This window comes from Taurulus bubalis (genome assembly GCF_910589615.1).
Source record: "Taurulus bubalis genome assembly, chromosome: 10".
NCBI lineage: Eukaryota > Metazoa > Chordata > Actinopteri > Perciformes > Cottidae > Taurulus > Taurulus bubalis.
This window is the reverse complement of record NC_136598.1, coordinates 24,098,692-24,170,780: the sequence shown is the minus strand read 5'-3', so window position 1 is coordinate 24,170,780 and position 72,089 is coordinate 24,098,692. Positions and strand designations below refer to the sequence as shown.

At 44.5% G+C, this 72,089-nt stretch overlaps 3 protein-coding genes across 3 annotated transcripts; 2 read left to right on the top strand and 1 right to left on the bottom strand.

Moving 5' to 3' along the window:
- Positions 1-18,703: 18,703 nt before the first annotated feature.
- LOC306742424 (retinol-binding protein 2-like) lies at positions 18,704-20,593 on the top strand. Its single transcript, XM_079224804.1, has 4 exons — positions 18,704-18,833; positions 19,807-19,985; positions 20,100-20,201; positions 20,499-20,593. Exons 1-4 carry the CDS (start codon positions 18,761-18,763, stop codon positions 20,547-20,549), a joined length of 405 nt encoding a protein of 134 aa, XP_079080930.1. The 5' UTR covers positions 18,704-18,760; the 3' UTR covers positions 20,550-20,593.
- Positions 20,594-24,322: 3,729 nt separating this feature from the next.
- Positions 24,323-33,934, top strand: LOC306742419 (coatomer subunit beta'-like). The gene is made up of 21 exons (XM_079224799.1): positions 24,323-24,391; positions 24,578-24,664; positions 25,361-25,487; positions 25,578-25,726; positions 26,016-26,162; positions 26,902-27,001; positions 27,107-27,249; positions 27,945-28,144; positions 28,357-28,467; positions 28,742-28,830; positions 28,930-29,036; positions 29,124-29,267; positions 29,360-29,490; positions 29,585-29,792; positions 29,938-30,048; positions 30,528-30,742; positions 30,826-30,918; positions 31,617-31,797; positions 31,897-31,968; positions 32,058-32,915; positions 33,014-33,934. Exons 1-21 carry the CDS (start codon positions 24,338-24,340, stop codon positions 33,101-33,103), a joined length of 3,417 nt encoding a protein of 1,138 aa, XP_079080925.1. The 5' UTR covers positions 24,323-24,337; the 3' UTR covers positions 33,104-33,934.
- A 35-nt stretch (positions 33,935-33,969) lies between these two features.
- Positions 33,970-38,468, bottom strand: mrps22 (mitochondrial ribosomal protein S22; the record flags this gene model as incomplete). Its single annotated transcript, XM_079224801.1, has 8 exons — positions 33,970-34,291; positions 34,845-34,953; positions 35,119-35,264; positions 35,531-35,614; positions 36,766-36,909; positions 37,015-37,179; positions 37,266-37,423; positions 38,342-38,468. The coding sequence occupies 8 exons, from the start codon at positions 38,466-38,468 to the stop codon at positions 34,175-34,177; spliced, it is 1,050 nt and encodes a 349-aa protein (XP_079080927.1). The 3' UTR covers positions 33,970-34,174.
- Positions 38,469-72,089: the final 33,621 nt, after the last annotated feature.

Below are 72,089 nucleotides of genomic sequence, written 5' to 3'. Positions count from 1 at the left end.
GGAGGAGGACGGCGAGGGTCGGGTCACCGTTGTGTTTTACAGGAACAACGCGGTCCGCACGAGCTGCTGGGTTGTCCACGGCAACAGATTGCAAACTGCGATTGTCCTTTTAAAACCCGGTGAGACCGACGGTGAGGCAACAAAAAAGCTCTGTGGAATTGAAGGGGTATTCCAATTTCATGCAGCCTGCTCAGTTACCTGTACGCAATGCACCCGGCAAGTATACCGTGTTATCCTGTGGGAAGCATTGCTGTAAAGAAGCCAAGAGGCTGCTGGGAAGGCGCATGAAACTTGAGCTGTCAGACGGGGCTTTGACTAAACACCCATTGCCCAAACGTGTTTAAAAAATGGAGACTAAAACCAAATGATGGCGCCCATTTAACCAAATAGAAACTGCTCAACAAGCGCATGAGCCTTTTTCCGCATCCTGTTTTTTTAGGCCCAGCTGCATGCATCCAAAGACTTGACATTGTTTTATTGAGTCTCTGGTAAAGTTTATGGTTCATGGTTCTTGACCGTTTTAAGGTTTAACGAGTCTATCGCGTCTACGCGATGTTTCACCAATCAGATTGGTTTTCAGCCCAATCTCTATCTGCACAAACTAATAACAAAATAGCCATAAAAACACAAAAGAAACATATTAAGCTTCATATCCGCATCAAATAACCAAAGGTAGGTCCTCCCTCGATCCTAAAGACGATAGACAACAGCTCACATCAATCAAAAAGGTCTTTGTTAGTTAGATTAGTCAATATCATCAGTGAGTGGATACCATGAATATTAAATTAAATTGCTTTCACAACATTATCAAAACTTGAAAAAGTCGACCCAAATCTCATTTAATTTTTTCCCGGCCCGACTTCATGAAAAAAAAGTAGCCCATTTGGGCGGAAACCAGCCCAATCTGGCAACACACCCTTGTTTAGCCTTTTCTAGTTCAATCGCAAAGTACAACTGAGGCTGATGGAAAGTGAATTAATCTTGCATGTATTTGCATGCATGCACCCCCAGGACTTTCTTCTTACCGGCCACACCCCTGCACACTTTATATTTAAACACTCATGTCACTTTAACATACACTTCCATCAACGTTATCTGTTTGCCGAAGCACTTTATCTTATACTTAATTTAATACCCATTGCACTGTTGTTGTCGTTGATTGTTGTTTGTCTCGTCTAACGTCTCATGTCTAATGTTTATAAACCTTCCGCCAAGAAAAATTCATCGTTTGTGAAAAAATTTCTGGCAAATAAACGGTTTCTGATTCTGATTCATAAATCAAAGTATCACATCATGGCGATCTCCAAAGTCGGAAGGATCCGACGACGTCCGTCAACGCACGAGCAAAATGTAATGCCAATAAATTCAGTAGGTGTTAATGAATGGATTGATGAGCAAAACTACAAATAAGACCCAACTTGGAGTCGACCAGAATGGTTCTTCAACATAAAAAGAAATTAAAATAAAACATAACGCTGTGCACATCATCTCCAGTGAAGAGAAACATGTAATCAGCCACCAAACCCACGGGTCCTTTATCCTCAGCTATTGACTCCCGCTCTCCCTCCTTGTAATTCACGTCAACACCTATTTAGATGCCGCCCACGAGACTGAAACAAAACACCCTCACTAGCTTTAGCGCAGTGTGTCCTGACCCCAATGCCTCGCTATACTTTTATCAGTGACAGACCGGCAACACTCAACGAAAGAAAAAAAGAAAAAAGTCAAGGCTGCCTTGGCATTTTCCTCCCCTTCACATTCTCCTTGCCAAGCGTATGCTCTGCCATTTCCTTCCATCCCAGCCGCCAACTCACGGCCCTAGCCCACCGCCGTCTTTAGTGTCGGCCAGGAAAAGTAGATTACAGAGAGGAAATGTCATAAAATCTATGAAGAGGAAGCACAGGTTGTCAATTATACATGTGCCACTGTGCTGCTGTATCTCTGACTCGCTTCCTCCGCCCACTGCAAGCGACTTGGCCGAGGCCGACCCGCTCTCCACCTCTCCACGCCCGCCGCCTCGGTCGAGGTCTGACATCTGTCTTTTATCGCATTGCCACATTTGCGCACGCAAACATGCGCCCTCCCACGTGGACGTCGAAAAGGAGAGAACCCAAAATATTCTGACAGGTTAGAATCCAGCGTGTTTGGAGCAGTGAGGGGGAGATGGAAGCATGCATATCTACATGCAGATGCCGCTATAAATAAACAACCTCACACGGGCCCACAGAGAAAGATGAAACTAGTGCAAAGCTTTGCTTCTAATAAACCAAAAAGTCTGCTTCAGGAGGACTTCCCTCCATGCCGTGATTTATTTTCCCTTTCTGAATTTATTTATTTATTTTTTGCAAAATCTAAACTGCTTTCTGCTTTGCTTTTGGTGTATCTGTGCAGTCATGAGCAATAATCAGTCAAACCCAGGTGCTTCAAAAAAAGAAAACACATACACAGATTTTCTAAATCGGCAAGCTCCTCAAGAGTGGAACGAAAATGTCTAACGTTATTCTCACTGCATTAAACTGAGCCGTGTCTAAAGCGCCCGTTGCTATAAAAAGCATGGTCTCTACACGCGTCTCCCCTTTTGCCGGCTAGTCGAAAGGGGAGATTTTGGTTTGTGTATGTCTGCCAAACTAGCGCCAAACTAGCGCCAAACTAGCGCCAGGCTAGCGCAAAGCTAGTGCAAAGCTTGGGCAAAGCTTGCGCCAAGCTAGTGCCAGGCTCGCGCCAAGCTCGCGCCAAGCTAGCGCAAAGCTTGGGCAAAGCTTGCGCCAAGCTAGCTTAAAGTTAGTGCAAAGTCTCCTGAGGCGACCGCGCTAGCTTTCACATTGCTGAGCTGAGGTTAGGGAAACGGGTTCGCTTGCTAGTTAGAAATAGGATGATGAAAAAACTAATCGTGATGTTAATTTACGGAGGTGAGGAGAGGCAAGTGGAATCAGCCTCATATTGTAGTGCAATATGTCAAAATAATGTACATATTTCACTTAAATTATCATTTCTACTTCTACAAAATGAATAATAACAACAGGGCAACATACTAGCAGTGATGCAGGAGCCGGCAGCTAGATATAACTCCCTTTTCACTATGTTTTCTCTTGAGTAAGCCAACGATATAACCCCAGAAAATCACACACCATACTGCGCAAACTTACTCTTTCCAGAGGTGAGACGATCTGCGACGTCCATCAAGGACTAACATCCATAAATCCATTTTAAACCTCTGATTAAATAAAAGAAAACAAAGAAAATGTGATTCTTCTAACTTCAGGCTTAGTTCAAAACCGTTCGCTTTTCTAAAAAAGCTGATTGATTTCTGTGCAGAGCGATCCAGAACTGCCATAGCAACAGAGTTTTCCACAGGGCAGATTTGCAAAAAAAGGTCAAAGGGAAGAGAGAATATAGGCTAAGAAATACATAGAGGTGTAGAGAGGGTTAAAACAAGCAGGCAGGAAAAGAAAAAGGTTGGCTGGAAACTAACAATAAATCACAATATGTATAAATATACACTACGGGAGCTGCAGGTGCGCAGTGAGGTGGAGATCAGGTGACCGGGGGATTGTGGGAGGAGCCGGGTCCGGTGCACAGAAATTGTCAAAATAATAGAACTGATTTTAATGTTCAGATAAAGTTTCAGTTACGTTGCACTGAGGCGTTTTTCTCTTCTCTTTCTCACAGAGTGCACTGTTTTTGTCACTATTTATCGACTTAAACACATCAAACCAATTTGGGCCGGTACCCATTCCCATCGCGCACATTGTATTTGTTTCTTTGGGATTTTACAGCTCTAATGAGCGACTATGGCATTATTTGTTTTGGTTGTGATTAGCGTTCTCGTTTTTCTTTTAACACAAGATCAACCGTTTTCTTCCTGGCCTCCTTCCATGATATACACAACCTACAGTTTTCAAAGAGGAATGATGGAATGAATCCCAATGAGCTTCCCTGATTTGTATTTATCACTGTAAAAAACAAATTTATTCCACCCATACAGTAAACACTTACACAGCTTTAATTTAAAGGACGTCCTTCATTTTATGGAGGAATAAAGATCCTGGTTTATTGTGGCTTAAATATTGTGTTATTTGGATATTTTGCAAACTCCTACATTTATTGAGGGTATAAACAACATTCAATAATAAAGAATAAAAGTTATTCAACAGGATGAAGCAGGCGAGACGATTTCCTGACAGCCCGCAGGCGTACGCTCGTGCACCTGCAGTGTAAATGTGATTACAGAACAGTGAAATAAATTAACAGCGGCAGACACATTCACCGGCTTTCCGTTACTCTCGGAGCAGTGCACGACCTTGGGATGCGTCTAAAAGCCGGCAAAATAGACGGACGCAATTTCCGCCCAACTCTAATAAACTGAAGATTTCTTCAGCCCACTCCCGGCATACAAATGAAGCCGCCGCTCCACATTCCTCCTTGTCTCTCGGAGGGGTTATCAGAGAGGTCTAGTGATTAGCACCGAGCGCTGAGGAGTCACTTCAACATGTTTCATAACGGCGAATGTGATAATGACTCCGACACGAGTGCAGCCGCGTCTATTGTTGGGAAGCGACATAAATATGTGCATTATCTGTGGCTGCAAAAAATGTGCTCATCAGAATATGGAGTACACAAAGAAAAAGTTTTCTCCCAGGTATACACTTCAACAAGTTTTTGAAGGCTGTTTTATTTATTTTTTGGGTTCTGAGGCCAATAATCAGAACAGCTTCTGTTGTAAATGCCAGACATCCAAGGATCCGGCGGTTTCTCCAGATTCATTATTGTCATCGTCGTGTCGAGGTAAAGGACTAAGCTGCCGTGACATTTTTTGCACACTGAGTTTAGTAGACTCTTATGTTGAAGATTCCTCGCCTTGAAGTTTGCACAAATGAATGTTTTTTTTGCTCTTTGCATGTAAAATGGAGGCCATTTAAAAGACATGCGATAAAGACGTCAGTGGATTGTGTAGCGCGAGGACGTCAGGTCACTGTAAATGTGGATGAATCGGAAAGGAATATTTGGTTGCTGTTTTTTTTAACCATGCGTCTAAACCTCTACAATCTAATACAGTTGCTCATTCGGCTGTAAAAGATTCAAACTATGTCCATGAATCCCAACAATTTAGAATTGCCGTTAAGCAGAGGCCAAGATATCTTGACTTTGTATGGGACGAGCTACAAAAACATCACGTTCTACATTTCCCAACATGCCACCGATAACGTCTTTTCTTGGCGCCTCCATCGGCTGGTCGCTGGCCACATTTTGAACGTCCCAAAAAATAGTATTAAGTCACAAAGCGGTTGTCTTTGAGTGGTCAAACGGTAGCCTAATGTTAGCAATTATAGTTCGGGAAAGATCCCCCATTTCAAATCGGCTAACATTCAGTGGTTCTCACAACTATTCTCATACTTGTGAATAGGTAGACGTAGAACTTAACGTTGGGAATTGTAACAAAATAATTTTAGGTTTAGGCAACAAAACTACTTGGTTAGGTTTCAGAGAAGATCGTGGTTTGGGCTTAAATTAGTTGCCTATACATTTGTTGCGTAACTTACTGAGCTAACGCCACATAGCTGATACGAAACTCGGGCTACGTGGAATTAGTTAAGTATACGTAAGTTGCATAATAAAAGTACGGACTCGGTCACTTTGTATACTACATCGCCTGACCTCCTTTTCTTCTGTCGTAATTACTACGGCCACTAGGGGTCAGCGTCGTCTTCTTGTATCCGTGATCAGCCATTTCCTCCGTCATAATTACTGCGGCCACTAGGGGTCAGCGTTGTCTTCTTGTATCTTCATCGGTGATCAGCCATTTCTTCCGTCGTAATTACTGCGGCCACTAGGGGTCAGCGTTGTCTTCTTGTATCTTCATCGGTGATCAGCCATTTCTTCCGTCGTAATTACTGCGGCCACTAGGGGTCAGCGCCGTCGTGTCGTATCCGCTCTAACCCGTATCCATGAGGCTCATAACCGCTGTTAACACCCACTCAATTGCCGAAAAACATTCGGTTTGAGGGATCGTGGACGCTTGAGAAAAAATATAAAATGTTAATTTCACGGTCATGCATCATGCCACTCTACATAAAGATCACACATTGGCACTAACCATTGGCACTGGACGTAAATCATGAGGCGTGGAATCGTCCAATAATAGACCGGTTTCCCAAATATAGGCTTTCACTACTGCTGAGGTGTCGCAAATAGTCAGACTCTGAATCCATCAATTGCACAAAACTGTCTAGTTCTTGGCTATGCATGAATTCTGGGTAAACCGAGGGCTCAGAACATCTGCTAACTCGTCAGTCAGGCTCAGAATACTTTCCTCGCTGATGGATATTTCCAAAACGTCACTGCCCTCTTTGGAGAAGTGTTTCTCGTCTTATTGCTCGCTGTTAGGGAAACAACATTTCTACTCCTCTTCAAATATTTCTCCGGTCTCTGTATGTAACTCATCAGTGTAGCCATCTCTCTATTTACAACATGGTGTGTGAGTGCAGGATTCCAGCTGTCAGTGGGTGATAGGCTTCCTTTACAAAGAAATACAAAATACAAAATAAAAACCCTAAGCTCCTGGGCTCTGCCAGTGTGCCGTCTTCTTTTCACATCGCTCTCGCGTTCTCGCTGCTGAGCAAATGCCAGTGCAGTCGGGAAGAGTGCACAGAAACAAGAAATATTCTGCGGGGATGTTGGATAGCGAGAGGTTTCGAAACGCTGGTGTTGCACTGAACTCATCCGCTGATTTCACAGTGGAAGGAGCAGGATAACTGTTACAACATGGGGTGAATTGTTCATTATGGTGCTGCTGATGCTGGAGTGAATCACACCCTCAACCCGTGTGTGTGTGTGTGTGTGTGTGTGTGTGTGTGTGTGTGTGTGCGAGTGTGTGTGTAGACCTTATTGGATCCATATCCCCTGTCTTCCCTGCAGCATGTACACCGTCTAACGATCTGCCACTCTGAAGCTGGATCCAGCCCGTTGTCTGGCCCGAGCACCGTGAAACACTAATTCGCCGTGCCTCGACCCCTCCAGCCACACACACACACACACACACACATGTACACACACACTTAATCAATTGGACTACCTCTACAGGCATAAAGGCCCAATGTGATAAGCATTGATCGCGGCGTTTGGCTCATATCACTAATAGATGTACTATGGCTCTGCGCCGTTGTTTCCAAATGATCCCCCTGGTCGTGACACTAAAGGGCCAGTGCACTACAAAACCACACACATAAATCCTCACCCCGCTATCCGCAATTGGCCGACATTGCCGTTATCCATCATAACGGCAACGCGGCTACACTTCTAATACCCTTCACGCCGCCTGGAACCATTCCAGCTCTTAAAATAGTGTCAGGGATTTGGGAGAAGGTACGGCGCTTTAAGATAAAAGGGAAACGAAAGGGGGAGACATGAAAGAGTAGGAAAGGGAGGAAAAATGACTGCGGTACGGCGAAGTAAAGAAGGCTCCTATTAGGGCAGTGGAGGGAGAAATATTGGTCAGTGTAGCCCCGTACCATTTGTCCTCGTCAGGATCTTAAATAGAATTGGGATCAATTATTCATAGGGTCTATAACTGGCAATAAATGTTAGCCGAGACAGTGCAGCCTGGGGCAAGGAGAGGCAGAAAAGTGGGGTTAGAAGCAGTTATAGAGGGCCAGGTTTAAAAAGTCTGGACAAAACAGCCGAATAACCAATTAGAATTTAGACCGGGAAGTGACATTTAAAAGCCCTTTTTGCTTGTTTGATGTGCCACTTCAACTGCATGATCACACAATGCAGCCTTGAACCGCAACATAACATAAGATCGGCTCGAAGCCAATCTTATAGCCGCTGGAAGCTAGCGGTGCCACGCGTACGCGCCCTCAGAAATAAAACTCATCATTTAGCTCGGGAGTGGTGCTTCACGCCAGGTTAAGGTGAAGTCTTTTGGGACTTTATTGCTTTTTTCTCAGTAAAATGGACAGAGTGGGTGTAAAATGTCACATTGTGATGAGGATGGACGGTGGAGACCAAAATCACTCGTGTCCTTGATGGATTACTGAATCACTAACATCAGTGTACATAGAAGAAGAAAAATGGACACGAAAGAGTGCGAAATTATTATAAGTTGTTGGACTTCTTCTTTTTCAGCGATCGAGTTTGTCGGAGGACCAAGGACAAGTGTTACTAAGGATACCATTCAGCTACCATAATGATTTGTAACCTCAACCGAGCACAGCTGGCCCCGCATTGGAACCAACTGTGGGACTGACATCACACAGCTGCAGTGGAACATTTAGACCTTTCACAATTATTACCATCTCGTACAATATATGGGCATTAGATCAGCAATTTTACCTTTTGGACCAGGCAGCAAACTGCAAAGTTTGTTCAAGCTGCATTCTCTCTAATGGCCAGCACGGGTCGACTCCTCTGGTTGTATAGAAGTATATGCTTCATGTGTTAAAGCTGCATCCTCTCTACCGACCAGCAGGGCGACTCCTCTGGTTGTATAGAAGCCTGTGCTTCATGTGTTAAAGCTGCATTCTCTCTACCGACCAGCAGGGCGACTCCTCTGGTTGTATAGAAGTCTGTGCTTCATGTGTTAAAGCTGCATTCTCTCTACCGACCAGCAGGGTGACTCCTTTGGTTGTATAGAAGTATATGCTTCATGTGTTAAAGCTGCATTCTCTCTACCGACCAGCAGGGTGACTCCTTTGGTTGTATAGAAGTATATGCTTCATGTGTTAAAGCTGCATCCTTTCTACCAACCAGCAGGGAGGCTCATTTGGTTGTATAGAAGTCTATGCTTCATGTGTTAAAGCTGCATTCTCTCTACCGACCAGCAGGGCGACTCCTCTGGTTGTATAGAAGTATATGCTTCACGTGTTAAAGCTGCATTCTCTCTACTGACCAGCAGGGTGACTCCTCTGGTTGTATAGAGGTATATGCTTCATGTGTTAAAGCTGCATTCTCTCTACTGACCGCCTCTGGTTGTATAGAAGTATATGCTTCATGTGTTAAAGCTGCATTCTCTCTCCTGACCCCCAGGGGGTGACTCCTCTGGTTGTATAGAAGTCTATATAAATGACTCTACTTCTCTCTTGATGTATTCCCTCAGTAAACATTGTAAACATGAGTTTATGTCTCAATCTCTTGTTTCAAGTCTTCTTCAATACAGCATGATGTTCATTTAGTAGATTATGGTCATTTAGAGTCAAACAGACCATAAAGCAGGGGATGCTTTAGGGCTTACTGTTTGCTTACTGCTAATAGATTTACAGTATATTAATTAGTAAACCATTTATTTGATCCCACTTGTTGCTGGCAGTTTTCCAGCAATATCTACTCAGTGAATTTGCAATTAAAATGTGACCTGAGCATTACTTGGTTGACATTGTTGACCATGTTCTTCATTAAAACAATTTAATGTGAGAAATTCAAATGAGAACATATAGCAGTGCGAAAGCTGGTAGCAGTCTGGTATTTAATGATAGGCGTATGTGTCTTAGGATGCCTGCAGCTAGTCTGATTGCTTTTCCATTATAAATGTACAATAAATATAACACAACCTGGGCTTATTATGAGTTCTGTATCACGCTTTACTACCGGTGCCATACCTTTGTTCCAACAGCCGATTGTTCTGAGACCCCAACAGTCTGAAAAATGTCCCGTCGGACCGAAAGCCCATTAGTCCGACAGCCATTGTTCCAAAGGCCCATTGTTCTGGAAATAAAGACTCTCCCTAATAGAACAGAAGCACGTGGCTAATTATAATAAATAATTACATTATCAGAGCTTCCAGTCCAATATTTTTTGATTTTTTCTTTGTAGTAAAGTAAAAAAGCTAACGGACTAGCTTGTGTGATGACGTTTTATAGTTTCTTTTAGCCTTTTTTAGACACGCTCAAAGTTCACCAGAGGGGTATTTACTGACATGTTTTATATCAGACAACAAACATTCAAATCTCTTAACCTTATTTCAGCCTTCGCCATAAGATTGTCCCGTCAGATGACGTCGTTCTGCATGATAATAATAAGTTATTGTGTTTGTTGCAGGGTGAGTGTGTATTTTTGGAGCAGTGGGCCTTTGGAACAATGGCAGTATGCTTTGGAGATAACAGGGCATCCGAAAAATGGGCTTTAAATCCAATTGGACCATTTTCGGATTATTGAGGTTTCTGAATGACGCTCAAATATGAGATCTGCAATTAGAAATGCAGTCATTTGCACGAAATAGATACTGTAGTGGCCAAAATAGATACAACAGCTGTGAGTTAATCCAATATTATGAATTTGGAGGCTACACATCTTTGCACACATACCGACAGATTGGCAATTATATATCCCTGCAGACACTCACACACTCACACCAACATGTGCAGATCAACATTTCACTTAATTTTATATGTTAATGTTTTTCTTTTAAAAAAAATGTTGGCTGTACAATTAAAACTCTGCATTAGTCACAGCTCATTTAACGAATTCGATACCTGCATTGCATCACTCGCGCTCAAGTGTGAGCGTGGAGCTGCGACATCTCCTCCTCCAAACCTGCATCAAACCGTCCCTCGTATCCCCGTCCTGGCGCGGAGACGCCAGCCCGAGGCGTGAATTATCACACAGAGACAGTTCTGTTGATAATTGACTGAAGGAATGCCAGACACTTACATGGAAACACTCCACTGTGCATCTCCAAATGGCTTTAGCGAGCTAATGGTGGTGGTGTGGGGAAAGAAGGCAGGCAGGGGAGGTAATGTAGCTTCCAGCTCAGCTCATTTTCTCCAAACGAAAGAGATAATCTGGACCCCCCCCCCCCCCCGACCCCCGACCCCCTCCCCCGAAGGCCTGCGGGATGGAAGGCTTCACGAGCGGAAAGGCCAAATAACTACGAGAAATTTGACGCGACCCTGGTTCCAGAGTTTCCTCATTCCACTCCCACGCCTCGCATCCAGTGATGAAGCAATCAACATACATTATTTTTCCTTCATTTCTCTTTGTCTCTCACTCTGCGTTGCATCACCCATCCCTGTCTTCCCCCCTCCTCCCTCCTCTTCTCCCCATCAGTGTTTGTTTCAGAGGGGAAGGAATGCAGACTGTTTGTGACAACTGGAGCATTTTCCATCTCTACCCAGATGGACCGGATTCCCACAGCTCCTCTCCTCTCCTTCCCGTCTCCTCACCAAAACCTGAACAACCAGTGTGTTGGAAAAGGGTTTGAAAGCAGGAACGAAGACAAACCAAATATGTTTGGAATCCTTAGCAAATACATTGCTGCTATATATTGCTAGTTGTCTCCAAGCTGAGATAACCCAGATAAATCCATGCTAACGCTATGCTTTTGTGTCATTTCATGGATGGATTGGTAAATCAATCACATGACTTTAACCCCGGAGACCATTGTTTGAGTCCTGTGGCAACCAAAAACGCAAAGCGTGATCCTTTTCTGAGCATAACCAAGTGGTTTTGTTTTAATTCTCGACGTTAACTGCGTGTTTAAAGCAGCTTTATCAGTGGCCCTGTGTTTTTGTGTAAGCTACGACACTCTAGGCATCCCTCTAGCTTCCCAGCAGCGACGGCATGTCAGTGCCAGAAATAATTTAAATTTAAAAAGTTCATACTATCAACAGAGTTTCTTGGCTCGGCCGAGGTGGAAAAAGAAAGCTGGTGTCCCGATAACAGCACACCGTAAGAAAGGCACTCAGGGATCAGACTTTGAGAATAAATCGTGACTCACATGAAGCTTCCGGTGAGATGAAAACAAACATCAGGTCTGTGTGGACGATGACGAGACTGTGACCTTCCTCAAATGAATACATAGGCGCCGTATTAAGTGTGTCTGCGTCAATATGTTGGACACTTTGCGAGGTGCGGTTCAATCAGGAGAGACAAGTCAGATGAAGAAGAAGAGATAATTGTGTGTTATTAGCAGATGACATGTGATGATAAAGTCTTTGGCGCTTGGACTCGACAGGGAGATTTGTAGTCGAGGGGCGTCTTTTACGTGGACACTCGTATTGCACGATTATTAGAAATATGACAATAATGGCTCATTTAAACGCCATATTCCGTCTGGGTATGCTGAATTAGGCCGCATTCCGAATGGAGCATTTCTATTGGGGTTTTAGAAGCATTCTTTTGAACATGTATACGGCGCGTTCTGGGTTTTTTTCGGCATTTTGCGCCTCTTTCCTGTTCACGACCAGCTCTGTGCGTTGGACACAAACCAACTGGCCGAAAGTTTGCAAAACTGGAGCAAAAAGAATAACCACATTTCCGGTTGGAAGCACTATGAAGGACTCGGATGTCAACGGGTTTTTTGGATACGCGCAAATGTTTTGCCCGACGTTTTCAAGGAGGTGCTTGAAGGAACGAGGCGGTCCAACAAGTGTCCTACTTTGATGCAAAGAAGCAAAATGGCACAACCGGCTCACTTTTCCTTTCGGGGCACCGACTCCTGTCACGAATATCATCGTCCCCCGGTGACGAGGACGCGGCATTGAGGTCGTTTCACTTGCACGGCAACAGCCTTTTTTGGGAACATTGTCTTTTTCGCAATTCGGGGGCAAAAAAACCCACAATATTTGGTGCACGAAAGTGTTTAGAGGCTGTGTCTGATTCACGAGAACGCTAGAATAATCACAATTTATAGGAGTGTCGCAGTAATCTGTACGGGGCAAAGTAACCCCCCCGTCTCCCGTCTCCGACACTGCAGAATGCGAATCTGGACACCCTTTCCCTCGGCTGATCCCTCAGGACCCACAGCCCTTTCCAGCTCCACATAGGAAGCCCCATACATTATGCATCACCATCCAGGCCTATTTCGGAGCAGAGAAGCGAAAAAAATAAGAGAGAAACACAGAGCTTCCCGAGCTGCCTCAATCAGTCCCACAGTTGCTCATGTTTCTGTGGAAAACAAGGTCTCGTTCCGACCGTACGGAATTACCAAGAGGAAAACATGAAATATTTAGCATTGTCATCCCCTTCCTCTCCTCTCTATTTTCCAGCTCAAACGTCCGTAGGAAAAGATATTTATTTATTTACAAAATAAAATAAAAATAGTGATTTTTTTGTTGTATGTGTTCCTCCTCTATTATCTGGCTGCTTCTTTTCCCGTGGAGGGTTGGTGTGGACGAGTGAGGAAGCCCCACACACACAATTTGGTGGAGGTCAGTAAACGGCACGATTTCCGCCCCTCGGGACGGGATGACACACACACACACACACACACACACACACACAGAGGTGGAACATGGGATTTGATTCATGCTCCGCGGAAGTAAGGGAGGAGAATGGGCTCACGCCGGTACGGGATATTGGTGGGATCAAAGCCGGCGTGCAGGAGAGGTATCTAGCACGTAAACGGACAAACAACCGGAAGGCGAGCGGCAAACGCACCGAGCCCAGGGCTTCTTCTGGGCTCCTTCTGGGCTCCTGTCTGAAGCTGCACACAAGAAGGTGGTCTTGGCGCACAATACGTCTCCACAGGTGCTTTGCTCCGAGCGGTACCTGAATGGGCCTCGTCTCTTGACATCAAGGCTGTCCAACCTGCAGACTTATTATGTTCTGCTCTCCGAGGGACTGCACACTATTTGTGTGTGTCCAAGCCATATATATATATAGATATATATATAAATATATATATATATATATATGTATATATATATATATATGTATATATATATATATATATATATATATATATATATATATATATATATATATATATATATATATATATATATAAAGGACTGGCTCTCACCTAGCTTTTGTCCACCTGTCAGATAATTGAGTCAGGAAAATAAATGCAATTTTCCAGGTATACATACAGTATATGTGGCATGTATTCCTTCTGTATGTGCAATCTCCTCTAACATGGCTGCTTTTCATCTTGCACTGACGCATGTAACACCACTGCTGTGCTTCTTCTGCTTCTTCTGCTTCTTCTGCTTCTTCTTCTTCTTCTTCTTCTGAAAGGCTTCCACAGAGAGGATGAAAGCGAAACTCATTCAATTGTGTGGGAACACTGGGGCAATTTCAATTCTCACTTGGACATCAAAGCACACAGCAAGACGCTGCACTATTAGAGTCCTTGGGTGGGACGAAAATACATTACAAATACATCTATTCTCCGCTGAAATCCATGACTATGGGTTTCATAACAAAGAGCGGACTTCTCTCAATCATTTGTCTCCTCCGAGGATCGTGATTAATCTAACCTTTGATGTTCCGAAACAACGGGGAGGGGACGAGATGGGAGCCATGAGGGATGTAAAGACTTAGTAATGCACTGCTTTGAATGCCACGCTAATGAAGCAAATTGAATGGAGTAACACAGGATATCGAGGCCGTGTTGCGGTGAGAGCCGTCGCATGAAAAGCGCGACGCACAACATCTCACTGCTAAAGGATTAGAGATGGAGGGATAACAATATTTTAAAAAATAAACTCGTGTAAATGGAAGCACAGCATCGCTCGCCAGCCCACTATCTGTGATCTCAACGTATACACTCTTGGGAGAGATTAGATGAGCGGGGAGGTGTGAGTTGTAACCATGTGTGATGAGCTCGCAGACGTTAGCGGCAAGCGGCGAGTGTGTGTGTGCACCGGGGGAGGGGGGTCGTTTGTGCGGCGTCTCCAAGGTTGCGGGGCGCAGGAAGTCAGTGCCATTAGGTGTGAATTAGGCGGAATTGAAAATGAATCCGCTGTCATGCATTATTAAAACTACCCTAATTGCATTTGCATAAGTCTATGAGATGCTGTGTACGTGTAGCGCAAAGCGGATGCAGTCCGTCGCAATTACGGGGATTACTTGTCATTTTCTAAGTGCGGCTTCACATTCTCGCGTCCTCGTCTCCTGTATAGCAGTTGTTGCCGCTCTTTAAACGGTTCTCACTACTTTACACATTTCACCTGACAAGAAGCAGCAACCCACAGAGAAACATTTCCAGCGCGCCGGCTAACGTCGGCTAGCAGATGTGCCGTGTCACCTTAACTTTGAGCACAGTGTAACGTGGCTCTGTTTTGCACAGAGAGGAAGGGATTGCCTCGTCTTTTCACGAGGGAGCTTTGGCTTGTGTGCAGCAACATTGCCCCTGTGTGGTGAAAGGGAACCAACTAGTCCACCAGTCCTGAAGTTGAGTCTGAGGTTGAAGCTTAAGAAAAAGAATTTTGGTGCTCTTAATGTAAATGTGTGTATATAGTTGGGGTCAAGTGTATTTTTGTTGTGCAGATGCATCATTGTATTGTAAGTTCATATATAGTTATATATGTTTTTATATTATATAGTTTTATATATATTTTACTTTGTAGTCACGATATACATTCTGTCATAAAGTATTTGGGACTATTTAAATGTCAGATAATGATGCATTAATAATATTTATTTTTATATATACTGTATATATAGCGCTTTTCTAAGTACTCAAACACGCTTTACAGAGACAAACAGAACAAAACTAAAAATAGAAAGACAAAGGAGCAAAAAAAAGCAGGGGTTAGCAGGTGAAGGGTAGGTAGCACGGGTCAGCAGGTGAAGAGTAGGGAGCAGGGGTTAGCAGGTGAAGGGTAGGGAGCAGGTGAAGGGTAGGGAGCAGGGGTTAGCAGGTGAAGGGTAGGGAGCAGGTGAAGGGTAGGGAGCAGGGGTTAGCAGGTGAAGGGTAGGGAGCAGGAGTTAGCAGGTGAAGGGTAGGGAGCAGGGGTTAGCAGGTGAAGGGTATGGAGCAGGTGAAGGGTAGGGAGCAGGTGAAGGGTAGGGAGCAGGGGTTAGCAGGTGAAGGGTAGGGAGCAGGAGTTAGCAGGTGAAGGGTAGGGAGCAGGGGTTAGCAGGTGAAGGGGAGGGTGCAGGGGTCAGCAGGTGAAGGGTAGGGAGCAGGGGTCAGCAGGTGAAGGGTAGGGAGCAGGGGTTAGCAGGTGAAGGGTTGGCAGCAGGGGTTAGCAGGTGAAGGGTAAGGAGCAGGGGTCAGCAGGTGAAGGGTAGGCAGCAGGGGTCAGCAGGTGAAGGGTAGGGAGCAGGGGTTAGCAGGTGAAGGGTAGGGTGTAGGAGTTAGCAGGTGAAGGGTAGGCAGCAGGGGTTAGCAGGTGAAGGGTAGGGAGCAGGAGTTAGCAGGTGAAGGGTATGGTGTAGGAGTTAGCAGGTGAAGGGTAGGGAGCAGGGGTTAACAGGTGAAGGGTAGGGTGCAGGAGTTAGCAGGTGAAGGGTAGGGTGTAGGAGTTAGCAGGTGAAGGGTAGGGAGCAGGGGTTAGCAGGTGAAGGGTAGGGAGCAGTGGTTAGCAGGTGAAGGGTAGGGTGTAGGAGTTAGCAGGTGAAGGGTAGGGAGCAGGGGTTAGCAGGTGAAGGGTAGGGAGCAGGGGTTAGCAGGTGAAGGGTAGGGAGCAGGGGTTTGCAGGTGAAGGGTAGGGAGCAGGTGAAGGGTAGGGAGCAGGGGTTAGCAGGTGAAGGGTATGGAGCAGGAGTTAGCAGGTGAAGGGTAGGAAGCAGGGGTTAGCAGGTGAAGGGTAGGGAGCAGGGGTTAGCAGGTGAAGGGTAGGCAGCAGGGGTTAGCAGGTGAAGGGTAGGGAGCAGGAGTTAGCAGGTGAAGGGTAGGCAGCAGGGGTCAGCAGGTGAAGGGTAGGCAGCAGGGGTCAGCAGGTGAAGGGTAGGGAGCAGGGGTTAGCAGGTGAAGGGTAGGGTGTAGGAGTTAGCAGGTGAAGGGTCGGGTGTAGGAGTTAGCAGGTGAAGGGTAGGGAGCAGGGGTTAGCAGGTGAAGGGTAGGGAGCAGGTGAAGGGTAGGGAACAGTGGTTAGCAGGTGAAGGGTAGGGAGCAGGTGAAGGGTAGGGAGCAGTGGTTAGCAGGTGAAGGGTAGGGAGCAGGGGTCAGCAGGTGAAGGGTAAGGAGCAGGTGAAGGGTAGGGCGCAGTGGTTAGCAGGTGAAGGGTAGGGAGCAGGGGTTAGCAGGTGAAGGGTAGGCAGCAGGGATTAGCAGGTGAAGGGTAGGGAGCAGGGGTCAGCAGGTGAAGGGTAGGCAGCAGGGGTCAGCAGGTGAAGGGTAGGCAGCAGGGGTCAGCAGGTGAAGGGTAGGCAGCAGGGGTCAGCAGTTGAAGCGTAGGGTGTAGGAGTTAGCAGAGGTATGAAAGGTAGTGAGGTGCCAGGTTGTTTAGGGCGTTGTAGGTGGTGAGTAATATTATATATAACCGGGAACCAGTGGAGGTTGCGTAGGACCGGGGTGATGTGTTCATAGCAGCAGGTGCGGCAGAGTTCTGAACATATTGGAGTTTATTGAGGACTTTGTTGGGAGAGCCGTAGAGGATGCTGTTGCAGTATTATGAGCATTTCGGTGGTGGCAGAGGACAGCGAGGGTCAGAGGTGCATTAATGAAGTAATAGCTGATACAGCAAGAAGCTGATTAAGAAAAGCAGTTTTCAGGGCCTTTAAAGTTTGAAAACTCGACCTGTCCATTTGAACCAGGCGTTGCAGCGACATTCAGTTAGAACCAACATTACTTAGGATCATCTTTTTCCGTTAAATAACAAGTGTATGCAAACTAAACATGCAGCAGCATATATTATAACTTGTTGCTTTGGCTTTTTTCTGCAAAAAAAAATCTGCCTGCTGCTGCTTCACAATGACTCTGATGCGAGAGTGAACCAAAACATTGAAGTTGCCGAGAGGTGTTTGTCACTACAAGCCACCCATTCTTCCAAAAATAATTGATTAGCGCGGCACTTCCACGATACTCGATGCTGCAAAAGAGTCGCGATTGCAATCAGGGCTTTGCCTGCAAATAAAAGATAACTTTCTGCAAATCAGTGCACCTTTATCAGCGCCGATAAAACAGAACCTCACCTTTGACCCTCCATACAACCCCACCTCCTCGAGATGAAATGGGTGTCACTGTCAGTCACAGCGCTGTAGTTACGCACTCTATGAAAGCAAACTGTATTGATTGCGGTTGCAGCGGAGAGACGGCCCTCTGTCGATGTCCGAGATAAAGAACAGAGAGGTATTAGAAGGCAGCTCCGGATCAATTTCCCATTTCCTGAACATGAATAATGAACTGCGCGTAGTGGCTGTAACCTCGATACAAATCAACCGGCAGCTTTGCATGAACCGACACTAAGAGGCTCTCACGTTTCACACGCCATGCTGATAGAGTGGTGATGTGATAAAAGTGTCTCCAGCTGGTTCGTGCGTAAAGGTTTTTTTTTTATCATGAGTTCTCAAAGAGAAATCCCTTATCTTAAAAGATTCTTCTGCAAAAAAAAATATAAATTCTGCTCTGGAGTTGCATTTGAGCTTGAACTTTGACCCTTGATATGAAACAAGAGAGGAAGCTTTCCACGGAAAGCATCGGAAAAGAAAATAGAGAGACTGGAGGAACGGACTGAGGTGCAGGCGGCTCCTCTCCATCTTCCCCTCCATTACAGTGAGTGATTGCTGGGAGGAAACGGGGATGGAGAAGTGCATCAAAGTGCGTGTGCAGGAACTCTGCTGCCGGTTACACAGCGACGCACACACACATATGTATGGGCGAAGGAGTCAACACACTACAGTTTGAGTCTGGACTTGTTATCATACAAGCAAACACACACACACACACATGCACTTTGTGCTGAGGAAAATTATCAGGCGGACCCTAGCCTTGGGTACACACACACGCACACACACACACACACACACACGCATGCACAGTGCAGCGTATAAAAGGGGTTGAGCTTGAACTGCCTCTCTTAGTGTGACAGGCGCACCGAGAGGAAAACCGCAACCGCAACCGCAACCTCCACCTCCACCCACAAACCAGTAAACAAAAATGCCCGCCGACTACAATGGACGCTGGGAGATGGTGAGCAACGAGAACTTCGAGGAGACCATGAAGGCCCTCGGTAAGTTGCCCTCTTACGGCATTGGCGTCCGTTAAATCGGGGAGGCAATTAGAAGGTTGGGTTTAAAGATGCAGCCGAGGAGGGAGAGGTGGACTGGAGCAGAACATTTGGAGAGAGAAAGAGAGAAGGAGAGAGAGAGAGAGGGCAGCAGTGTGAGGGGGGGAAAGGAAGGAAGAAGAAGAAGAAGAAGAGGATTGCTGTGGCACTGCTTCATTTCCTCATTGAGCTGCTGTCAGGCCAAGTTAACCTCCGCTCTGTGAGCGGTTGCCGTCTGTTGCCGCGCCAAATAAATATTGATTCACCGCTTTCTGCATTTTCATCTTCCTGATCCTACGAAAAGGAAGACGGATTCCGACCCCGGGATCAGGCAGCGGGCCAAGCTCGTCATTTAAAACAAAAAAAAAAGCAAGATGGGGAGAGAGAGAAGAGAGAGAGAGAGAGAGGGAGAGAGAGAGACCATCGCTCCGGCTCTCCTCCCTTTTGACGCGCCATTGATCAAGCCCAAGAAACACTTTCATTATTCACGGCTCTTATCTGCAATTCATAAAACAACCCCCGGTACACTCGGCTCACGCAGAAATCCGGGAAATCCTGAATGCCTCCCCCCACCCCCTTCATTTCCATCAAGCGGATGGGAAAATGACATCCTTATGGAAATGGGTCAAAAATATTATTTAGATGGGTAAATATAGGGGCCTCGTCTGTAAGAGCGATGGGGGGAGAAATTGAATTTTTCCACGTGAAGGCAAATGGGATGTGAATATCTAAACGGTCGGGGTGGGTGGCGCTCCTGGACTCATTTGACTCGGAGCGAGGTCATTTTTAAAGGGTAGATGAGACTGTCAAGAGGGACCGGGAGGAGAGGAATCATAATAAGTGGCCCGGGGTGGCGCCATGTGTGCGAAAAAAAAATCTAAAAGATTCATCCTGCTGCCGCTGACATCCGATCCCTCACTCGCTCCCCTGCTCGCAGACATCGACTTTGCCACCAGAAAGATCGCCGCCCACCTGCACCAGTCGAAGGTGATAGTCCAGAACGGAGACGCGTTCGAAACCAAGACCCTGAGCACCTTCAGGAACTACGAGGTCAACTTCACCGTGGGGGAGGAGTTCGAGGAGCAGACGAAGGGCCTGGACAACCGGAAGGTCAAGGTGGGACAGTTGAACTAAACCAGGGAGGGGATCCAAACGACGAGCTTTTAGAATAATGAGCTTTAACGTTCTGCTTTTTTTTCCTGTGTGTGTGTGTGTGTATGTGTGTGTCAGACGCTGGTCACGTGGGACGGGGACAAGCTGGTGTGCGTTCAGAAGGGGGAGAAGGAAAATCGCGGCTGGAAGCAATGGATCGATGGAGACCTGCTACACCTGGTGAGAGAAACCTGGTGTTATGCCGTGTTTGTCAGGAAATGAGATGTGTGTGTGTGTGTGTGTGTGTGGTCCACATTCAGTCCCTTGAATTGCAAAGAATATGAAAACTCGTTCTCAATGCACTTGCTTGAAGGAATATTTCCCAACCATCAATTGTGTCAGATTATATCTCAAGAACAATAAACAAAGATAATCGCTATCTAAAGAGTGTGAGCTGTGCCTGGTTGTGTAACTGAGAGGCCGTTGTTGCATCAAGTTGGACTTGCAGTCTAAAGGTTTGTGTTTTTTCTCTCTCAGGAAATCACCGTGCTCGACAAAGTCTGCCGCCAAGTATTTAAGAAGGCCTAGTGAGACCAAGAGAGGCTGCATGTCGAGTGTTGCACGTTTCTGCCTGTTTATAATGTAATAAATTGACTGAATACCATTGTTGGTTTTTAAATGTTGTTGTTGTTGTTGTTGTTTTTTCTTATAGTATTAAAATGTGTATTACAATGGAGTGCTTGGGTAGCCGTGTGGTTACCGTAGGAACCACCGGCACGGAGAGAACATGAAACTCCACGCGGAAGGGCTGTCCAGTCCGGGGTCGAACCCAGGCCCTTCTTGCTGTATCCTTATGTGTGTATATATATATATATATATATATATATATATATATATATATATATATTTTTTTTTTTTAAATATATATATATTTTTAAAAGAATCATAAAAAAGTCCCCTTTTACACTTTCACTTAATTTATATCATATATATATATATATATATATATATATATATATATATATATATATAAATATATATATATATATACTTGAATGTATATTTGTTTATATATTCTTTTATTTATATATATATTCCTAAATATATATGTTTCTTTTTAAGACTAGCACAAGTATATATACATATATATATATATATATATATATATATATATATATATATATATATATATATATATATATATATATATATGTATATGTATATCATTTTATACAAAAGAAAACTTTCAGTTTCAAATGTTTAAAGAAATATATAAATATTATATTTATTTATTTATATATAATTTATTTATTATATGTATTTATTATTAATATATAGACTAGCACATATTTTATATATTTAGTTAAGAATTTGAAGCTGAAAGTTTCTCTTTTATGAAATACAAATACAGAGATACATATATATATATATATATATACACTACCATTCAAACGTTTGGGGTCACTACATATACACATATATGTATAGAGGCCCATTTCCAGCAACTATCACTCAGTGTTCTAATGGTAATACTATGTGCTAGATATATATATATATATATATATATATATATATATATATATATATATATATATATATATATATATATATATATATATATATATATATATATGTATATATATATATATATACATATATATATATATAATCATATAAATTCCTTTATTCAATTTATATTAAGATAAGCACATATTTTATATATGTAATTAACAATTTGAAAATGAAAGCTTTCTCTTGTATGAAATATATATTCCTTTATTTTATATATATATATACTAGCACATATTTAATATATTTATTTTACTATTTGAAACTGAAAGCGTTCTCCTATTTGAAAGGAAAAAGGGGGGGGGAGTGAAAAAGTAAAATCTCTTGCATGAACCATATGTCTGCAACATCTGCCCCGCAGAGTCTCTGATGATGTCATCAAAACAATGTCAAAGAGGAACTAGTGTTACTTCAACCTAGACTTCTTCCCCAAAACCAACAGGCCATGTTAATCCAATCGTTGAGTAACTTGTAGAGGTTTAGACTTAAAAGTGGACTCGCTGAGTAGTTGAGGTGCAGCACGAGCTCACAGGTACAGTATGTCCTGCTTCTCTGCCGGATCTCGAGCTGCTCGCACAGGAAGCTCTGCAGGATCCACGTCGCCAAAAAGGAGCTGCGCGCAAGTCAGACAGCGACACGGAGGTTTCAACCGGAAACGGGGCGCATGGTCTTCAAAATAAAGTCCATAAAAGTAAGGGAGAGCGCTACTTAGACATGCACAGACACACCTGCAGCTTCTTCTCTGCTGCAGCCGCGGATCTGTTCCATTCTCACACAGTGTATCAGGATTTGTATTGTTTAGAAATTACCCTTTTTTTTAAATACTCAAAAAAGTCAATGTAGACCAAAAAAAAAAAGTCAATGTAATTATTTACTTCCGCCCATTTATTACAATACATACGATATATGCAATGTTCAAATGTAAATCCAAGTACCTCCTGTATGTTGTCTATTTATATAGCCACGCCTACATATTAACTTATTAATCAATGCATTAGTCAATGCACCCAGTATTAGTAGACTAACCCTTTGAATGACCAGTTTGACCTTAATGTTTGTATTAACTACTAAACTACAGGCTCGCGTTGCTCTTCTTTGAACTGTGTACATAACGAGCTAATCTGGGGATGAATACAGTAGTTATCTATCTATCTATCACAGTAGATCACTAACACTTTAATGACTTTGTCCACTTTAATTACACTCATATGGTGCAATATAAATACATTTAAGTACTTTTATATACTTTTTTATTCCGTCTGTATATTTAATTAATATTGCTACTGTATTCTTCTTCTTTACTGTTTGTATTAATGCTTTACTGTTTATTTATATTACTTGATTTTGTATTTACTATGTGTCTCTTGTGTGCACTGCTGCTGTAATCCTGCAATTTCCCCACTGCGGGACTAATAAAGGATTATCTTGTTTTATTTTATGTTATCTATCTAGTGGAGCCACATTTCTTGGTTGCATAAGGATGGTTCAGATGATCATTATTACAATTAATCCCCAGCTAATTATTATAGTAAATGTTATTGTTTTAATGGTGTAAACTGCAAACCAAATATTCAATTAGATTCTTCGAAATCCTTCGATATAGTTTCTCCGTGTGGTTTCGACATTCATTGTGAAAAAGGATACCGGAAGTCGCTCTGTTCTTATCCCCATTCACAAAAAAAGTCACAAAACTTCCTCTCCAGACTTCCACGGTGGAAGCCCGACGAGGGCTACAGGGAAGCCGGTCATTTTACCCGACAGCACCGCGGAGACTCGCTGACGTGGAAACATGGTAGGCAGAAAGAGAACCAACAACCTTACTGTACCTTGTTAGTCTGTTATTGTGTGTGTTCGCTGGTTCGGGAGCTCTTTACGCGCAGGCGTGTTGCGTTCAATGACGACCCATGAACCTCCTTATGAGAGAATTGGAAACTCCATTCAAAACACACGGTTTGAGAAGTAGCCTCCATGCAACAACAACCAGAGAAACCCCAAAACACTGCGAATATGATGAGATAATCCAAGTTTAAATGTTTTTATTCTCAAGAAAAACTTTATTTACACGTCGTATGACAATATTTTTAGATTTGTTCATGGTCATGTTTTGAACGTGCCTCATTAAAAGTACATGATTGAAAAGGTTGTTAATTTGGCTTTGACATGATTGGACTTGAAAGGGTTTCTGAAGCAGGCATGCGTGTGCAATGTGGAATGAGAAGCGTCAACAGGCACACCCCCTCCTTTTCACTGTCTCCGAACCTGAAACAAGACACAATGTAACAATATAGTTCAAATGTGGCCACCTTACAACATGACGTCACTGAATTAAATGCAAAACATGCCAAAATACCTGCTTTTTCAAGTGTTTTTTTATAGAAAATAATAGAGCGTTCATTTTGGAATATACAAAACATATGTTTGAAAACCAAGTTCAAAGAAGCACATTTAAATAATTGCACTTTTACTTAAAGTGTATTTTTCTTATAATATATTTCTTGAAAGTATACTACAGTACATCTATTTTAAAGTGTGTTAAAAGTTGAATTCTTTAAATAGGTGAAAGCGTGACTTTTGTATACTTTTTATAGTATATTTGCAATGAACTATTGTTCTTCTGGCAAAGAACATCCACCATTATTGAGATGAGCTGACACATTACCACTTTAGACTGAAGCAGATAATTCAATATTCTTCTTTTGCCTATTCTTTGCTTTACATTCCAGCCTCTGCGCCTGGACATCAAGCGGAAGCTGACCGCCCGGTCCGACCGGGTGAAGAGTGCCGACCTGCACCCCACCGAGCCCTGGATGGTGGCCAGCCTCTACAGCGGCACCGTGGTGGTCTGGAACCACGAGACGCAGGTCGCTACTGGCCGCTTATCACTGCATCCTTCCTTCTGATCTCTCGTCTAATAGAGTCGTTCCTTCTCTCGCACGCAGACACACGATCGCATCACGTTTCATCCGTAGCATCTCGTTAATGTGGTCTTCTTCCTGTGTGTGTGTGTGTGTGTGTGTGTGTGTGTGTGTGTGTGTGTGTGTGTGTAGATGATGGTGAAAACCTTCGAGCTGTGTGACCTGCCCGTCAGAGTGGCCAAGTTTGTGGCCAGGAAGCACTGGGTCGTCGCTGGAGCAGTAAGTGTTGTGACTCAGATGGAGCTTATTGAGCATTTATTATCGATCTCTTTTAAATCTTTACATGGGGAAATTGTTTTAAAGAAACACATTAAATTAAAAAAATATTTTCATTTCTTTATCCTTGCATTCTTAAAATCACCGGGTCAAAGTGAGCCTAATTTGGGTCAATAGAGCAGTGATTTTCAACCAGTGTGCCATGGTATATATGTCCAATTTCACTTAATCGGTCCCCAAAAAAAATATTATTTAGTTGCCGCAAATAATTTGCCATTGTTGAGCGTCTGAGCCTGCTGTGGCTGGTCTAGTAATGGAAATTACTGGCTGGTCTAGTAATGAAATACTCTTCCATGCCAGTAGGTAGCGCAATAATGACCTACCATGTGTGCTGTATTACGCTACAATGGGATGTTTTGTAACTTTTTGGGGGTTTTTTTATCGTGGAAAATATGCCGCGGCTCCAAAAAGGTTGAAAAACACTGCAATAGAGAACACACACACAATACTCGCCAAATATCAAATACTGGGCCGACCAATCAAATCCAAGACAAGAAACTTCCCCTCTGGCTCCTTTTTTTTTTTAAACTGACGTGTCACTGTTGGTTTCAGATTGTTAATGAAACTCTGCGTGTGTCCGAGGTCAGAACCCCGTCAGTGTGTTATTCTGGGTGACCGTCTCTCCGTCTGTCCCCGCAGGACGACATGCAGATCCGCGTGTTCAACTACAACACGCTAGAGCGCGTTCACATGTTCGAGGCTCACGCCGACTACATCCGCTGCATCGTGGTCCACCCGACGCAGCCCTACATCCTCACCAGCAGCGGTACGGAGGAACCACGTACACACGATGTCCTAAAAAGACTTCTAAAAAGTGTGTTTTTTAACACGTGTGTGTGTGTGTGTGTGTTTTCAGATGACATGTTGATCAAGCTGTGGGACTGGGAGAGAAAGTGGTCGTGCAGTCAAGTGTTTGAGGGACACACTCACTACGTCATGCAGATTGTCATCAACCCCAAAGACAACAACCAGTTTGCCAGTGCTTCTCTGGACCGAACCATTAAGGTACACACACACACGCACACACACACACACATATGCAAATGCTTGGAGGAGCACACAAACGCAGATCGCTTGAGGGCACAAACCGAAGAAAGGTGGCTGCTGCTCTTCCAGTTTAAGTCGAGGTAAAAGTGGCGGAGAAGGAGGGAGAGGCAGGGACCTTTTCTCACGGGGTTCATGGGAAATGTGGTCTTTTAAATCCTCCGGATGGAGCCCTCGTTTGCCGACCACTATTTAGCTAAATAATGCTCCACGAGGTTTCCTTAATCTGTCGCTTCTCCGCCCGCTGCAGGTGTGGCAGCTCGGCTCAAAGACCCCCAACTTCACTCTGGAGGGCCACGAAAAGGGGGTGAACTGCATCGACTACTACGCAGGAGGGGACAAGCCCTACCTCATATCGGGAGCGGACGACCGCCTGGTCAAGATCTGGGATTACCAGGTAACCCTGACTCTAACCCCTGCTAACCCGAACCCTCGTTGGCTCTGTATTGTGCAGCAGTTTACTAATGACAGTTATTTCATTATTCCTGTAGTAGTAGTTTGTTTTTATTTCCGTCATTCTGCTTTTACACAACATTCGTCTTCCTGTAATGGATTAAAAAAAGAAAACAGGAACATCAGTTACTAGATTACTTCTATATGCTTTCAAATGAGATATTTATTTATGTGGAGAAACTCCAAATGAACTGCGTCGAGGTTTAAGTTTATTCTGATGAATGGCTTTTCTTCTCATCTCATTTAAATGTGAAGTAACCAACTCAGTCTTTGTGCATTCTTCAATTTGTGTCAATAAAGAAGAAAGTATTGCACAGTTTCTTTGTAGGACGACGGAAAAGAAAATTAGAAAAGTAGTTTTCTGTCATTCTGACAGCATATTGGATGAACACACTTTTCTTCTTCCGATATACAAACGGTTCAGTTAAGACGAACATCTTTCTGTTCGCCAGCTCGCTTCCATATTCAGTCAAATTATTCCATAACTGAGCTGTTTATTATCTTCCCATATATATGTAAGTGCAGCTGCACAAGTAGATGTGATTATATCTGAAGAGAATGCATTTCTGCAACAAAACATTCAGCGTTTCTTTAAAATAAAAATTGTCAAGTGATGCATTTAATATGTGTATATATTATTATATCAAAAAAAGATCATGTCTCATGTTCTCTGTGTCTTCCAGAACAAAACCTGTGTTCAGACCCTGGAGGGTCACGCCCAGAACGTGACCTGCGTCTGTTTCCATCCGGAGCTGCCGATCATCCTCACGGGCTCCGAGGACGGTAGGCGACATTTCTGAAGCTCCCAAAACGCAGCTGACCTATCGCCCCCGAACGCACCACAGCATCCCGCTTCGTATTCGACCCGTTTTGTTGTTTTCCCCCCAGGCACCGTCCGAGTGTGGCACTCCAACACCTACCGGCTGGAGAACACGCTGAACTACGGCATGGAGAGGGTGTGGTGCATCTGCGGCCAGTCCGGCTCCAACAGCGTGGCTCTGGGCTACGACGAAGGCAGCATCATCATCAAGGTATTCCCTCCCAGAAAGAAATCTCCACGGTTCTCACATTTTTGAGAGGAAAAGGATAAAACATTGAAATAATAGATATTACGGAACCTCCCCGGGAAGACAATAGTTGTTTCTTTTACACGTTTTCTTTAATTTTATGTTTAAATATGCAAATGAGGCCTCATCTAATGCTAATTCTATAGACGCAAATAGACAAATAAGTACAAAAGAAGCACCTAAATGTGTATTTTGGATGTTTTCTTTCCACTAGTCTGAAAGAAGAAAAAATGAAATCATTGCGACACGGTTTTCCCTAATTCCTCACGTGGATCAAGTGGCCAATTCTAACGGATACAAAGGTCGAGGGTCATGGTTTTGCTTATCATTGTTTGGTCGGCACCTTTTTCCCCCCAATTTCATTCTTCAGCCGCTTTTCGGCCTCTGAAGGATCAATGGGGGCCTCGAGGAACCACACCTTAGGAAAGTAATGCCAATAATCTCTTCTAAGCAGAAAAACTGAACGCTGACGTTCAGTTTTTAATCATAAACAACACATTTTGGTTATTAAAACCCCCCCAGAGGAAATAGAGGACACGACCCCTCCATCCTCCGTAGCAGCTGCAGGCTCTCGTACGCTCCACCTTCAGAGTGTATTATACAGCAGATTGAATATTTCCTGACCCGTGATATTAAAGTGTGTGCTTCCTCTCCCTCAGCTGGGTCGGGAGGAGCCGGCCATGTCCATGGACTCCAGCGGGAAGGTGATGTGGGCGCGCCACTCCGAGGTGCAGCAGGCCAACCTGAAGGCCATGGGGGAGACCGAGGTCCGGGACGGGGAGCGGCTGCCGCTGGGCGTCAAAGACATGGGCAGCTGTGAGATCTTCCCCCAGACCATCCAGCACAGCCCCAACGGGAGGTCAGACCTCTGCTTTTTGGTTGTATTGTGGCCATTTTGTATTCAACATTTCATCCCCCAATGGAGATCGTTGGATTGTGTTACAGTTTTTGTAATGTCAGTCCTGGTTTGATCTTTTTAAAGAGGGACGGTTTTGAAAAATGATCCAGGTTGTGTATCATCCTGAGTTGAAAATAGAAAGTTAAATCCAGATGTGTGTGTTTCCTCTGCAGGTTCGTGGTGGTGTGCGGAGACGGGGAGTACATCATCTACACCGCCATGGCCCTGAGGAACAAGAGCTTCGGCTCGGCTCAGGAGTTCGTCTGGGCTCACGACTCCTCTCAGTAAGTCCCGAAAGGAAGTGCTCGGCATTTTGGGAAATGAGAAGATTGACACGCAGCTTAGTGTAAAGATTATTATTATTATTATTATTATAATTTGTTTTACATTTGGGGCAGAGCCAGTCGAGCTGTTTACCCTTCCTTCCAGCCTTTACATTATGCTAAGCTAAGCTAACGAGTAGCTTAATATTGAGCTTGGCTATTTAGAGCTGTAAAATATATGCAATAAGAGTAATTAACTTCTCCTCATAATAAAGTGAGCACATTGTTTTCATAGGTATGCCACAAGGGAGGGCAGCAGTATGATCAAAATATTCAAGAACTTCAAAGATAAGAAGACTTTTAAACCGGAGTTCGGTGCTGAAGGTGAGCTTTAAGCCATATTTATGAAGTGTGTTTGTGTGGATACAGTGTGTGTATGTGTGTGTATATGTGTGTATATGTCTAATGCTTGCTGTCCCACAGGTGTCTTCGGTGGCTTCTTGCTGGGCGTGAGGTCAAACAGCGGCCTGGCCTTCTACGACTGGGAGAACGCTGATCTGATCCGCCGCGTCGAGATCCAGCCCAAACATGTGCGTCGTCCTGCTTCCTGCTGTGCAGCCCCGCCCGGCTGTTGCTCTTATTCTAATATCTACTTGTCCTCCTGTCTTTTTTTTTAGATCTTCTGGTCGGACTCTGGGGAGCTGGTGTGCATCGGCACGGACGAGTCCTTCTTTGTGCTGCGCTACCTGCCGGAGAGAGTGGCGGCGGCCCAGGAGTCCAAGGAAGAGATCACGGAGGACGGGATAGAGGGCGCCTTCGAGGTCAGAGAAAGAGCCTATTTGGGAGTGTAATCTCTTGAAATGCAAGATGGAAATGTACACAACCGATGATTATGATTATGTGTGCCGACCAGGTGCTGGGGGAGGTCCCAGGGGTGGTGAAGACCGGGGTTTGGGTGGGAGACTGCTTCATCTACACCAGCTCTGTGAACCGGCTCAACTACTATGTTGGAGGAGAGATCATCACCATCGCTCACCTGGACAGGTACAACATTTACAAAGACGTGGAAAAACCTGCCGTACAGTAAATTCCTTAAAGTGCCTTTTTTTTTAAAAACGGGGTCTCCCCTCGTGTGCAGGACCATGTATCTGCTGGGCTACATCCCCAAGGACGACCGCCTCTACCTCGGAGACAAGGAGCTGAACGTCATCAGCTACTCGCTGCTGCTGTCGGTGCTGGAGTACCAGACGGCCGTCATGAGGAGGGACTTCGGCACGGCCGACAAGGTCCTGCCCACGATCCCCAAGGAGCAGAGGACCAGGGTGGCCAACTTTTTGGAGAAACAGGTGCGTTCGTCCACCAGCGTTTGTGCAGCTCATACGTGTATGAGAGTTTGACCGTTCACGAACCTCATCTTCTTCCGCTGCTGGAGCCGGATGCACGCATCGGAATATATTAAAACTGCGGCCTGTGTTTCCTCGTGCCGCGCAGGGCTTCAGGCAGCAGGCCCTGGCCGTGTCCACCGACCCGGAGCACAGGTTTGAGCTGGCGCTGCAGCTGGGAGAGCTCGAGCTGGCGCACCAACTGGCCTCGGAGGCAGAGGTCAGAGCACACGTGCACCCTGGTTGTCATAGGACATACACAAATATCCCTCACCATTTTTATACAAACAGGAAGTGATGTGTCACGTGTTTTGTGGCCCACAAGCTCTATTCCTTTTAATTTTTGCATTGCATTGTGGGAGAATAGTGTGCAACAGCAGTATGTAGTATGCGTATTGCCGGCTTTGGGTTCAAGGTAAATTTAAGTAGTAGTCAGAAACCAAAGTATTTTTCAGAGTTGCCGTGTCATAGCAGAGTAAACACAGCTGGAATGGGTCACATGACTTCTGGTTCTGGTTCTGTTTGGCGTGTCCCGGCCATTCCATGCGCAATAGCAGCGGTGCAATGTGCAGGATAATGTTTGAAGAATCTGTAATTGTTTTTGCTCAAGACGTCTAACGGACTGAGTGTGTTGTCGTCGAGGTTCACGCTCCTCCTCCTCCTGCGCTAATCCTCTTCCCCCGTCTCCTCCGGCTGCAGTCGGAGCACAAGTGGAAGCAGCTGGCCGAGCTCGCCACTGCAAAGTGCCAGTTCGGCTTGGCTCAGGAGTGCCTGCACCAGGCTCAGGATTACGGGGGATTACTGCTGCTGGCCACCGCCTCGGGCAACGCCGACATGGTGGGCAAGCTGGCGGCGGGGGCGGAGCGGGACGGGAAGACCAACGTGGCCTTTCTCACCTACTTCCTGCAGGGGAGGTGAGCGGGAGAAGAGGAGTGTGGGGGAGGAAGGAGGATTTCAACTTGTTTTTATTTTGTTATTCATTTGTGTATTTTCCCAGAATGGACAAATGTCTGGATCTTCTCATCGAAACGAATCGGTTGCCAGAGGCCGCTTTTCTGGCGAGAACGTATCTGCCCAGCCGGGTGTCACGGTAAAGTGGTTTCCATCTTCAGAATGCGTCTGCGTGCATTCACCTTCTAGTCAAACGAGACCTGCACAGGGTTCTTACGCTCGTGGAAAACCTGGAAAGGTCATGGATTTTTTTTTTTTTAATGGTTAATTCCAGGCCTGGAAAAGTCCTTGAAAAAAAGGAAATCCCCAAAGTTTTGTAAAAGTCATGTAAATGTGTTATATTCATGTGTTCATGACGTTCATTTACGCTGAGTTTGAAATAATTAATATGCTTTTAAAAGAAAGACGCTCAAAATATAAGCAGGCATCCATACAGGCATCTATATACATGTTTATTCTTTTAATCAAACAAGTCTCATTCATTTGTGTCTTTTAAGGTTTACGGTATGCTTTGTATTGTCATTGTTAGTTTAAATACTACATTTACTCACTTTTTACTGTTTACACCCAGATTTCACTAAATGTTTGCTCATGGAATTTGGTTAAAAGTCATGAAAATCCATTAGTCAAAATGTGTATGCCTCCAGAATCTTTGCAAATACTCTTTTTTTTTTGCCTGTATTTTAAAATGCATCTAAAAATAAACAACCCCTGAGGACAATAATTTCACTCCCAAATCCAACTCTAAATCTGTGAATGCAAATACTCATCACATCTATATCTGTGTATGTTTTTAAATACGTCATTGTTGATCTGCGTACGCGTCCCTTCCTCCAGGGTGGTGAAGCTGTGGAAGGAGAGTCTGTCCAAGGTCAACCAAAAGGCGGCAGGCGCCCTGGCCGACCCGTCCCAGTACAGCAACCTGTTCCCGGGCCTCCAGCAGGCGCTGCTGGCTGAGGGGTTCCTGAAGGAGACTCACGTCGGGGTCCGGCCTGCTGCAGAATACCCGCTCATCACGGTCAGTGGCCGTCAGAGGAGCCGTGCGTTAATAATACCTGTTCATACTTTTGGGCATCGTGTTTTTGTATTTATTTACCCGTCTCTCTCTATTCTTTAGCCAAACGAGGACCGTAATGTTCTGGAGGAGTGTGCAGGTTTTGAGGCCAAAGGAGAGCTCGCCGGACCAGAGGTGAGGACCTGATCCTGCTCCTCCATCATGCCAAGATGATCCTTTAACTGATCTTTAAGAGATCATTTGTATGTCTGCTTGTTCTGCAGGAAGTGGTGAACAGCTTACATGAAACCGTCACGGAGGTGGCGCCTGTAGAGACGGCAGCAGCGGCGGAACCCATTCTCCTAAAACAGGAGATGGTTGATCACGTTCCAGCGAAGGAGGAAGAGGAGGAAGAAGAAGAAGAGGAAGAAGAGTCCATCCCTCTGCATGTCACAGTCACAGAGGAGCACGTTGAACCAGAGCGAGCGGAGTCTGCGTCTTCGGAGGCGGAGGTCGCCATCGCCGAGTCTGAGGAGGCTTTGATCTCTGTCGAGGACGACGTTGTGGAGTCCACCGCCGAGATCCCCCCCGCCGAGCCGGAGATGGTACGACCCAGTCCCGTGGAAGACGTCCGATCGCCCGTTGAGACGGATGTTCGTGACACTTCTCCAGCGACCGACCCGGCTGCCTGCGAATCCGAAACATACCTCATCGAGACGACGACGACGACGAAAACCACCCTGGCAACAGAGGACGTCCTATTAGTCGACACAGAATGGGAGGCGGTCACAAGCTCCTCAGACGCACCAGCAGAGGCGGCCGGTGTCGCGGAGGAACTGGTTTCGGAGGCGGCGGCGTCCCCCGTAGCGGTGGAGCAGCTCATCTCCTTTGACAGCACGGACGGGCCGCTGCTGGAGCTGCCGGTTCAGAGCCGGGCGCTCCCAGATCTGGCCCTCGATCCGCCGCTAGACCCACCGCTCCAGGACACGATGCCGCCGATGAAGCCGGTCCCGGCTCAGGAACGCACCACAGCACTCCCGGTGGAGCCGGAGGACCAACCGGAGCCCGAGGGTTCATCCCCCAAAGAGGGGGACGTAGCGGAGAAACCTGCAGAGGACCTCGAGGGAGAGATCACCGATGAGGTGAATGTCGGTTTTTTTAAAATCCTATGATATGTTGGCACAACTTTGGAAGCAAATATATATAATTGTATTTGAGCTATGAACTTTTTGTTTTCAAGATCCTGGATGATCTGGATCTGGACAATTTTGACCTGGAAGACATCGACACCACAGACGTCAACCTGGATGACGATTTCTTGAGTGAATAGGCCGCACGTTCCTGCTCCGTGTTTTTATTTTTTTTTTCAGTGACCAAAGAACTCAAAGGGTTTCTTCCTCAGACCACGATAAGCAGTCAGAAGACTAAAACGCCTTTCAGCTTGAATAACAAGCGTGTGCTTTCTTGGTTGTAGGACTAAATTGTTCAGAAATCCACCGACAAGAAGGCAGAAATGAAGCCACGGCCTGAATTAACCATTGGGACACGTGTCCAGGCTGTATTTGAACTTAAACGGGAATAAGGTGTGTTGGGGTGAACATGCAGTTAAGATATCCTGCTCAGCCTGTTGTTGGGGACCTTTTTTGCTATTGAAATAAAACAGACAGCTGAAAATATAAACTCCATATTTTAGGGTGGGATGTTTCTCATCGGTGCCATATGACTACCAGTAGTTCTTCCTCGTACCTCAGTGTGACGCCGCTGTTGATCAGGGTGTTATTGAAGCCTTTGAGGAATTGATTTAGTTTTCTCTGACATTCCTGCTGATACAAGGCTGCCTGTATCAGGATTTGTTTTTTTAAATAAATAGTATGCAATCAAACAAATGTTGCACAAGCCCCGTGATTCGGACAAATCCTCCAAATGGGTTACATGCAATGTCTTAAATACCTGTGTTGGAATATTTTTGGTGCATGTTAACTTCTCGAAGCTTGTATGAACACAGACCGCTGCTTTTAGTTTGTCAGAAGAACTCATGTAAAAAAAACACAACTGTTTGTTTTAAGTGCCTTACATGTGTGTTGAAGAGCGTTTTTTTCTTAAAGGATGGATGTACTGTGTAGCAGGGAGGGGAATTAAAATTCAATAAAGTCTATCATATCCAGGAAGTTATTTTACTCACATTACAAGTACAAAGATCTTTATTTTGGTATGTACATCATTTGATTCAGAGGTCTATTAAATACACACAGACAATAAGAGTGATATATGACTAACTTTAAGCATCTTGCAAGAACTTTAAAAGCCGATTCGATTTATTTTCCGTCGAGCAGAACGCCGTCGTATTTGTACACACTAGAGGCCATTTCCAGTCCATTCCTCTGGTTATGTGGAGCGTTCCTCATTGCTGATTCATTTGTACGTTCTCTACTTCGGAGCTCCTGGCAGCCAGCTGCTCGTACGCCTGCAGAGCCAGCTCGATGTAGCCCGACCTCTGGGACTCCTTCTGGGCATAGATCTGCAAAAAGAGAGAAGGGACACTAATAACTTTGGAGGTGAGGCTTTGCACACAAAAAAAGAACAATCACAGCATTAATTATTTTAGTGGCAGACACAGCTATGCTCCACGATAAAGCATGACTAAATGAGAGGCCTTCGTGATAACAGAAAGACTCAAGCGTGTCTCCTGTCGCTAACCTTCCACATTAAATGGATGTCATTCTCATTACCCCCCCCCCACTGCCTCTCGGCCCAGCGGCTGTGAGCGCTAATAAGACCTGATGTGTCCTGGGCTTGGCCCCGCTGTTCCCACGCTGGAGACAAACCCAAAACCCCTCTCACGTAGGAAACTTTAGGAGAGACGGCCTTCGCTTGACCTCTCAAAGAGCTACACTGACTCCTGATTTGTACTCCCAATACCTGGAGGGGGGGGGGAGGACACGATCTACATGACCTGGACAATTGCGGGATCAGATGGCGATAGATAATGTACACGGACAGCAAAGTGAATAGAAGTGTCAAACGGAGCTGCGTCAGCAGATATTTCCAGTTAAAATGTGAGTGGTTCTGACCTTCAGCAGGTCGGCGCCGGCGGCCTGCTGGCGGGCGGCTTCCTGGGCCGACTCGCTGTGGGGGTGGACCATGTGGAACAGAGACACGAGGCTCGCCGCATCCTGGAGCCTGGACACACACACACACACACACATTAAGGGGTTAGGTATCAGCAGGTACAGTTTTGACCTAGCACCAACTAAGAAAAGGTAGATATTCCAGCCGAAAAAAAACATCTTCTCACACCTGTTTTAACCACACACACGCATTGACCTCTCACACACACACACTCACAGCTCTCTCTTCAGCATGTCCACTATAAGCCCGTCCGCCCTGCGAGCGCCGACCAGGTACCAGGCCATGCCTCCAAAGTGTCTGGTGGAGCGCAGCAGCTCGTATTTGCCGTGCTTGTCCAGGTCCTCGTAGGTGGCCGCGTGTACCTGGAAACCCAAAAAAAAAAAAAAGGCACGTCAAAATGGCCGTGATCCTAAATTCACTGGACGTCGCAGGCGCTCGGCACACTGCTCCCTTACATCAAAATCATAAAACTTCTATTTCGCACTCCCGTCTCGAGTGACCCAAAGAAAACACAGCACCGACTGTGGAGATTTCACGGTGCAGAGAGTTCTGCGCGGTCGACAAATTCCAGCGCAGGTCAAAATAACAAGGTGAGGGGGAAAGAAAAAAAAAAACAATGTCATCTTACCCTGATGTAGTCCGAGGAGTCCGGTTCAAATTGGACCAGACACAGGTCCAACACGTCCTCGTGGCGGTCCTGGGAAAACACCGTCTAACAAGAGGGAGAACATGTGAGGATTTAAGGCCTCCGGACAGCCACACCGGCTCCACTCGGACGGCCTGATTAGCCGCTCTGCTCGGGTCACATGACTGGTTTCACAATCCTGCAGTAGCTCCACAGGAACCGAAAAATGCTAGACGGACGACTAGCAGCCAGAATACTGTGGTGTCTATGTCTCTTAACCAGGCGTGTGTCTGACATGTGCAGCCTCAACTCAACTCTTTCTGAATATAAAAAAATAATATGACACTTATATATATACATATATATACACACACACACATTATACACTAAACCAACAGTGATTTGTACATGTCACAGTAGGAAAAGCACAGGCGTTACTGATAACGTTAACAATGGCTGAATTACATTTGGGCTACTTCAGTTTCAGGGTATGTGTGCGTGTCACAGCGCACTGGAACATTTGAACAGAATGGAGACATCATTAATGTTATGAGAAACACCTGTGACTAGTCAAAATATACGTGGTGTGGAGAGGAAAAAAAAGGCATGTAAAATGAATTGAAAGTGGTCGTAAGAAAGCTACAGAAAGATCTGGAAGAACAGCAGGTTTTAAACAAGCTTTTTTTCTTTGTTTAATTGGCAGTGTATACAATTATACAATATATAATTAGGAGTTTGATTGACTCCCATGTCAGTGCTTATTATTTCCTGTTGGTGAAAAGGTGCAGATTTATATACTGTAATATATACTGTATACAATGAGGACACTGGGACACAGTATTAGGATTTAGTGGCTTCACACATTCATCTGCATGACTACAGGTTCAGCCAAAAACAACACAAAAAACACACCTATGCGAGTGTCTGGTGCCTGAAGACTAATTTATGGGCCAACACTGGCTTCAAATGCAAAAATAAAATGAAGGAAATAATGTATTTGTTCCAAATTACTAAATAGAATTCAGAATAAGATAAGTGCCCAACATAACAGTCCAAAGATTTTATGCAAAGCTATTTACAACAACAATGCATGTGCATACAAACGTAAACAGGTGCAGGTGATGAGCACTATTAAAATCCATTAACTGTGCGGGGCGTGTGGGCCGCAACAGCAGGAGGAGAATCCTCGTCTTTATGTCGCCAAAGCCTAATTATCAATACACTTTGCAAAGTCCTACCTTGAGGTTCCCCTCCTTGAAGATGAGCGGCGCCGTGAGCTTGCGTCCGTCCTTGGGGAAGTAGACCTGAACGAGCCGGTCTCTCTCCTCCCACGACGCCTTCCTAAGGGTCCCGTTGGGTTCCCGCACAACAATGAACCTCTCCTGTGGGAAGGGAGGGAACAAAGTATGTAGAGTGTGTATGCAAAGGACACGTTGGAGCAGTGTCCTAGTCCAGAGTGCATTAGCGGAGTGCAACGTGCTGCCTACCCTGTGCAGGAGGTTGTAGGTGATGTCTGTGAAGACGTATTTGGCCGTGTCCATGCCATCCAGGATCTTGTCCTCGGACAGAACGTCGCTGATGGGCTTCCTCTCCGACAGGAGGGGGGGCATCTGCAGCAACTTCTTCGCTTGCTCTGTGGCCAACTCGACGGCCTGCAGACAGACAGAGGAGAGGGTTAGATGAAACACAGGTTACTGGGACTTTTATGGTTTAAACTTCTTCTTTTTTTAAAGGGCACCTGCTCCAGTTGCTCGTCGGTCATGAGTTTGTACGTGGGCGGCTTCAGCTCCTCTTTAACGGGTCGGAACACTTTCTGCAGGTCCAGGCCCGTCATCCCGGTGAGGAGGTCCTGCACCGCCGGATCTGTGAACGCCGGTCTGGCCTTGTCCGAGAGGGCTGGAGAAACAGTTACACACGTTAACTAACAATGTACATGCACACGTGGAATGCATCCATGACGAGTTAGCTTTACAAGATATCTAATACAAGTTTACTGTAACTTGGAGTAAGAGACACAGATCAGACTCTTAACAAATATTGCCATATTTGAGTGCGAGTGTGTGGGGGCTTCATATCGACAAAAGCTGTATTTATAACTAATTTATGAAGATCTTTGGAAACTATTACAGCTCCCGTTTGCAATGTGTACACTAAGCAATGTCTCTCGTGACTAAAACTCTTCCATAATAATTTTTACCCGCAGTTTCTACCATTTGCATGTTTGCACTCTCCAATTGTTTGTTATTTTTATTTACACCTCACACACTTAATATACACATACATACTTGCACTTTTGCACTTCTACTGTTTAAGTTAATTGAATTCCCAAATTAATACTCTGTTCTTTTTTTCTTTCATCCAGCTATTTTTATTTTTATTAGTATTATTATTGTATATATCTTTTATATCTTATCTTATTTTTTGTGTAAATGGCTGCTATTCGACACCAAATTTCCCCTTGGGGATTAATAAAGTATATATTCATTCATTCATCTTCCTTATGAGCACGCTAACGACGCTAACGGCAGCTAGCACTTCATCCACTATTATTACATTTTTATTACAAAACCGTTAGCATTTCACTAACTAACATAACGCCGAATTTACGGACAGACTGTAATCATGCGTTACACATATTCAAAGTTGTTCTACACGGTATATATCTTGGAAAATATGTACGGCAATTTAAAATTGGCAGGTTTGTTACCGAGTAACGGCACCGAGGCTAACGGAACATGCTACAAGGTCAGCGCTAAAGTGAAGAAAACGATGCAACCACAATGATATTCCGCCATTAATCGCATTGAAACACACCGCTGTCCTGCGTCCCGCTGCACAGCGTCCGGACGCCGCATCTCACCGACAGCTGCTTGCTCTTTTGGACATGTTTCACCCGAGAGCAGGTCCGCAACAAGCAGCGCGCCGTGCCGAGCGCCGCCATGTTTGTTGTGACTTCATAGAGGCCACGTGACCTTTTGACCCCCAACGGTTCAACTGCCAAGCGCTGCTGGGATATGTAGTGTGTTTGGTTTGTGTGTGGGTGTGTGTGTGTGTGTAGAGACGATATGTAGTGTGTTTGGTTTGTGTGTGGGTGTGTGTGTGTAGAGACGTTTAATTTTTTTGTTTTATATATATACAATTATATATTTTTTGCATTTATTTGTAGAGGAAAGCAGCTCACTGCAGCCAATAATACTGATACAACGTGATGCTCTCACATCTGCACTCATTTTGTTTTGCACAGGTTGAACGTTATTGTTATTAACTTGAAAATATATTCAGTGCAAAACAGGTTATTTGCAGCCACAATAAGTATTTTATCTGCCAAATATTAGTTTATGTTTTGCACAGATATAACTTTATTTGCATTGTTCTAACAAAGTGATTGCACGTGTTATTAGCTTTTGTCTGATGGAGCGATCTGGTTTACTTGAAAGGGATTTCAATTTTCTTTATTCTATTATTTGAAAAAGGATGGAGGAGTCACAAAAAGTTGGACCATTTTGTTACAATTTTGTTGGGGCCCGAACATTTTTCTTCCTCCAAAGTGGGGCCTGACAGGAAAAGTTTGAGAACCACTGGTGTAAATCAACAATGGAGATATATTGCATTAAAAGCTATGGATGTAAGAATAGTCAACTCATTTTTGGTTTTCAAAAGGATTATTTATAAAACAATTTTTGAGGGTTACAAGTGTGAATGAAATGTATGTACATGGAAGATTATTATTGAATTTTTTCTTTATTTCGAATTAGTTATCTGATTTAATTGATAATAATAATTTAGGATAGGAATGCATAAGCATTTTTGCTTCTACCTATACTTTTTCAGTCTTTCTGTTTTGTATATTATATAGAATATTGTATTGTATTGGAATGAATAAAACACACAAACAAACTATAATATTAATACTTTTAAAAAGCACTAATGAGATTAATTATTCAAATACGCTGTTATCTGTCATCTGTTTTAGGTGATTTTCCTGTAGTTCCTTAGTATTTGTGGAGGCCTATTTTGATCACCAGGTGGCGCTGTGCTACCAAATATACTCAGAAGATCAAGCTGTGATAGAGAAGATCACCAGTTGAGCATGTTAAAGTGAGAGATAGTTCTTAGTTTATACACATTGTGTGTTTATGTCCTGGTCTGGTTTCTTTTGTCTAGCTCCTCTCACATTCCTGACGTGTCATTACAGCGTGTTCTTCAATCCGCTGATATGGTATCAAACCCGTCTGGACGATACGAAGTTCAACACTCCACTTATGGAGAGAGACCCTCACAGACACACATGCACAATCTAGTGAAACGGCTCTTATGTATTTTGAATAAAACTGTATTTATTAGTGTGTTAAGTGCAACCAAAACATATTTCATGGTGTGTTGTAATTGCAGTGCTACCATCAAATGTTTGTTTTCTCCTTTTATTATTATAATAAATCTCAATTGCAGATGAACTCTGCTATTTAATATGAGTACAGTATATACAGTTATGCATTAATATGCATAACTGTATTTTTCTTTCATAAACGATTAAATATGAAGAAGAAAAACGTGTTTAAAATATTTAAGACAAGAAGAAAGAGAGATGATGCAAACACACACACACACACACATTATCAGCAGAGTCGTTGAGCAGCTTTTTGGGGTCATTGGTGTTCTCAAACTTCAGTAACGAGTCGATCTTTCACCACGAGCCAAAGTGACGTCCGTCAGCAGGAGCTGCTGTCAAGATATGAGGAAGAGCGACCCTCACAGGAAGTGTTGGGCTCAGATTGTGTTGCTGTTTTTACAACAAAGCAGCCGGCTTCACGTCTCCCTCTCGACTAATGACAAGATTTAAACAGTGGTTCATTTACACACACAAAAACGTACAAATATGTATTCATTTTTTCCATCTTAAGCGTTAAAAAATAAATGTCCCCCTTAATTTAATGACCAGAATTGGTTGAATTGAATATATAACATGTACTGAGTTACAATCAAACCGCCACTTCTGTTACTGAGAGGAACTTCTGGGGAAATAGTTTTGAGAATAAGTGTTATTGTCCTCTTATGCAAACACTTACAGGAGTATAAAACACGACTATACATACGCTCTTCTGGAATTCAACACAAGCTATCAGATAAAAAGGGACTGAATCGACTCTATATGGCAACCAAAGATATTGAGTGGAAGTAAAAGTGATTTTATTGTGGTAGTTAGCAGTTAAAGGATAATATTTAATATTTAATTATAGAATATTATCAATTATTAAACAATACAATATGCATTACATTGTTGTCAACAAGTTCAATGAAAAGATCAAAACCAACAACCAACCGTACAGTCTGACTATAATGTCTGTAGCTCTGTGTTCTAAAGACACGTTTTCCCATTGAGGGAAAGTGAATAAAGTGGGTTTAAAATATATGCTTCACTTTTTATAAAAAGCACAATAATTATCTTAAACAGCTGGGCAATGTAGCTTTTTTTTTTAACAGACGTCTTTTAAACAGGAGTACATGTTCAGTAGTGTGTGTGTGTGTGTGTGTGTGTGTGTGTGTGTGTGTGTGTGTGTGTGTGTGTGTGTGTGTGTGTATCACTGATGTCTATCATTTGCTACGTAACGCGTCCTACAAGGTTTAAGTCATACCCGTCAGGATTTTAATTTCTTCAATCAAATAACAAACAATAAATAACAAAATGATGTGTGTATTCTAAATAACGAATACAAATAGTATTTAAAACGAAAATACAATACAACAAGAATTCAATTCTTATTCTCTTTGCATTTTTGTCTCCAGGTATATGCACTGATGCATGTGACAAGACAATATGTGTTACAGAGCAATACATATAGATATCCAATATATATCCATATCAATGTTCTCTTTCATTCATCCCAGTATTCTTTAAGACACGCATGTAAAGGAAGATTCTCAAGCAGTTCACTAACTTTGTGAATAACTGAAACTTCAGAATCAGATGGTCATGGAGGGACGATGAGATCACATGACGCCATCGCTCTGTGGTTCTGTCTGGCTCTCTCTCACACACACACACACACACACACACACACACACACACACACACACACACACACACACACACACACATTCATGAAGTACAGTAGTAGTCACAGGGCCCCAACACGCCACCACTACCCACAAACCCCAGAAAGCAGCCGCCACCACACCGCCCCAGAGATCATTAATAAAACCTCATGTGCCACGCACAAACCCTTCCTCTAGGATCTGGTTTCCCCTCTCCCCCTCGCTCCTCCCTCCCTCCCTCCTCCGGGCCCCGACTCCCCCACTAATCTGCAGTAGGATTTAGATATTAGGCGGACAGATGGAGGTGTGGCTCGGTCGGTAATGAGGTGAGCAGTGGCAGCGAGTCCGGAGGCCAGACACCGAAGAAACGACGTGTGGATTGAGCTGTAAGAGGCCCGACACAACCAGATGTACACAGCTGTCACACTGCTGACAGAAAGTAAGCCGGCGACCCGCCAGAGAGAGGGAGAGAGGGAGAGAGAGAGGGGGAGAGGGAGGGAGGGAGGGAGAGAGAGGAGAGAGGGAGAGAGAGAGAGGGAGAGAGAGAGAGAGGGAGAGAGGGAGGGAGGGAGAGAGGGAGAGAGGGATGGAGGAAGAGAGGGAGGGAGGGAGAGAGGGAGAGAGGGATGGAGGAAGAGAGGGGAAGAGAGAAAGAGAGAGAGGAAGAGAGGAAGAGAGAGAGGGAGAGAGGGAGGGAGGGGAAGAGAGAGCGGGAGAGAGAAAGAGAGGAAGAGAGAGAGGGAGAGAGGGAGGGAGGGGAAGAGAGAGAGCAGGAGAGAGGAAGAGAGGGGAAGAGAGAGAGAGTGGAAGAGAGAGGGGAAGAGAGAGAGGGAGAGAGGGAGGGAGGAAGAGAGGGGAAGAGAGAGAGAGGAAGAGAGGGAGGGAGAGAGGGAGAGAGGGATGGAGGAAGAGAGGGGAAGAGAGAAAGGGAGAGAGGAAGAGAGGAAGAGAGAGAGGGAGAGAGGGAGGGAGGGGAAGAGAGAGCGGGAGAGAGGAAGAGAGGAAGAGAGAGAGGGAGAGAGGGAGGGAGGGGAAGAGAGAGAGAGGGAGAGAGGAAGAGAGGAAGAGAGAGAGGGAGAGAGGGAGGGAGGGGAAGAGAGAGAGAGGGAGAGAGGAAGAGAGGGGAAGAGAGAGAGAGTGGAAGAGAGAGGGGAAGAGAGAGAGGGAGAGAGGAAGAGAGGGGAAGAGAGAGAGGGAGAGAGGGGAAGAGAGAGAGGGAGAGAGGGGAAGAGAGGGGAAGAGAGGGAGAGAGGGGAAGAGAGAGGAAGAGAGGGAGAGAGGGGAAGAGAGAGGAAGAGAGGGAGAGAGGGGAAGAGAGAGGGGAAGAGAGAGAGGGAGAGAGGGGAAGAAAGGGGAAGAGAGGGAGAGAGGGGAAGAGAGAGGAAGAGAGGGAGAGAGGGGAAGAGAGGAAGCTCTTTAAATGACCACAAGTTGTTTTGTTTCTCATCTATATGTCTGTCTGTCTGTCCATCCGTCTATCTCTCTCTATCTATATATCTATATCTATGTATCTCTCTCTCTCTCTCTCTATCTATTTAAATATATATATATATATATATATATATACATCTATCTATCTATCTATCTATCTATCTATCTATCTATCTATCTATCTATCTATCTAAACATCTCTCTCTCTATCTATATAAATATATATATATATATATTTATATACATCTATCTATCTATCTATCTAAATATATCTAAATATATATATCTAAATAAATATATATATATATCTATATATCTATATATCTATATAAATAAATACATTTATATCTATCTATACATCTATCTATATATCTATCTATCTATCTATCTATATAAATAAATAAATGTATATCTATCTATACATCTATCTATTCTATCTATCTATATATATATATATATATATATATATATATATATATATATATATATATATATATATATATATATATACATCTCTCTCTCTCTCTCCCTCTCTCTCTCTCCTGCAGGGGGCGGAGCTTGAACCCTGGCTAACTCTAAGTGCTCATAAAGTGGTACTTAGCTTCAGCTCCCAGGTATGAAATGTGAAATGCTCGCTGTTGAATTGGAATTTCCGTTCACCTCCTGAACTGAGATTGAGTTGACCCTGAAATAGAAGGCGTGCAGTGGATCCACATGGACACACACACACACACACACACACACACACACACACACACACACACACACACACACACACACACAGCAAAAAAAAAAGAGAGAAAAAGTTACTTACTTCATACTCAATTTATTTAATGTCATATTCAGACAGGACAATTATATTTTTTGGTATTATTGGCAAAACCAATGCCAATTTCCATCCCAGTTCTATGTGTTTCTCAGCGTATTTGAAAGGAGGGCTGGGCAACACAAATACAGCTTTAATGATTTCACTCGAACTTTAAGTGTGCTTTGGAACATTTGCACTGACTCATTCAAAATAAACATCATTTTCAAAACTGAAGAATTGTTGAGACTCAATATCAGTGTGTACTAATAAAATGGGAAGCGGGAAAGTGTCGAAGTGCACTTCAAAAAATCTTACTTACTTACTTACTTTGCTTAACTTTAATTATCTGCTCTTTTATGCTGCAACTCCACAACATTTCAGGAGGAAATATGGTACTAAATTAATTAAATTAAAGAAATTAAAATAACAGGACAGTTTACTTGTAATTGAGTGTATTTAAATAGTAGTTTTTTATACGTATAGCTTACTTTGACCCAAATATAGAATAAGAGAACACTTCTTCCACCGCTGCTCCTACGACAGTTGAGTGTAAGAGTGTGTGTCAGCGTGACTGGGAGCAGCAGGAAGCTGAGAGGTGAAACCTGAGTGTGTGTGTGTGTGTGTGTGTGTGTGTGTGTGTGTGTGTGTGTGTGTGTGTGTGTGTGAGCAGTGGTGCTGCTGGTGGTAGAGGGGCACATGTTTATGAAGCTCTCTGCACGGTGGACGGGTTCAGAGGAGGGTGAAACGGAAAGGTGTGTGTGTGTGTATGTGTGTGTGTGTGTGTGTGTGTGTGTGTGTGTGTGTGTGTGTGTGTGTGTGTGTGTGTGTGTGTGGAGAGCGAGGGAGAAAATGTGAAGAGGATGTCTATCCTCAAACAACCGGAGCGTCGAACTCTGAAAGACATGATGGAACAAATACCTTCATTTTAAATTGAGTCCATTTCCATTTCTGATATATTAGATTTATGAAGTGATGGAGAAACATGTGCATCTCAGGAGTTCATTTCAAAGCTGAGAATGATAATATTCTTGTTATTCTTGGTCCTACGCTTCCCGCTGCATGTGTAAACAAAATAGTAACGATCATGCTTAACGCATTATGTCGAAAAGTGTAACCGTCTCCTTTGCCACAAACTTGGTTTACATATTTCATGAAGGGGAAAAAATACATAAAGTGTTGTTATTACAGCAAATGAGGAAATAATGTTATGCATCATCACGGTTTATGTCTATAAATGGGCTCTGTATGATAATATATATCCAGCAAACTGGCATCAAACTCCAATAAAACGAATCGAAATAGTTCATTCATGTTGTAAAAAAAGTAGAGAAAAAATAAATGAAAATACATTTGTGTTTAACTTTGTTTTACAGCTGGAGTCTCTGAGAAACTACAACAATAATGTGTCATGTGATCAGTTAAAAATGATCATCACGATCATCTGTCAAACTAATGAAAGGATGCTGAACATGTTTTTGAGCTATTTAAAGAGAAACAGAACATCAGATCTGACTGATTTATTCAAATTAATTTGTCTTGAAGACAAAAGTAAGTTATGGTTCCAATCTGTGACGCTGATGTTTTATCTTTAGTCTTTGAAAATGTATATTTCTACTGTTTTCTGCCAGGTGTGTCTTGTAAAAAGCGATATTATAACTCAATGGACTTCCTGGTTGAATAAAGGACACATAATATATTTAGAATTCTATTTTTTTAGGGAGTAATTCCACTAATTTCGTCCCGATAACTCTCCGTTTTGTATTTATTTATTAATGTGATCTAGAATAAGATGAACTAGAGGCTACTGACAATTGACTTTATAATGGTGTCTAATGCAGCTCGCCGAAGAATTTGAAGATTGTCTAACTGTGTGTGTGTGTGTGTGTGTGTGTGTGTGTGTGTGTGTGTGTGTGAGAGAGATGTTGTGGCTTGGGGGTGGGCACTCAAGGCCAGTCTTACTCTCCTCCTCCCGGTCTTTGAAGAGGAGGGAGGATGGGAGAGAGGGCACATAGAAGGCCAGAGGAGACGAGCGATAGGAGAAGTGAGGGAGAGGAGGAGGGGAGGAAGGGGCAGAGGGCGCAGTGACATTACCTCCAACAGCCTCCACGACCTTCCTTGAATAATTGAATAATGAAAGGAGAAAGTGTGTGTGAAAGAGGGAGGACGTTATCAATGTACTCGTTTCATTTATTAACTAAATTGGCCGACTTTTTTCTCACCCTGTAAGTTACACACATACACTTTAAAATCATAGTTTACAGAAAGAAAAAAAAAAACTCTTCCAGTTACTCTACTGAACATAAAAATACATTAGCAATTAAGTAAATACTAGTTACTGGTTTATTAATAAGTAGAAATGCACTGGAATAAAAATGTTTCCCCCATCATTTACTTGAGAGTGACAGTTGAGACACAGACAGGAAATGAGGGAACAGAAAGACTTGCAGTGAAGGTCCTGAGCTGGAACCAAACCAGGGATGTTGTGGTCATGTGGTGTGTCTGACTGGAACCACTATGCCAGTGGGACACCTCAAGTGGGACCATTGTGACCTGTGGATTTAATGTTCGCTTTTTTTTAAAGAAGAGAACAACTTTTTTAAGTGTGAGCCTTTGACTAAAATAAGAAAAGGAGCCAAGGAGAGATGGCTTATATATTTCCATGTGTGTGTGTGTGTGTGTGTGTGTGTGTGTGTGTGTGTGTGTGTGTGTGTGTGTGTCAGAGGGGGTCAAAGTCGGGGAATGCAGAAGGTAACGCTGATGGCAGCGTGGTTCACCTGCACCTCATGACCTTCATCTGTTTATATTCACTGATTCCATGCCTCCCAGAAAAGACCTCAGCTCACACACACACACACACACACACACACACACACACACACTCACACACGCACACACACTCAGAGAAGTGACATTTAGACTCCTACTATCGGCTCATCGACTAACTTTGACAAGTTCATTGTTAAATACTCAATTAAATAGAATATGTGGATTAAGTATGACGGTCATATTTTTGTAGCTTTTGTTATTAAATAAAAAAATGTTGGGCACGTTGCCCTTATTGGATGTGAAATGGGAAATGGTGAGAAAAAGAGAAAGATGTGTGTGTGTGTGGGGATCGTGAACCACTTGACCACACACACACACACACACACACACACACACACACACACACACACACACACACATATTGTATTATAATGTAACGATAAACACAAAAATGAAACAAAACAAATTATCGATAGTTGAAAGGGAAGTTTCAGGCTCCTTATTTTAGTTTAATTGTTTTAAGAGTTTTGACTCTTTAATTTAATAGCAATATCATAAATCACCCCTGAGTCCTTTTAAAAAAAAAAATGTAACGCAGTAATTGACCTACCTAATTAAAATTTTACTTAAGTACATTTTCACTTTTACTTGAGTAAAATGTATTTAAAGTAACAGTACTTTTACTTGAATATTCTAGAATTTATTCGGAAGATGAATTTCCTCTTTGACCAAATGCACATAAGGCAGTTTGCACACACACACACACACACACACACACACACACACACACACACACACACACACACACACACACACACAGTTCTGTGCAATTAAGATAAATATAACAAAATGTTTAGTTTTTACCTCCAAATAGTGACTCGCAGAGTTCAAAGTTAAGGAGAATGGCAAAAAAAACTATTTATGAACTGCGCCTATCTGGTAGGAAAGGTGTCACACACAAATACACTGCTACACACACAAAAAAGACATGCATACGCACAAACTAAGTTCAGCTTCACCTTTGCGCCCCCCCACCCCCCCGCCAGCTGAAGCTGAAAGGCAAACCGGCACCGACCCGCATGCACCTCCACCAGACCTCAGCACCGCATTTGTTTCCAACTAAACCCCCGGGCCGGCAGGGTTTACGGGGTTTACATGCAATGCGAGAAGCAGCACACACTCCTGCACCCCACCGCCCCACCGCCCCACCTCCACTCTCACTTTGTTATTTTTATAATTCAAGATTGCGGCGGGTAGATGGGGTGACAGGAGGAGCGTGGCACTGATAAGGTAGCTAATACCCAGCTTTTTAAAAGGGCAAAGGTCGCCTCTGCTTCGCTGGGTGAAGGTTGGACTGTTTTACGCGTATGGTTGAGGGGGACGGTGTTGAGGATTTTGGGGTAATTGGTGTTAGAGGACAGGGAGGTGGGACATATATATATATCACTCGATATTTAGCAATAACAGAAGGGAAGCACACAAAAAGCCACAGAAGGAGAATGGGTTTCCTCGGCGACGGGAGGCAGAATCAGTGTCCCTTAGGAACAGGAAATCCAGAGGGATCAGCCTTCTGATCTGCCCCAGCACTCAGACGACACACACACACACACACAAACACACACACACACACACACACACACACACATGCTACCACTAAGTCAGGCTGTTGATTGAGCCGGCCTCTAATTTTAGCCGCAGACCCCCGGCTCCCGACCAGCAGCCCTTTTTTGCGTGCCGGGTCCGGTCGGTAATAGGCGGAAGACGAGGTGATTAATAACTGTCATGTCTGTCACGAGAGGGGAGGGGGTGCTGATGTTGGAGGGAGGGAAATGGAGTTACACGCGAGATGCTAACAGCTGTTTTTGTTGTTGTGTGTGTTTGTTTGTTGCAGCACGGCTGCACAGACAACCCCTCCACTCCATTCTTCTTCTTATGCAACACTCAGGTAAGGCGAGGCGGTTTAAGTCACCTTGTGCTAAACTGTGAAGTTGTAGTAGCAGAATGAATCTTGTTGATAGGAATATAACAATATTCAGACACATTTAGAATATTCAGGTAAGCCCCGTAACGTTTATGTTATTATTTGTTTCTCCATTATTTCATTTTTTGAGAAGAATTCACAACAATTCAAACAATTAATTCAGCAAAAACAAACTCTCAAATCCCTGCTTTTCTGATGGCAGTGATAAAAAAAAGTGCCCTTTGTATTTATGTATTCACTATAATATCGCAGGTGAGAGGCAATAGTTTGTCGTGAAACAGAAAGAGAGGTGGACACCCTGATGGTGAAGCCACACACACACACACACACACACACATAGGTCACACACTGTCATTCACAAAAACGCCTACGTTTTAATAAAACATGATCTCTTCATCTTTGTGATGCGATCAGATTTTTCTTCCAGCGTCCCTCCACAGGGACACTGAGCTGGAGTCACTGTCTTATGCAGAGGACTGACCACTAGAGGGCGTTAGGTCAGAGCGGTGTGGGGAACACTCACAAATATTGATGACTTAATGACTTTGCCCAGGTGTGCAGGTCACAGATATATGATTTATTAAGTGAGTTATTGTTGCAACAGAGATGTGGGCGTTGTAGAGGTGCTGGTGTCCGGTGCTGAATCATTTTCAGTGTACTGAAGAATTCAAACGAGCTGAGAATTTATTAAAAAAAAGGTACATATTTGCAGAAAAAAAAACAAAAAACACATAAGGCCGAGATGTTAGAGCAGAGTTCATGATTTTAAAGTGACAAAATGTTTCTCTCGGTTCCTTTTTAGAAACAAATCTGACCCAATAATCCTGATGTGGAGGTTTTGACTGCACAGGGTGTGAGGAGGAGTGTTTGTAGGTCTATATCCTATAGCTGTGAGCCTGTGAAAGTGTAATGTCACGAGATATTTCACACTGGTTCCCTTAATGCTCCGTATTACACGTCTTACATCGCCTACACACCGCGCCCTCGTATTATATTGCTTGTCAGTGGCGTGTAGAAGGCTTTAATCTTAATTAGCAGCCAACATTAGAGTTGTTTGGACGTGTCTGTCGCCACCAATCACTTAGAGCCGAGCTCCTTTCCAGCAAATCAGCTGCAGTTGACCTCGACCCCTTTGATGATTACCCAGTTAGCACCTGTTCGGCCTGCCGCAGGTAAACATGCGTTACGACTGCACCTGATGGAAAGGGGTAGAAAATGCTGCAAAGTTACGGAGCTAAAACTGCGAGTGTGTGTGCGCTTATGTGTGTGTGTACGTGTGTGTGTGTGACCTCAGTCCGTCCGCCATGCTGCATCTCCGGCCCTGCATAGGAGCGCAGCCCCTCGCGAGTGGGAGGCGCTGTGTGTTTGAAGTGGCTGACAGTCACCTCCCCACTGGCCTCAGATCAGTGGCCCGGTTGAGATGACCGCTGCGGGCGACCGGTCAGTCAGCTGCAGTCAAACCCACCGGTCAGGTCCTCCTCTGTCACGTGACCCCCCCCTCCCCCCGCTGGGTCACATGACCCACTGAGGGCAGCCAATAGTGCCGCTGCCATTGCCTCTTCATGTGGTGGGAAAACATTCCCACAGCTGGCCTCGGACCGCTCCAGAAAACATCTGCAACGTCCGTCGCTAGTGAGAATCTCCCCCCGCCGCCGCCTCAGAACATAACCTTATGATAATAGAGTTGGTGGATTAGAAATTATTTTAAAAAAAGAGCTCTTCTTCTTCTTCTTCTTCTTCTTCTTCTTCTTCTTCTTCTTCTTCTTCTTCTTCTTCTTCTTCTTCATTGGTACCCGTTGCTCTTGTGTCCCAGGGTGCATTTTGAAAGGTTGTGGGAGTTTTTAAAAGAGCCTCTCTTCACATCAGCCCGACACACTCTACTTATCTGTAGAGGTGCTGGGGTTATTCCTTATCATAAAGCAGATCTGTGTGTGTGTGTGTGTGTGTGTGTGTGTGTGTGTGTGTGTGTGTGTACGTGTGTGTGTGTGCCGAAGAGCGCTCCATAGCCTTTGACATATTGTTAATTTGAAGAATGTTTGAAGTATGATGCAACATCAGCTGCTCCCACTTAGCTTTGAGCTGCTTTCCTCTAAAAAAAAAGTCCCCTCCGGTCTCAAATTACCATCGAGACAGCACTAGTACCACACTGTGTGTGTGTGTGTGTGTGTGTGTGTGTGTGTGTGTGTGTGTGTGTGTGTGTGTGTGTGTGTGCTGTAGAAAGAGCAATACCTTAAATGCCTTGTTAATGTGGTTAATACTGTAACATGCAATCCATATGAGATTAATTGGCCATTTTTTTTACATAAACTGACAAAAAATCCTAGGGGGGGGGTTTAGGGACGTTCGACATTTTCCGAGTCCAAAATGTGGAATAGATGAGATCCATGTCTGTTTTGGAAATGTGTGCACGGCCGGCGAAACCGCCGAGGCGCAGTCTCCAGTTAGCGACTGTTGTGAATAATATTCAGAGGAGTTTAGTGCGCCGCTTCGTTGTTGTGATGTGGATGTTAGCGTAAGCGGGTCGGGGGTAAAACAGTGTTTTCCCATTTTCCCCCAAAATCCGCTTGGTGGAAGTGTGCGGTAGAGATAATTTTGTTTCTACTGGGCTCCGCTCGTTTCCGTTCCTCGTAGCCCGCAGGAGGGTGTTTGACTGAACCTCTTCATCCTCTTGTCATGATGTAATATGAAAAGGTTTCTGTTATCTCTGATTGCAACACAAAGGCCCCCAACCCCCCCCCCCAAAAAAATGCCCCATTGTTCGCGTGGAAGTTATGACAAGCCGAGTACTCGCCGTTAGCCGGTCAAAGAAATGTGTCGGCGCTCGCTCGACCCTTGACATCGACCCCTGGAAGACGTCGCTTCCCGCGTTCACGCTCTCTTCCTCCGTCGGTTCCTCGTCGTCTTCCTCGGCACATGAGCTCATTTGTTACTTTACCTCTCGGGTCTTCTGCACGAGTCTCTGGGTTTGTTACTGCAGGATCAGTCGGGTTTTTCATTGTTTCACGCGAGCAGCAGCAGACTGCTGACGCTGGAGGTCCATACACAAGCGAGGACGGGTTACGTGGCGTCTTCGTATAACCTGGAGAGGAAACGGTTTCACCCGGAGTTAAACATAAAAATGCTGGAGGATTAATACGTGCCCGTGGTAACGCACAGTGTCAGTTAACCTGAAATAAGGGTGGGGTGCAAAACAGTGGGTCATCTTCCATTCTTCTCATTTCATGCGTTTAAAAAAGGTCGGAGGAAAATATTTTGCTACTCATATTAAGTACGATGACAGAAAGCTCAAGTATGTTTTTGTAAAATATTACATATGCATGAGTTAATTCATATATTCTAAAATCAATAAAATACTAATAATGTGTATGAGTACTGCCTTAATGCATCACAGTATCAGTTGATTCATATTCTTTAAAAACAATAACATTAAACTAAAATAATGGTGTATCATTACTAACTCCATACCTGACAGTATCAGTGAATTAATATCATCTAAATCAAATAAATTCAATAATGTTGTATCAATACTAACTCCATACATTACAGCATCAGTGAATTAATATGATCTAAATTAAATTAAATTTATTTTGTATCAATTCCAACTCCATCCGTGACTATACCACTTTTAATATTACAATTAATATGATCTAAAAACAATCAAATTAAAATGTAATGTGTGTTCCATCATTACTAACTCCATCCATAACAGTATCAGTGAATCAATATAATCTAAACCAATACAATTATAACTTGAATGGTTAAACCTTTTTTGTAAATGTGACGACAACAATGCATTTTTGGTGCCACATAAAACACTAATTTAACTTTTCTTTTTCTTTTTTTTATAAAGAATTGATGACAAGAATGAAAAAACTCCGATTTCATCACAGCACTTGAACTCCCCATTACCCGCCGCCGTTAGCAGAAGTGCTGCTGGCCGTCTAACGCGTGGCCCGCCCATCTGCCTGCCACATCAATCAATGTACAACAACGGCTATAATGTGCACTGGCATCGCGTTTGACCTCTCACCTACATGCCGTGACCCCGGGGTCCTGCCCTCGCCTTTCAGCCGCGAGCGCAGGCCCGGCTCCCTCTCGCTGCTCGGGCCTCCGGGGTCAGTGTGGATAAAAGCTCTCCGTCGTAGGAAAGGGAAGCGGCACATGTTGAGTTTGTTTTACACGGGGCTTAATGGGTTCCCGCCTATGCGTCGCATGCGCTGGAACGTCCGCTTCCCTTCGTCTGCGCTGCACAGCCACGCGTGAACACGCATCGCGCCCACACAATATGCCCACGGGCGCGACGCAGGGGGGCAGATGGCGTGGGCACAATGGGAGGATGTGGCGTATTGTTTTAACCCATGTGGCGACGGGGCGAGGGGCTGCCAAAGAGGCCGATGACAGAAAGTACACCCCGAAACCCGCCGGCTTGAACTTTTCACCGCGCCGGATGCGACGGGACGTTATCTGGGACACGATAAGGTCACGAAGGGAGTGAGGAAAGGTTGTGAAAATGACTTGTATTCAGCAGGTGCTGCCAAAAATATGTGATTGAACAAATTTAGCACCTTTCAACTATCTCAGGCGTGTGATCCGAAAGGGCGACATCAATGGGGAATGTACGTCGGGTTGGAATGTGGAATGCGCCACAGCCAATCAGGCGCCTCGATCTCAGGCTGACAGCCAATCAGGTCATGGCACTTCAGGTCCCCGGGAGACCGCTGAACTTCACGCAGAGGACATTTTCCGAAGAGATCATGAACTTTTCACTCCAGGAGATCTCCGCTTCCTTTTTTCTCTGTCCATAAATTGCTTTTTCTTCTTCTTCGGTCGTCGAGAATGTATGTCTCTCTGGTAATGAGAGTATTTCGCCTCATGCCAAAGAAATGTTTCCTCTCTCACCGACCCAGCTCTCTCTCTCTCTCTCTCTCTCTCTCTCTCGCTGTCCGTCTCCCCCTGAAGTGATGGGAAAGGAGCCTGAGCAGGAATTTGTGAGTGCTGTTTGGTTAGACAGAGTCATATAACACGGCTACGGCGCGTTCACATGTGCCTGAGAGTTGGGGCAGCGACGGCTATTTACATTAAAGAGCCCAGAGCGCGCAGCACTGGGGCTCCCAGCCCGCCACGGTTACATTAAGTGAAATAGAATCGGCCTTACCCTCACCACTCACCACTCTCTGTCTCTGTCTTCCATTCCCTACTCAACACTCTGTCCCCTTCTCGCACACACACACTCTTTCCACGATCCCCTGAGGTGTGTCGGTCACTTTCTCTCCTCTTTCCTTGCTCTCTCTCTCTGCTGGCGATGTCGTCGCCCTCGAACACCCCGGGCAGCCCAGCGAGCATCGGGGGCCCGCTACACAAACTTGTGAGTCCATGTGGAGCGAGCTCTCAAAACAACGGAAGTGTTTCAAGGCACCGGCACATCTGTCATTGGTGAAGTTTGGCGGCCGTCCTCCGGCTCGCTGCCACCTTGCAGCTTTACACCCCGGCACTGCAACATCTGGCGGGAATGGAGCCCGAGCTTCACCTCTCTACCTTTTACCTCTTCGCCTCCGCCGTCCAGCTGTTTTGGTGGAAAAACAAGGCATGCACCGCCCGATTCAGGAGAATGGTGTTGGGGTGTAGTTATTTGACTTTCCTGGCGGGAGCTGGATGAGAAGATTGATGCCACTCTCTCGTGCCCGTGTGGTAAATATGAAGCTGCGGCCAGTCAGTTGCTGTCTGTGCTGCACTGAGCGTCACCTGACACACTGCGTAGCCACAGGGTCAGTTTACAGAAGCCCTAAAAAATGTAGCCGGTTCACGTTTATTCCTTTCATTGTTTTCTTTCAAACTGGTTGTTTAATTAGTTTGAAAAACATCGGCGTGCATACGAAACAGCCGTGTGCACGTGATGCGAGCGAAACAGTATCGCACAGCGTTGTGAGGGAGCATCGTGTGTGTGAGCGTGGTGTGTGTGAGCGTCTTGTTTGAGCATTGTGTGTGTGAACGTCGTGTGTGTGAGCATAGTGTGTGTGAGCATCGTGTGTGTGAGCATCGTGTGTGTGAGCATCGTGTGTGAGCGTCGTGTGTGTGAGCGTCGTTTGTGAGCATCGTGTGTGTGAGCGTGGTGTGTGTGAGCGTGGTGTGTGTGAGCATCGTGTGTGAGCGTCGTGTGTGTGAGCATCGTGTGTGTGAGCATCGTGTGTGTGAGCATCGTGTGTGAGCGTCGTGTGTGTGAGCGTCGTTTGTGTGAGCGTCGTTTGTGAGCATCGTGTGTGTGAGCGTGGTGTGTGTGAGCATCGTGTGTGTGAGCATCGTGTGTGAGCGTCGTGTGTGTGAGCATCGTGTGTGTGAGCGTGGTGTGTGTGAGCATCGTGTGTGTGAGCATCGTGTGTGAGCATCGTGTGTGAGCATCTTGTGTGTGAGCGTGGTGTGTGTGAGCATCGTGTGTGTGAGCGTGGTGTGTGTGAGCATCGTGTGTGTGAGCATCGTGTGTGAGCATCGTGTGTGAGCATCGTGTGTGTGAGCGTGGTGTGTGTGAGCATCGTGTGTGTGAGCATCGTGTGTGAGCATCGTGTGTGTGAGTATCGTGTGTGTGAGTATCGTGTGTGTGAGTATCGTGTGTGTGAGTATCGTGTGTGTGAGTATCGTGTGTGAGCATCGTGTGTGTGAGCATCGTGTGTGAGCATCGTGTGTGTGAGCATCGTGTGTGAGTATCGTGTGTGAGCATCGTGTGTGAGTATCGTGTGTGTGAGTATCGTGTGTGTGAGTATCGTGTGTGAGCATCGTGTGTGAGTATCGTGTGTGTGAGTATCGTGTGTGTGAGCATCGTGTGTGAGCATCGTGTGTGAGCATCTTGTGTGTGAGCGTCTTGTGTGTGAGCGTCGTGTGTGTGAGCGTCGTGTGTGTGAGCGTCTTGTGTGTGAGCGTCTTGTGTGTGAGCGTCTTGTGTGTGAGCGTCTTGTGTGTGAGCGTCGTGTGTGTGAGCGTCGTGTGTGTGAGCGTCGTGTGTGTGAGCGTCGTGTGTGTGAGCGTCTTGTGTGAGTATCGTGTGTGTGATCGTCTTGTGTGAGTATCGTGTGTGTGAACGTCTTGTGTGAGTATCGTGTGTGTGAGCATCGTGTGTGAGCATCGTGTGTGTGAGCATCGTGTGTGAGCGTCGTGTGTGAGCATCGTGTGTGAGCATCGTGTGTGTGAGCATCGTGTGTGAGCATCGTGTGTGAGCGTCGTGTGTGTGAGCATCGTGTGTGAGCATCGTGTGTGAGCATCGTGTGTGTGAGCATCCATCGTGTGTGTGAGCATCGTGTGTGAGCATCGTGTGTGAGCATCGTGTGTGAGCGTCGTGTGTGTGAGCATCGTGTGTGTGAGCATCGTGTATGAGCGTCGTGTGTGTGAGCATCGTGTGTGTGAGTATCGTGTGTGTGAGCATCGTGTGTGTGAGCATCTTGTGTGTGAGCGTCTTGTGTGTGAGCGTCGTGTGTGTGAGCGTCTTGTGTGTGAGCGTCTTGTGTGTGAGCGTCGTGTGTGTGAGCATCGTGTGTGTGAGCGTCGTGTGTGTGAGCGTCGTGTGTGTGAGCGTCTTGTGTGAGTATCGTGTGTGTGATCGTCTTGTGTGAGTATCGTGTGTGTGAGCATCGTGTGTGAGTATCGTGTGTGTGATCGTCTTGTGTGAGTATCGTGTGTGTGAGCATCGTGTGTGAGCATCGTGTGTGAGCATCGTGTGTGTGAGCATCGTGTGTGAGCATCGTGTGTGAGCATCGTGTGTGAGCGTCTTGTGTGTGAGCGTCTTAGGTGTGAGCGTCTTGTGTGTGAGCGTCTTAGGTGTGAGCGTCTTGTGTGTGAGCGTCTTGTGTGTGAGCGTCTTGTGTGTGAGCGTCTTGTGTGTGAGCGTCTTGTGTGTGAGCGTCTTGTGTGTGAGCGTCTTGTGTGTGAGCGTCGTGTGTGTGAGCGTCTTGTGTGAGCATCGTGTGTGTGAGCGTCGTGTGTGTGAGCGTCTTGTGTGAGCATCGTGTGTGTGAGCGTCGTGTGTGTGAGCGTCGTGTGTGTGAGCGTCTTGTGTGTAAGCGTCTTGTGTGTGTGAGCATCGTGTGTGAGCATCGTGTGTGTGAGCGTCTTGTGTGTGAGCATCGTGTGTGTGAGCGTCTTGTGTGTGAGCATCGTGTGTGTGAGCGTCTCCCCTCTTCTGAGTCATTGATGTTCACTTCCATCAACAGATACGTTCAGCTCACCGTTCCCCAAAAACATGAGCACTCCTACAGTCGCCGCTCCCTCCTCTGTTGAATTTATTTTTTCATGCCAAGAGGAATGGTCTGTACAGAATTTGAGGGTGCAGTTATCCTTCAGCTCTAGCAGTAGTCAGGTTTTGTTAGCTTTGCATAGAACCAGGCTAGCTTCCCTCCTCCGTTTTCAGTCTGTATGCTAAGCTAAGCTAACCGGCTGCTGGTGGCAGCTTCATATTTACTGAGAGTGGTGCTCATCTTGCTCTTGGACAGAAAGCCTTGAGCTCATAACTCCTCCTGCTGCAGATAACCGGCCCTTCACATCTTCATCACATCTTCTTCATAGTCTGTCCTGATCATTTTGTTTCTGTGTGTTTACACCTTCACTGATTCCCATGAACTGGAGAATTAGACAGGTATTGGCTTTGGCTGCTGTTAAAGGAGGCTCAGCTCAGCTGCGGCCAAATATCTCCCTCTCACACACACACACACACACACACACACACACACAAACGTACCTTTCATTCACTTGCACACACACACAACGAGTAACCATGACTAACGCCGTACTTCTTGGCAGGCACAGGCCGGGTTCAAAGGTCGGCTCTGTGTCAATAAACGGGACCATGTGATTGGCTCCACAGTGTTACTGCAGCCTCCTTTGATTGGTTTAAACTCCGGCTACCACCTCTGAAATCATCTTTTAGTGAGTGATATTTACTGAAATGTTTTTCTGCTTTAACCTGAGACAGAACAATTTGCATAAATAACTATATATATATTTATATATATGTGTATCACCAAGGAGGAATGGATAGAGAAGGCATCTGAAGCAGTTAATAACAGTCTCCTAGTGTTTCAGAAACAGCCAGGTTGATAGAGCGCTTAATATTTTCCAGTGTAATTTGGATTTGTCCCCCGATGTGAGCCGAGTCCTGACTTTGACCCTCCGGAGATCAATTCCTTTCCCTTGTTAACCTGTCGGTGGCTCTACCTCCAGCCTGCTCCAAAGGACAGGTATAGTGTTTCTGCCTGAGCTTTCCACTCTGCCTGACCCCCGGCACACAGAAAACATGTTAGATAATGGGACCGGGCCGGCCGGCGGGGCCGAGTCGCAAGCGTTTGATCAGGAGACTCTGCAACGCCGGCCGAAGTGGATGGAAATCTGATTAGTAACCTTGGTGACGAGGCGATGGGATCCGCGAGGCTTTGCTTCAATCAGATGTGACAGGTCGGGGTTTTGTCCACAGCTCCAGCGCGGCGGGATCACCTCGGCCCACAGCTTCAGATAAAGGGGCCTAATTGAATGCATCGGCCGAGAGTGCTGGATAATAAAGTGATCGTGCAGCGATAACCTGATCACCGGATCACCGGATTCAGCTGTTCCTCGCTGCCCTACATGCCGCGTAATGCCTCCTTTCTACAAAAAAACGCTGCTTATCTTGTAGGCACCGAACATCAGACGAATTCGCAAAGTTCCTGAGATGTTTATGCGCCTTTAAAAAAAAAAAAAAGAGCAAGGCCGAGGCCGAGGCAACGCAGTGGCCAGGAAAAAAAAAAATCAGCAAACCTGAAGAGGTGAAAGTAGATTCCAGTAGTCAGGAATTTCGAAGCATAACAAACATGTCAGACCTGTTCAGCGGGCAACGGCAGGTCGCTAGCCGGAGCTGTGAGGTGTATATTGTTTCTGATTAAGCGTTCCTCTGCTCACGTTGCTGCACTCTGTAACAATTTACTTTAAATTCATTAGAGCTTCAAACATTTAGCTTTTGCCGTCGCCTCAGAAAATAAATCAGCCCAGGCGGAAGGAATGAAGCCGAGTGCTGATTAGCCGCAACTTTCTCTGGCCCCTGCTGGATTTGGAAAGCATGCAGATAAAAGGTATTTCTGTCCTTTTTTTAAATTTGCTTTACCTTTGCCAAAGGTAACACTCTTCTGTAAGGCGTCCAATTTCCTCTCGTATCCATACATCGATCGAGCACAGATTCCTTTTCCTCTTTCTTAACACTCAGACACTCAATTCTCAATCTGTTTTTTCCCTCCTCCGGTCATGGATATAGATATCAAACGAGATCATTTCACACCAAAACACCTCATCTGCTCTCTCTCTCTCTCCCGAGGGGGGATATTGAACAAAAGGGATGAATCGGGTGACCGCAAAAAGCCGGGGCGCCGATAACTTCCCAGACATCTGCGAAAAATGTAACCTTTCCGTCGCTCTCATGATGTCAGCGGGGCTGTTGTGTTCAGCGGGGGATTGGGGCTGAAAGCTTGTGACGGAGCCAAGGTAAACCGTTCCAAATGGAGCGCCGGCGCGCGGGAAAAGGGACACCATCGCAACAAAAGGAGTTAGATATGGATCGTTGGGCCTGCGCACCGGCCCCAGCTTGAGCCAATTATTGGTGTCATCTTGATCCAATTTAATCAATCTGAGGGGGGACTGAGGGCGGGAGGGAGGGAAAGGGGGGTGCAAACGTTGGTCAAATATCCTGAGCCGTCAAAAAAAAAACTTCCCCCTCTCCACTGCCACCCACTAAAACCCCCACCTCCATCGCATCACACATATTCCTCCCCAAAGTCGATCGATTAGCCATCGTCCGTCCGCATTGACCTCCGTCTGCAACGTGCTTCTTTTAGCGCCACGGCGGATTAGCGGGGAATCCATGCTAACGAAGCGTACGAGGGAGGATTTCATAATATGAACAATTTTAGGTAAACGTGTCCGCTCCAAGTTTTTTTTTCTTTGTTTTTTTTTTCTCCGCGCCAGCGACATCTACTTACACCGTTTTCTCCCCTTCCCTGAAAATGTAACAGGAGATGAGCGCTCGCTGCCTCGAGGCTTTGGGTCCGTCTGCTTAGTGTTCCAGTTTTCCTGTTTTCTAAGGTCGTCTTTTCCTCCTCTTTGTTTTGCTTTTTCCCCTTTTCTTCGTCGCCGGTAAACGCTCTTTTGCAAAGAAATGCGTGACCCGTATTCTCACTATTATACGCATTTACACCCCGAGACTGCCCAGTGTAGACACACATTACGTGGGTTTTAGATCTAAATTTAGCTCCTCAGCCACATAGTTCCTGGTAACAGAGAACCAGATCCAAAAGGACCATCGGGGGAAAGATCCTGCAGCGCTGAACGTCGCTCATCTGTCAACACAAGATATTTCTGTGTGGGCGGGGGGGTTGTTTAGTTTTATGTCTGTTGATGGTTAGAACCTGTATTCTCAGCTTATTGACAACTCTAAAGAGCAAGATGAAGAGAGAGATTGTGTATCGATGAGTTAACAAGAGTAAAGCTGACTTTTTACATGAATTGTTTCGTGCCAGCAGTCCTCCAAGAGAAATGACGGACCTAATGTTCTGCTGAACAATCCTTTATTATCCATTTTTTCAGCTTCTTACATCTTCAATATGTTCTGGGTTCTTTACCCGTCTGTGACAGTAAACTAAACATCTTTGAGTTGTGGACGAGCCAAGACGTTTGAGTCATCTCGGGCTTCTATGAAACACTGACAGACATTTTTTCACTGTTTTTCCAACACCGTAAACTAAAAACACATCTTTTCCGACTATACCTTGAATAAAGAAAGTAGAACTTTAAATGGCACTTACTGATAGAACTTTGTAGTTTTGCTTTCTTGAGGACATGGTACTTTCTTGATTCTTGTAGTTCTGAGTTTGTACTCATGGTTGAATGCACTTATTGTAAGTCGCTTTGGATAAAAGCGTCAGCTAAATTAAATGTAATGTGATCGTCAGATTAATCGTCAATGACATAATCATTGTGTCAACGCACAAGGTCAAATCCCCAAGTCATTTTGGGACGCTTCCTGAAACGACTAAAGCTAATTTTATGGAGGAAAGTGTCTTGTTGGCACATTGCCAACCATCCTAAAATCTATGGCAGGGATTTTTATTTTTAAGATCAGGACCCATTGATAAAAACACACTAACCCTCCATAGCGCTACTAGTGGTGAAAACTCCAGAGGGCACCTTTAATTAGCTCGGAGTTAATTAAGTCTCCTTTCCCTCCTCTGCATGTATTTTAATCAGTCATCACTCCATAATTGGTCTTCATGGTTCCTGCACTATTTGGTCAGAAAGAAGCTCTGGTCCGATACGCCATGGCTAAATCTCATGCATAAATGCTTATTATCAGAGCCCATAATGAACCCAACCGACCAATACACACTCACACACATAGATACACACACTGACTCGCCCAATCTGTGTTTCCATCTCCAGAAGTCTGTTGGAATAATTACGGCTTGAGTAAAACAATACACAGGATCGGCTATTATTTTTCATCTAAAGCCAGGTCACGTTCCCAATTACTCTAAAATGTTGTGATGACACGCTCTCTGTTTTCACTGATAATATTGATATTATTCCTGGGAAAGCTTCTCGGCACGGGAAGTGAAGGAGATGGTCGCTCTTAACAGTGGTTGGGATTCACGTTTTTGACATTAATGAACCTAAAACCCGAAGTAGCAAACTGGTTTCATTTGTTGTGTCGCTCTAATGTTTATTTTTCATGAAATTAATTATTATGAATTCCCTACCACACTTTCCACATGTTCCATTTAGGACTTCCTGGCTAATTCTACATTTTTTTGTATTTCTACTGTTGGTTTTTGGGTCAACGGCTTTCACAGTATAATTGACTTCATGTCCCATCAGCCCCGTGATGTTGTGGCATCTTGTGTGCATCCACAGGATGGCGGCCAATTATTGCGGAGCCCGCACCAGTTTTCCAAATTAAAAATGGCCTCCTCTCCACTGTTGACCTTGGATCGGCTTTCCATCTCTTATTATTATTAGGTTATTAACACAAACCCCTGAAAGTATCTTTTTAAAGTCTAAAACAAATTCGATTAGGCCTCTTTACTCGCACCGGTGCAGACGTATCACTGTCTAACTCCTGTCTGCTCCCTATTACCTTCGACACTGAAGTCAGTGAGAGAGTCCGGACCTGAAAGCCTATATCCCCCCGCACACTGGACAAGGCAGAGGGGTGGAGGTGGGGGTGCCGGGTTTGCAGCACATTACCGCTTTATTGAATTAATTACGATAAGGATCATAACTTTAAACGCGGGGTGAGGCGCGGGGCGTTTTTCCTTTTCTTTTTTCGTTTTTGCGGCACAGATCGCTCGGAGCAATTTCTCCCCTGAACGACGGTGGAGGGGTTATTGGATCTGTCAGGCCTGAACTCTGTGGCATCGTAACGAGCTCCATAAGGTAAGCTGAGGTTGGGCACAGTTCGCCGCGCTGATCCCTATATGCCTGCAACACGGGGAAATTTGTACTACATACTGAACAAATAACAAGAGAGGAGAGAGAGAAAAAGAGGAGAGAGGCGACTGGTGAGGCTTTGTTTTGATGGCGCCTCAGTCCGAAAGGCCCTGAGGGGTCACGCGGGGTTATCCCGAGGTCTCGCGCCGTATACAGTTCCACTAGATGCAATGAAGTGTGTCATTATATTAGGATGCTGCTTGGATGTTGCAAAGACTCCTTTTTTCTCTCTCACTGATCCCAAAAGGATGTGTGTTTGTGGTTTCGGGCAACATTTTTGTATTCTTCCGTGGGGTCCAAGCAACCCCAGAAAGCAGAAAGTGGTCAATTATGGTGAATTTTGGCGAGACCACACCAGTCAAGGGGCTATTTTTAGGAAATCGCAGCTGAAACTTATGTTTTAAAGAAGCGATTAACAAGTTGAGTTAAGGTCAGAACCTGAGGGTGGATGAGACAGACTGTCCTCACATGTCTAACAATTCAAGGATGTGTGTGTGTGTGTGTGTGTGTGTGTGTGTGTGTGTGTGTGTGTGTGTGTGTGTGTGTGTGTGTGTGTGTGTGTGTGTGTGTGTGTGGCTGTGAACCCCTGCAGTTAGCTTCAAAGAATTCCTGGTCCTTTCTTATTTCCACCATTGCTAACCCGCCAGCAACACTGAAAGCCATATTGGACATTTAGTGAGAAACATTTGTGGGTTTCTTTTTTGGTTTTGGGGAGAGGGGGATTATAACAAAAGACTTCAACGCGTGTGGTTTCAAGGAGGAGAAAAAAAGCTGAGAGTTGAGACAGGAAGGAAATCGCCACGGGTTAGCCGGTATCGGATTAGCCGCCACATTGATCAATAAGCCCCCCCGGGGGACCGATGGGCTGCCGATGACTTGCAGATATTTTGCAAGTATATTTTTATTGCTTTGAGCGCCCACCAACGGCCCCTTCTCTTCAAATCTGTGTGTGTTTCTAAAGCGTCTACCTCCGTGTCTGTACAGCCTGTGAGTGTGTGAGAGTGTATTTGTGTGTGTGTGTCTGGCCGAGAGCTAAATATGTGCAGATGTATCATAATATTTTCCCTGTTAAAAGAAAGAAAAAAAGCGTCTTTGAGGGACAATAACCTGCAGCTGAAACAGCGTGCTGCCCCGCCACGCGAGTGCCTTTCATATGAGCCACCCAAACTATGCGCCGGCTCTTTTTCTCTCTTCGCTCTTTTCGTGGCCCGTCTGAGAACATACATGTAATCGGTTTGAATCTCCTCCGCACACACACACCCATGCAACCAATGCAAATGTGGTATTTGGCATCACACACACACACACACACACACCTTTTGAGTGCGTAGAAAGCAAACCTGCTCGATCCGAGACGCCTCTGTTTGACTGCATGCAGCCCCTGCTCCTATTTGTTGATGAAGGGAGCAACAAGTGGAGGGGGGAGGGGGGGATTTTGGGCAAACAGTGGGGAGATGAGATGTAATCACAGGCTTGTACAGCTGGGTCTTGTTTAGCCGGTCGACACCGTCGAAGGAGGGGGGAGGAGAACTAATTCCCAATCAAAATACATCAGCATCAAAGAGTCAAAAGGCTGACAGTCGATGCAGATCTTTTATTGACCAAATATTGAGAATCGATGGACTTTCGTGTGGTCTGTGAATTTTCAATCCTGCATTCAAGGTGCGAGATTCATCGCGGTAACAACCGCGGATGCTCAACACCTAAGTGTCATCATGGCACACACAACAGAAACTCACCGACGCAATGACAATACAGTAGCCATCCAATAAATGCAGTCGCTTCAAGTGACAAGTTAATCGTTAGCGTGCTTGTTTATACGGCCATGAAGCATTTAGGATGTGGGTTGACATGATTGACAGTGTGTATTACAGTAATGGCTGCAATGAATGTGTCTGGTGGTGCATTGAAAACACAGCAGCAAGAAGGGGGCGGGGATTTGCTTTGGGGTTGCGTGGGAAAAAGAGGGAGCGGTTTCAGGAACAAAGCCAGTTACAAGAGAGCGGGACTGTGTGATTTCTGCTGTGCAGCCTGAAGGGAATACCTCCAGATCTTGTCCTAAAATATGCTCAAGACGCCACAAAGAGACACAAACAACGACAGAGAGAAGCCACAAGGAGACACAAACTATTACAGAGAGAAGCAAAACTACCACAAAGAAACTTAAACTAACACAAAGTGAAAGCAAAACTATCACAAAGACATAAACTAACACAGTGAAGCGAAACTACCACAAAGAGACATAAACTAACACAAAGTGAAGCAAAACTACCACAAAGAGACATAAACTAACACAAAGTGAAGCAAAACTACCACAAAGAGACATAAACTAACACAAAGTGAAGCAAAACTACCACAAAGAGACATAAACTACAACAAAGTGAAGTAAAACTACCACAAAGAGACATAAACTAAAACAAAGTGAAGCAAAACTACCACAAAGAGACAAAAACTAACACAAAGTGAAGTAAAACTACCACAAAGAGACATAAACTAAAACAAAGTGAAGCAAAACTACCACAAAGAGACATAAACTACAACAAAGTGAAGCAAAACTACCACAAAGAGACATTAACTACAACAAAGTGAAATAAAACTACCACAAAGAGACATAAACTACAACAAAGTGAAATAAAACTACCACAAAGAGACATAAACTACAACAAAGTGAAGCAAAACTACCACAAAGAGACATAAACTACAACAAAGTGAAATAAAACTACCACAAAGAGACATAAACTACAACAAAGTGAAGCAAAACTACCACAAAGAGACATAAACTACAACAAAGTGAAATAAAACTACCACAAAGAGACATAAACTACAACAAAGTGAAATAAAACTACCACAAAGAGACATAAACTACTACAAAGTGAAGTAAAACTACCACAAAGAGACATAAACTACAACAAAGTGAAATAAAACTACCACAAAGAGACATAAACTAACACAAAATTATTTTAAATTATAATTTATTTTACTGCCTTCATCTATCCGTCTGTATCCGTCTTTATCTCGCAAAATACGTGAAAAGAATACGTTTCCCTTTCATGTGGGAAATAAACCGAACATCTGCACCCTGAGGAGTGTTGTTCATACACGGATAACATAATACATTAAAGAAAATAATGCAGTCTGAGGGCACAGAAGGAAGGAACCGTGCATTGAAACGGCTTTGATGATCTTCAGACTCACACACACACACACACACACACACACACACACACACACACACACACACACACACACACACACACACACACAGAAAGACCTTCTCCCTCCCTCCTCCCATCCTGCTCTATCTTTGAGTTGAACATGTTTTCTTCAAGGTCACCGATGCACAATGGCGAGGGCCTTTTGCACATGTCAGTGTGTCAAATAATGAACTTAATTATTTGTGTATTATGTATTTTCTTTTTGAGTTTTCGAACTTTACCGTGTAAAACATTGTCATTACTCATAGCAATGATGACTGAAGCTACAAAAGTAATAACCAGGTTTTTTAATGTGTGCATATATCAATAAAGACACGAGGGCCACGGTACATGTTTTCATCAATAGTCCAGAATGACTGACGCACAGTGTGGGACTGTAAATGCACAGTGAACTACTGTTTCATGCTTATCCTGCACATCGCTGTGAAAGCAATGCATCCTGGGAGTCACAAGGCTTACTCCCATGATCCCAACGGTCCAGCTTTTCTTCTCACAGTAATTTCCTATTCATTTTAAGTGACTGTATTTCTATTTGTGCAATAAGTTACTGTTTCTCCGATACAGTAGAGCTGGTGAAACTGCTATAATACTGTCATTTAAAACTAAATATTACAGAAAATAACTGTTCATGAGCTCGGTTTACAGTACGTTGCTGTATTCTTGTGCCAGTCATTTTACAGTAAGAGGTTTGACGCTGCATAATAAAGCTATGAATGCTGAAATTCAATGAATATGGAGCCGAATGTCAACTTCTTCCTTTCAATTTTTGGAAAAGACAAATGTTTTTATTGTGACGCAATAGCGCAGGCCTGCTCGTGCTTGAAATGTGTTTGTTTTTTCCTCAAAATATTTGTTCCTAATAGATATTCAGAAAACCCTTGTACCCCTACACGTTCTTCATGTCATGCAGCACCACATGCATGTCGATAAACTCCACCCTCCGCCCCTTCTTTTCATTCAATTAGCTGAATAAATACTCTGCTGGACCGTGGACTCGTGTGGAGCGCCGGCTCCACAGAGAAGCCTCTTTCTTTCCACGCGGTATCTCTTCATCTCTGGCCCGAGCCGAACCCGCTCCACATTTCTTGCCGGCTTATCGTCCGCATCTCTCTCTCCGTCGTCCTCGTCCGTCCCTCTCGGACATTTTATTATTTCATCACCTTTTCCTTTGCGTTCTCCTCTTTGGCCTCAAACGTTTTGCTTCAGGCCTGTTTGGGAATTGCACATTTTCTTCAGCTCATCTCAGATCTGTGTTTCTTCTTCTTCTCCCGTCTCCCATCCTCCGCGTGGGCCCGTCCACAGCCGCGCTATTTATGGTGCGCTCACTTGTCACTTGGTTATTTGTTGTGCCACGGTACAGTAAATGTTTCTGATGGAGATAGCGGCCGCCGGAGAGAGAGGAGCAGCGCACTCCCCCCGTTTTTTTCGGTTGTGTGTTTATTTTGTTATCCTTCCCTCACTCTCTTTCCCTTCATCTCTGGGAGTCTTTATCTGGTAGCCAAGTTTACACACTGGAAGGGGAGCGAGGCTTCAGACAAACAGCTCCGCTACTCTTAACGTAAACACCAGCACTTTAACTAGACCAAATATTTAGCTTTCGCCCCCTCCCCTCGGCCGTCTTCTCGGTTCGGCTTCTCTCTCGCCTCGCCGTGCCACACGCCGGCAGATGGGTATCGCACGCGCAATAATTTGGCTTGAATATGAGGAGGCCCCCCTTGTGTTTTGTGATCGTGATACAGCGTGAGAACGTGTGTGTGTGTGTGTGTGTGTGTGTGAAAAGTGTCATTTTGAAAGGCAGCATTGAAAGTATATAAAAACATGGACGGCAGATTGGCACGCGCACACATTCATGCGCCTATCTAAACAAGCACTAAGTTTGTTTTCATATTCTTTGTCAAAATAATGAATCAGCTACTCTCTCTCTCTCACACACACACACACACACACACACACTTTCATAATGGTCTTGGTTATTATCGCAAACACACACACACACACACACAGCTCAGCAAGTACTCGATTGTTTGTTTTTATGCTTGTTTCAAAAATAATAAAACATAACCAGCTCTTTTACTCACTCTTGTGCGCGCACACACACACACACACACACTTACACACACACACACACACACACACACCACAGGTTGCCATTCTAGGGACAAGTTGGAGGGAGGAAGGATATGCTTTGGGTTTAAATGCCTAATGCACAGATTCACACACAAACACAGTTTTGCAGATAAGCCGACTTGACATCGTAGTACTTTTACGTGTGTGTGTGTGTGTGTGTGTGTGTGTGTGTGTGTGTTCAACTCTCTCAATGCTCATTGTGTTTGCGTGTTTGTTTAGGGGCACGGCTTTTGTTTGGTCCTATCAGACGCCTCATCACTCTCTTCCTGTTTGTGTGTGTGTGTGTGTGTGTGTGTGTGTGTGTGTGTTTGTGTGTGTGTGTGTGTGTGTGTATTTCCGGATTCGGTTTTCTTGATTCAAGGGTCAGGTGTGTCACATGGAGCTTAGCGAAAGCGGAATGAGGAACTACTTTCTTTACGCCTCTTAGTGTGTATATACGCTTCTATATTCTCGACACCGATGAGATTTTTCCTCCATCTAGCCGCCGTGAAATTGTAAAGTTCATTTCGGTGTCAGATTGATGGGGCCGTCCTTCAACACGGTATCCATTCAGATCTTCAGCCGTCGCTCTTCACCGCCATGTGTCCCGACTCCATCGTGGGAATATTCCTGCAGAGCTCATGCCATCCTTACCCCCTTTAACACAATGACGTTGTGGGACATATTTCCTCAATTTTCCATATTGTGCAGATGGGCAATTTCTTTTATTGAATTACCTGTTAGGGTTCATCGGTATTATTACTAAAGAGCACTTCACACACATGTAAAATCACGTCGCAACAAACTACACCCCGCCTCTGACACTGCTCTCTCTCTCTCTCTCTCTCTCTCTCTCTGCATTCTTTGCTTAGCTATATGTGAGTTTGCACCATTTTCATGAGTACAAACATACAGGGGTTATTATGTGTAATATGCATGTGTGTGTGTGCGTGTGTGTGTGGTTGAGAAACAGCTGCGAGCAGCAGCAATTAGCTTGAGAGTGTTATAACTGAGTGTCACTTCACACACAGCTCTGAGCCAAAGTCTGCTCAGACATTCCCCCACCCACCATCACTGCTGACACCTGCTGCACACACACACACACACACACACACACACACACACACACACACACACACACACACACACACACACACACACACACATGCTAAGTATACACTCACAGAGAAATGTGCATATGCATATCAAAGCCCACACATGACTTTGAGTGCTACTTGTGCAAACAGATTATTTAAAATGCAATGGTAAATACTGTTAAATATCATATTCATATCGATGATAATTTTGTTTTTGGAAACTTCCAAGTCAGAATGCCATGTTGTTTATATATAGTGGGCAGTGTTTATTGACCTGCCTCACATTCAATGATCTCCATAAACTGCAAGCATTATTCAATAGAGTCAGTCAAGAAGAAGAATGCAGTTAGTTGTATTCTATTCTATTTTAATGTGTATATTTAAATATATATTACTTTATTTTAATTTGTATATATCTCTCATCCATGTTGCTTCTTTATATATTTGATCTTTTATCTTGTGTGTTTGTATTTCAAGTGGTAAGGCGCTACTGATGACGACAAAAAAATTTCCCCTTGGGGATTAATAAAGTATATATTCATTCATTCATGCAGAAATGAATTAATTTAACTTCAAATTCGCTTTATTTTGTCAAGATAAAACGTCTCTGTTTGAGCAGCATAAATATTTATTATTGCAATAAAGACGACAAAATAAACTGCACAATATTACATATATATAGAATACAAGAGCATTGACAAAATACAGGTATGCATAACCAGGTTTGCTTTCCCTAAAAGTATCCAAAATAAAATAAGAACCATAAATTGCACACAGAAGAAAGAAGAATATGAATGTGAGGACTATCAGGCCGCCGTTACAGGGTCATCCTGTGACTCGTCTTCACGTATTGTTCAGTTGGAAAACTCTAACTGGAGGAACCCGAGTGGATTAACCCACAGGATGTATGAACCCATCTCCCCTTTAGGACGCAGCAGAGACTTGTTGACACTCCGTTTTGAACCAGTGAGCTTCATTTCTCGGCTCGGAGAGATAAAATACCAGCTTTGGGCATTTCCCTGCCACAACTCTGCCCACCTCACCATCCCGCCCCCCCCCCCCCCCCCCCCCCCATCCCGCCCAGGTATTCTGGAGCCTCTCACGAATACCAGCATGGACGAGCGTGTCCTACCACTGAACCCCGTCCCACCTCACTGGTGACACACGCACACACACACACACACACACACACACACGCCCTTATCGCTCAGTTTGCTTCCTGCTTTGCTCTCACTCGTATACATAGAAGGCGCTCGTGCACGCACAAACCGCCACAACGCACACTCGCCGCGCTTTCACACAAACGGCATCATCATAGCTCCGACCTTATCTCCTTCACTGTGAGATTCAATCACACATAACTTGAGGCAAACTCTCATTTACTCGGTCTGTGGTGTCAGTGTGTGTGTGTGTGTGTGTGTGTGTGTGTGTGTGTGTGTGTGTGTCCTGTCTGAGATGTGGGGGAGATGCCTATCTGGACCTAACAAGATGAGTTCGGCAGACAGCAGATGGGAAGAGCGGGACGGAGACAGACGGGAAGAAGACGGACTGTGATTCAGAGACACAGGCGGGCTGAAGGGATTTACACACACACACACACACACACACACACACACACACACACACACACACACACACACACTGATGTCTGCGTTGGCTTTGACTGAAAGGAGTATCCTTTAACAGCTTATTTAGGGTAACCATATTTATAACCCCCTGAAAATGTTTTCTGGCCGTGTGTGCAGATTGCAGCGTCTTTATTTCCGTGCACTTTAAGAAAGGAATGAGTGAACCTCCTGCGTTCTCTTTGGCTTGTTAGCGTATACTGACAGGTTCCACATTGGTGAACTGGCACCAATGCAGATAAATCAGTGTCGAATTCAGGTGCTTTTTTATTTTTTATATTGGGTCAGGTATTAATGAGTGGCACGGAGCACAGTAAACGTCTATGTAAAGGGCTCAAGAGAAGTATGATTATATTATTATTTTAATTGTGATGAAAGAAATTGGTCCTCTGGACACCCGGCTTTAATCCAGGACAGACCCGGAAAAAAAGAGTCTGAAAAACTCTTATTCACTTCATGTCTGTACGATAAATACGAAAATATAGCGAGGATACGGCTAGCTTAGCCTAGCATAAAGACTGGAAACAGGGGAAAGTTGTTTAATTGATTTACACTTTGATTTATTTACAGTTTCTTTCAACAAGTGACATGTCAAAGGGTCCAGCAGTGAGCTTTATTGGTGCTAGCTGTGTGCCCTTTGCCTCCAGTCTTTATGCTGAGCTAAGCTAACCTGGCTCTTTCCAAAGGAAAACACCTAAAGCTCCCTACTTAACGCGTCATATCTCGCTTGTTTAATCTGAACAAAGTGTTCATATGTTGAGTGGTAAGCTTTAGCGGTGCTGTTAGGTGGATTAAAAAAGAAATCTCCCGACAGACTTTTTCTCCCCGTCTCCAGTCTTTTTAGCTCTAGCTTCATATTTACGGTGCAGACATTGGAGTCGTATTTTTTATCTTACTCCCGGCAAGAAAGAAAATAAGCGTATTTCCCATAATATCAAACTATTCCTTTAATAATGTCATAGTTTGAAAGAAACACTGCACCCACAAAGGGGTTTCTTGGAAGAAAACATAGTTTATCTCTCCTGACTCCACGATGAACGAAGAATAAATAAAGCCGGGGAAAAGTCTTGATGAGTTAAAGTAAAGGGGGTCGGCGTTCCTCAACAGCAAAACTTTATGAAAACATCCGTTTTACACTCTCACGCAACTTGTGCCAGATACTCCCAAGTCTTATTTACGATTTACGATCACTACTCCCCAAACATACATCTTTCCTAAATCGTTAGCAAAGATGTATGTTTTGGGCTAAATCGCCATTTTGAATTATGGCCGTCGCCATGTCGTTTTTATTGCAACCGATGAACAGAGGTTAGCATATCTGGAATGCGTAGGAGTGATGTAGAGACGTCAATCACACTAAGCCCCGCCCCTAAATCATCCCCTGCTTTATGGTCTGTTTGACTCTAAATGACCATAATTTACAAAATGAACATCATGCTGTATTGAAGAAGACTTGAAACTAGAGATTGAGACATAAACTCAATGTTTAGAATGAATCAAGAGAGAAGTAGAGTCATTTATATAGACTTCTATACAACCAGAGGAGTCACCCCCTGGTGTTCAGGAGAGAGAATGCAGGTTTAAAACATTTTCTGGTAAATGTTGGCTTATTTGAACCCTTAATTAGTCACATGTTAAGTGTGTCAAGGCTCAAAAAATACTTTGATTTGTCTCACCTTGTCATGCCATATACATACCTATTTAAGGAACTGTGATATTAAAATGAGTTAATTGTGATGTAAAAAATATAGAAAAACAAGCTGTGCATTGTCCCCAGAGAATCACCCCTTCCTCTCTTTCTCACACACACACACACACACACACACACACACACACACACACACACACACAGCACAATTAGCAGTGGCTTTGCCCGCAGGCAGTGAGTCCTGCCAATAAGCGCTTGTTGATGTTTTCCACATCTTGCTAACAGAAAGAATAAACATGGCCTAACCTTTTAATTGAGTGACGACGCGACGATGATGGAGAGATTGTCGAGCGCTCGGTGTGCAGCC

Bases quoted from the DNA above. Each gene is read 5' to 3' on its own strand.
- LOC306742419 (XM_079224799.1), top strand. From the start codon at position 24,338: ATGGTGGCCAGCCTCTACAGCGGCACCGTGGTGGTCTGGAACCACGAG. The intron at 25,488-25,577 runs GTACGGAGGAAC...GTGTGTTTTCAG, and splicing joins CTACATCCTCACCAGCAGCG to ATGACATGTTGATCAAGCTG. The intron at 29,491-29,584 runs GTACAACATTTA...CCTCGTGTGCAG, and splicing joins ACCATCGCTCACCTGGACAG to GACCATGTATCTGCTGGGCT.
- LOC306742424 (XM_079224804.1), top strand. From the start codon at position 18,761: ATGCCCGCCGACTACAATGGACGCTGGGAGATGGTGAGCAACGAGAAC. The intron at 18,834-19,806 runs GTAAGTTGCCCT...CCCTGCTCGCAG, and splicing joins GGAGACCATGAAGGCCCTCG to ACATCGACTTTGCCACCAGA. The intron at 19,986-20,099 runs GTGGGACAGTTG...TGTGTGTGTCAG, and splicing joins TGGACAACCGGAAGGTCAAG to ACGCTGGTCACGTGGGACGG.